Source organism: Pleurodeles waltl, chromosome 6, assembly GCF_031143425.1.
Source record: "Pleurodeles waltl isolate 20211129_DDA chromosome 6, aPleWal1.hap1.20221129, whole genome shotgun sequence".
Taxonomy (NCBI): domain Eukaryota; kingdom Metazoa; phylum Chordata; class Amphibia; order Caudata; family Salamandridae; genus Pleurodeles; species Pleurodeles waltl.
In genome coordinates, this window is record NC_090445.1 from 7419242 (window position 1) to 7491082 (window position 71841).

The 71841-nt window shown below is 51.0% G+C and overlaps 1 protein-coding gene across 1 annotated transcript; it reads right to left on the bottom strand.

Annotated features, from left to right (window-relative positions):
* Window positions 1-8217: 8217 nt before the first annotated feature.
* Window positions 8218-32299, bottom strand: SWI5 (SWI5 homologous recombination repair protein). Its single transcript, XM_069236973.1, has 5 exons — window positions 32226-32299; window positions 29001-29049; window positions 23604-23731; window positions 14702-14796; window positions 8218-8424 (listed from the first exon to the last, which is right to left on the bottom strand). Exons 1-5 carry the CDS (start codon window positions 32228-32230, stop codon window positions 8360-8362), a joined length of 342 nt encoding a protein of 113 aa, XP_069093074.1. The 5' UTR covers window positions 32231-32299; the 3' UTR covers window positions 8218-8359.
* Between the last annotated feature and the right edge of the window lie 39542 nt (window positions 32300-71841).

The following is a 71841-nucleotide window of genomic DNA, read 5'->3' on the forward strand; positions in this document are numbered from 1 at the left end:
TCCAGGTACCTCCCCTCTCGGTTCAGATACCTCTCCCCTCACCACACGGACAGGTCCAGATACCTTTCCCGTCGTCACACAGACAGGTCCAGATACCTCTCCCCTCATCACACGGACAGGTCTAGCTACCTCTCCCCTCGTCACACAGACAGGTCTAGCTACCTCTCTCCTCGTCACACAGACAGGTCTAGCTACCTCTCCCCTCGTCACACAGACAGGTCTAGCTACCTCTCCCCTCGTCACACAGACAGGTCCAGCTACCTCTCCCCTTGTCACACAGACAGGTCCAGATACCTCTCCCCTCACCACACGGACAGATCCAGATACCTCTGCCCTCACCACATGGACAGGTCCAGATACCTTTCCCCTCGTAACACATACAGGTCCAGATACCTCTCCTTTCATCACACAGACAGGTACAGATACCTCTCCCCTCGTCACACAGATAGGTCCAGATACCTCTCCCCTCGTCATACAGACAGGTCTAGCTGCTTCTCCATTCTGCAGATAGGTCCAGATACCTCTTGCCTCATCACATAGACCGGTCCAGATACCTGTCACCCCATCACAGGCAGGTCCAGATACCTCTCCCTTCATCACAGACAGGGCCAGGTACCTATCCCTTCTTCACAGACAGGGCCAGGTACCTATCCCTTCTTCACAGACAGGGCCAGGTACCGCTCCCTTCTTCACAGACAGGGCCAGGTACCTCTCCCTTCTTCACAGACAGGGCCAGGTACCTCTCCCTTCTTCACAGACAGGGCCAGGTACCTCTCCCTTCTTCACAGACAGGGCCAGGTACCTCTCCCTTCTTCACAGACAGGGCCAGGTACCTCTCCCTTCTTCACAGACAGGGCCAGGTACCTCTCCCTTCTTCACAGACAGGGCCAGGTACCTCTCCCTTCTTCACAGACAGGGCCAGGTACCTCTCCCTTCTTCACAGACAGGGCCAGGTACCTCTCCCTTCTTCACAGACAGGGCCAGGTACCTCTCCCTTCTTCACAGACCGGGCCAGGTACCTCTCCCTTCTTCACAGACCGGGCCAGGTACCGCTCCCTTCTTCACAGACAGGGCCAGGTACCTCTCCCTTCTTCACAGACAGGGCCAGGTACCGCTCCCTTCTTCACAGACAGGGCCAGGTACCGCTCCCTTCTTCACAGACAGGGCCAGGTACCGCTCCCTTCTTCACAGACAGGGCCAGGTACCGCTCCCTTCTTCACAGACCGGGCCAGGTACCTCTCCCTTCTTCACAGACAGGGCCAGGTACCTCTCTCCTCATCACACAGAGTGGTTCAGATACCTCTTTCCTCATAACAAAGAAAGGCCCAGCTACCTCTTGCCTCATCACAGACATGTTCTGATGCCTCTTCCCTCATCACACAGACAGGTTCAGATACCTCTCCCTCACCACACGGGCAGGTCCAGATACCTCTCCCCTCGTCACACGGACAGGTCCAGATACCTCTCCCCTTGTCACACGGACAGGTCCAGATACCTCTCCCCTCGTCAGACGGACAGGTCCAGATACCTCTCCCCTTGTCACACTGACAGGTGCAGATACCTCTCCCCTTGTCACACTGACAGGTCCAGATACCTCTCCCCCTCGTCACACAGACAGGTCCAGATACCTCTCTCCTCGTCGCACAGACAGGTCCAGATGCCTCACCCCTCGTCGCACACACAGGTCCAGATGCCTCACCCCTCATCACATAGACAGGTTCAGATACCTCTCCCTCACCACACGGACAGGTCCAGATACCTCTCCCCTTGTCACACTGACAGGTCCAGATACCTCTGCCCTTGTCACAAGGAAAGGTCCAGATACCTCTCCCCTCGTCACACAGACAGGTCCAGATACCTCTCCCCTCGTCACACACACAGGTCCAGATACCTCTCCCCTCGTCACACACACAGGTCCAGATACCTCTCCCCTCGTCACACACACAGGTCCAGATACCTCTCCCCTCGTCAGACGGACAGGTCCAGATACCTCTCCCCTTGTCACACGGACAGGTCCAGATACCTCTCCCCCTCGTCACATAGACAGGTCCAGATACCTCTCTCCTCGTCGCACAGACAGGTCCAGATGCCTCACCCCTCGTCACACACACAGGTCCAGATGCCTCACCCCTCGTCACACACACAGGTCCAGATGCCTCTCCCCTCGTCACACACACAGGTCCAGATACCTCTCCCCTCGTCACACAGATTGGTCCAGATACCTCTCCCCTCATCACACAGATGGGTCCAGATACCTCTCCCCTCGTCACACAGACAGGTCCAGATACCTCTCCCCTCGTCACACAGACAGGTTCAGATACCTCTCCCCTCGTCACACAGAGTGGTTCAGATACCTATCCCTCACCACACTGACAGGTCCAGATACCTCTCCCCTCATCACAGAGGAAAGCCCAACTGCCTCTCCCCTCATCACAGACAGGTCCAGATACCTCTCCCCTCATCACAAAGGAACGCCCAACTGCCTCTCCCCTCATCACAGACAGGTCCAGATACCTCTTCCCCTCGTCACACAGACAGGTCCAGATACCTCTCCTCTCATCACAAAGGAAAGCCCAACTGCCTCTCCCCTCATCACAGACAGGTCCAGATACCTCTCCCCTCGTCACACACACAGGTCCAGATACCTCTCCCCTCGTCATACAGACAGGTCCAGATACCTCTCCCCTTGTCACACGGACAGGTCCAGATACCTCTTCCCTTGTCACACGGACAGGTCCAGATACCTCTCCTCTCATCACAAATTAAAGCCCAACTGCCTCTCCCCTCATCACAAACAGGTCCAGATACCTCTCCCCTTGTCACACGGACAGGTCCAGATACCTCTCCTCTCATCACAAAGGAAAGCCCAACTGCCTCTCCCCTCATCACAAACAGGTCCAGATACCTCTCCCCTTGTCACACGGACAGGTCCAGATACCTCTCCCCTTGTCACACGGACAGGTCCAGATACCTCTCGCCTCGTCACACACACAGGTCCAGATACCTCTCGCCTCGTCACACACACAGGTCCAGATACCTCTCCCCTCGTCACACAGACAGGTTCAGATACCTCTCCCCTCGTCACACAGACAGGTTCAGATATCTCTCCCCTCGTCACACAGACAGGTCCAGATGCCTCTCCCCTCGTCACACAGACAGGTCCAGATGCCTCTCCCCTCGTCACACAGACAGGTCCAGATGCCTCTCCCCTCGTCACACAGACAGGTCCAGATGCCTCTCCCCTCGTCACACAGACAGGTCCAGATGCCTCTCCCCTCGTCACACAGACAGGTCCAGATACCTCTCCCCTCGTCACACAGACAGGTCCAGATACCTCTCCCCTCGTCACAGACAGGTCCAGATAACTCTCTCCTCGTCACACGGACAGGTCCAGATACCTCTCCCCTCGTCACACACACACACAGTCCACAAGCCTCTCCCCTCGTCACACACGCAGTCCAGATACCTCTCCCCTCGTCACAAACAGGTCCAGATACCTCTCCCCTTGTCACACGGACAGGTCCAGATACCTCTCCCCTTGTCACACGGACAGGTCCAGATACCTCTCGCCTCGTCACACACACAGGTCCAGATACCTCTCGCCTCGTCACACACACAGGTCCAGATACCTCTCCCCTCGTCACACAGACAGGTTCAGATACCTCTCCCCTCGTCACACAGACAGGTTCAGATATCTCTCCCCTCGTCACACAGACAGGTCCAGATGCCTCTCCCCTCGTCACACAGACAGGTCCAGATGCCTCTCCCCTCGTCACACAGACAGGTCCAGATGCCTCTCCCCTCGTCACACAGACAGGTCCAGATGCCTCTCCCCTCGTCACACAGACAGGTCCAGATGCCTCTCCCCTCGTCACACAGACAGGTCCAGATACCTCTCCCCTCGTCACACAGACAGGTCCAGATACCTCTCCCCTCGTCACAGACAGGTCCAGATAACTCTCTCCTCGTCACACGGACAGGTCCAGATACCTCTCCCCTCGTCACACACACACACAGTCCACAAGCCTCTCCCCTCGTCACACACGCAGTCCAGATACCTCTCCCCTCGTCACACACGCAGTCCAGATACCTCTCCCCTCGTCACACACACAGGTCCAGATACCTCTCCCCTCGTCACACACACAGGTCCAGATACCTCTCCCCTCGTCACACACACAGGTCCAGATACCTCTCCCCTCGTCACACACACAGGTCCAGATACCTCTCCCCTCGTCACACACACAGGTCCAGATACCTCTCCCCTCGTCACACACACAGGTCCAGATACCTCTCCCCTCGTCACACACACAGGTCCAGATACCTCTCCCCTCGTCACACACACAGGTCCAGATACCTCTCCCCTCGTCACACAGATGGGTCCAGATACCTCTCCGTTCGTCACACAGATGGGTCCAGACACCTCTCCCCTCGTCACACAGATGGGTCCAGATACCTCTCCCCTCATCACACAGACGGGTCCAGATACCTCTCCCCTCGTCACACACACAGGTCCAGATACCTCTCCCCTCGTCACACAGACAGGTCCAGATGCCTCTCCCCTCGTCACACAGACAGGTCCAGATGCCTCTCTCCTCGTCACAAACACAGTCCAGATACCTCTCCCCTCGTCACACAGATGGGTCCAGATACCTCTCCCTTCATCACACAGATGGGTCCAGATGCCTCTCCCCTCGTCACACAGATGGGTCCAGATACCTCTCCCCTCATCACACAGATGGGTCCAGATACCTCTCCCTCGTCACACAGATGGGTCCAGATACCTCTCCCCTCGTCACACAGAGGGGTCCAGATACCTCTCCCTTCATCACAGAGACAGGTCCAGATACCTCTCCCCTCGTCACACAGACAGGTCCAGATACCTCTCCCCTCGTCACACAGAGTGGTTCAGATACCTCTCCCTCACCACACTGACAGGTCCAGATACCTCTCCCCTCATCACAGAGGAAAGCCCAACTGCCTCTCCCCTCATCACAGACAGGTCCAGATACCTCTTCCCCTCGTCACACAGACAGGTCCAGATACCTCTCCTCTCATCACAAAGGAAAGCCCAACTGCCTCTCCCCTCATCACAGACAGGTCCAGATACATCTCCCCTCGTCACACAGACAGGTCCAGATACCTCTCCCCTCGTCAGACAGACAGGTCCAGATACCTCTCCCCTTGTCACACGGACAGGTCCAGATAACTCTCCCCTCGTCACACAGATGGGTCCAGATACCTCTCCCCTCGTCACACAGATGGGTCCAGATACCTCTCCCCTCGTCACACAGAAAGGTCCAGATACCTTTCTCCTCGTCACACAGACAGGTCCAGATACCTCTCTCCTCGTCACACAGACAGGTCCAGATACCTCTCCCCTTGTCACACAGACAGGTTCAGATACCTCTCCCCTCATCACAAAGGAAAGCCCAACTGCGTCCCCTCATCACAAACAGGTCCAGATACCTCTCCCCTCGTCACACACACGGGTCCAGATACCTCTCCCCTTGTCACACACACGGGTCCAGATACCTCTCCCCTCATCACACAGATGGGTCCAGATACCTCTCCCCTCATCACACAGATGGGTCCAGATACCTCTCCCCTCGTCACACAGATGGGTCCAGATACCTCTCCCCTCGTCACACGGACAGGTCCAGATACCTCTCCCCTCATCACACGGACAGGTCCAGATACCTCTCCCCTCATCACACGGACAGGTCCAGATACCTCTCTCCTCGTCACACAGACAGGTGCAGATACCGCTCCCTCTTCACATGGGAAGCCCTGACAACCTCTAGTTGCCTAATGTAGCCCAGACTTCCTACGTTAAAAAAAGCTAAAGTCTCATTTTCAGGAACACATAAACTTCATTCTTTGAGATGTCATTACTTTCATTGTTTGAGCTGTGTATCTGGGGGGGGTAAAAAGACCAGCAAGCAGTACCCACTTATGTCAAGGTGTGTGTGCACTCACTACATAAGAACAGCTCACCCTCCTTTTTTCTCAGCTCTGGGAATCTTTCTCCAGAATGCTTTAAAGTACTTAATTTAAGCCAAGTTAATCTGAAGCGATAAATATGGCAACTCACAACTTTAACACCAAACTTGCACCCCTCAAAAGCAGTTCTACACCCCACTGCTGACTCACCTACAGAATAAAAATCTACATGACCATCACACTACAGATGAACACAGCACCTATACACCAAACTTGCACCCCCTGAATCATCTGCAAAACAAAGAAATATGACCACATCACACTACAGATGAATGCAGCACCTACAAGCCCTCTTGCATCACAAGGCACAACATCAAGACACACCTGAATACCTCCCTCACAAACTCACCCTCTCTGGAGTAAACAGCCTTTAGAGGTAAATCTTATCTTCAGCTCAAATTCACATATATAAACAGGCCTACAAGGCAGAGATGTTTCTCAGGTAATAGCCTTACAATCAACCATGCACTTCTTTGACTCCAGCAGGCCAGAGAAGGTCACAACCGCGCTATAGCAAAAACAAAAGCATACACAGTGGGATGAAGAAGGGTTGAAGAGTAGCCCAAGGGTATAAAAAATCTACGCACTTCAAGAACTACCACTATTTCATTCACTGTGTATTTTTTTTTAAACTTGTTTTACGTGTTTAGAAATCCTGAGATGAAATGAACAGTAGTTAGCAGCCACAACACTGAGGTCACAAACATGTCAGAAGCACATTCTTTTAAACTCAATCGGAATGTATTCTTCAACCCTGCAAGGCCTAACAGCTCACCCTTCAGGTAAGAGGGCTTTCACTATTTGCTATATAACCCCAGGGTCATGGCATGAGGCAAATCTGCCATTTATTACTCTGAACTGGTAAAGACTACCCACTCTGGGAATGTGAAGAAGAGACAACTATACCACAGTGTGGGGGTGGCGTGGCACTTATCCCAAAGACCCTCTTTCATGGAAACAGATATGTTTCCGCCAGAGGATGGAGTGAAGTCAGACTGATCACAAGGATCTCCTTGACCATAGTCCCCACCTTAGACCGAGAAGCACAGAGATATCTGTCACAGGATAGGACGGCATTGACCCCAAGGAACTCCTCAATGGAGAAGCACAGACATATTCATCACAGGAAGGGACAGACTGGAACTGACCCCAAGGCTCTCTCGATAGAGAAGCACAGACATATCTGTCACAGGACGGGACGGCATGGCAGTGACCCCAAGGAACTCCTCATTTGGGAGCACAGACTTATCCATCACAGAATGGTACAGAATGAAAATGACTCGATGGAACTCCTCGATGGAGAAGCACAGACATATCTGTCACATGACGGGACAGCATGGAACTGAACCCAAGGAACTCCGATGGGGAAGCACAGAAAAATCCATCACAGGAAGGGACAAGATGGCAGTGTCACCAAGGAACTCCTTGATGGAGAAGCACAGACATATCCATCACAGGATGGTACAGCATGGAAATGACCCCAAGGAACTCCTGAATGGAGAAGGGGTAATGTATCCACACCCACATGGTGGGATGATGCGATGCTGGCTGACCCTTGGGACCCCCTCTGATGGAGAAGGTGAGATTTGTCTGCAAAGACAGGGATGACATATCTGCCACAGGGTGGGATGATGAGGCACTTAAAGCACTTACTCCCAGAAAACGTAGAGATCTATCTACCCACAGGATGGTTACACGTGCTACAGACTCATTAGCCTCAACAGATGGAGAAGTTAAGACTTATTTCACAGGATGGCATGACATGGCACTGACCCTAGGACCCCTTCCAAATAGAAGATAAGCTTGTCAAAGGATGGCACGACATCCTTCTGATGTGTGACACCCCAGCCTACAACACAGGGAGTAAGAGAGGTTTAACATAATTTACATTGGGAAGGATACAAGTCACTAGAACATTCTTCAGATGGAAAGGTGGGAGGTAAACGAAGTAACCCAAGGGTCAAGGTGGTACTAAAGCTAAGATCCTTCCAAACAATGACTACATGGTGGTGACTACAGAGGTGTATACAGAGAAAAGGCTGTTTACAGTGTCAAAGATCAGCCATCATGGTACTTCCTCCTCTGCATGTTCGTAGGGGTCACAGGGCAGAGGTCAAGCAGCAGGATCCTGAAGGAGGCTCATACTAGTCAGATGTTTTCAGTGCCATCAAGTACTAACCCAGGTATTCAGAGTGGTCAAAGGTCATTCTATAGTACAGGCAACACCAGTTATAACACCAGAGATCATATAGGCCAAGGGGCCTATCTTATTGCATCCCAGGACCCAGCATAGAGTTCTGTGGTGCAGGTCGCCATGGAAACAAGCATCATGAAAGACCACGTCTCCAGTGATGGCTCCTCAGTCTTCTACGTCCAAGTCAAACTCCTTATACAGATCTTTAGTGGTGACGCCTCGGAGCACAGCTGTGGGGAAGACAAACCTCAGGTTAGAAGCCAAAAGGGCTGCGCAAGGTCTACCCACATACACAAGTACCTCTTATCGTAAGGCAAGCACAGCCAGACCCCCGCCAGGTGAGGCCCCTGCCCCCCTCCACAAGGTCAAGCCCCTCCCCCCTCCACAGGGTCAGGTCCCCCCTCCACAGGGTCAGGCCCCCGGTGACCCTCCCAACATGGTCATAACATGGTCAGGGCCCACATATGGTTATGCCCCCCCGGACCAACACAGTCAGGGCACCCCCTTCTCTAAACGCTCAGGCTCCTCAACACAGTCAGGCCTCCCCACCCAACTCCATCAGTCCCCCAGTACACAGGACCAAACCCCACACTCCTCAGTCGGTCCCTCCACCGAGCCAGGCCCCACAGGACCAGGCAGTCACCAAGCATGGATTATATCTGAACCAACAAGCACACTCCACAGAGAACCACAAAAAGATAAAAAGAAAGCCCACCATCTGGGACTGGGAAGCGCCACACACAGCAAGAGAATCCCAACTGCAAACATTATTTTTAGGGAACAACACTCTTTAAGAATCCAAATTGTATAGTAAAACCACACTAAATGCATTGCCATACTTAAGAATCTATCTAGTTACGTTAGAAAGGCAACGCTTGATACTTCTGGGGCGAGAGATCCAGAAATAAGGTGCACAGGTGGAAACCACAAGAGAGACATGGTGTGGTGAAAGCATATCCTGTCTAATTTGGGGAGTTCCCTAAAGTAAGAGTCTGAACTCCTAAAAGACAGTGGAGGGGATTTAATGTGCATCTCAGGTGTTGCTTAATCTCTTCTGCATCAGCTGTTTTCTGCAGAGTCAGGGTTTCAGGTTTGAGCCTCAGTGAGTCACAGCTATATATAAATGTAGTGAAAAGTCTGAGTCACCTATGGCAGATCTAGCACTCCAGAGATGAGGGCTCTGTAGTGAAAAGGTCTTTGGCACGTCTAGTGCTCCACAGAGGAAGGTTCTGTAGTGATAAGGTCTACAGTGCTCCAGAGAGCAGTGTTCTGTAGTGGAAAGCTCTAGGGCATGTCTAGTGCTCCAGAGAGCTGTGCTCTGTAGAGAAGCGCTCTATGGCACGTCTAGTACTCCAGACAGTAGGGTTCTGTAGTGAAAAGGTGTATAGTGATCCAAAGAGGAGGATTCTGTACTAAAAAGGTCTACAGTGCTCCAGAGAACAGGGTTCTGTAGCGAAATGGTCTATAGTGCCCCAGAGAACAGGGTTCTGTGGTGAAAAGGTCTATGACAATGCTAGTGCTCCACAGATGAGGGTTCTGTAGTGAAACGTTCTATGGCGCATGTAGTGCTACAGAGAGGAGGGATCTGTAGTGAAACGGTCTGTGGCACGTCTCGTGCTTCTTACATGAGGGTTCTGTAGTGAAAAGGTCTGTGGCAGATCCAGTGATCCAGAGATGAGTGTTGTGCAGTGAAAAAGTCTATGGCACATCTAGTGCTATAGAGAGGAGGGTTCTGTAGTGAAAAGGTCTATAGTGCTTCAGCGTTTAGGGTTCTGTAGTAAAAAGATCTATGTTGGATCTAGTGCTCAAGAGATGAGGATTCTGTAGTGAAAAGGTCTACGGTACTCCGAAGAGGAGGGTTCTGTAGTGAAAGGGTCTCTACTGCTCCAGAGGAGAGTTCTGTAGTGAAAAGGTCTATGTTAGATCTAGTGCTCCAGAGATGAGGGTTCTGTAGTGAAAAGGTCTATGGCGCATGTAGTGCTACAGAGAGGAGGGTTCTGAAGTGAAACAGTCTGTGGCACGTCTCATGCTTCTGGCACGAGGGTTCTCTAGTGAAAAGGTCTGTGGCACATCTAATGCTCAAGAGAAGAGGGTTCTGTAGTGAAACGGTCTGTGGCACGTCCCGTTCTTCTGACATGAGGGTTCTGTAGAGAAAAGGTCCATAGTGCTCCAGAGAGAAGGGTTGTGTAGTGGAAAGGACTATTTCACATCTAGTGCTCCTGAGAGAGTTCTGTAGTGAAGAGGCTTACCGTCTGGTGCTCCTGGCATGAGGGTTCTGTAGTGAAAAGGCCTATAGCACGTCTAGTGCTCCAAAGAGGAGGGTTCTGTAGTGAAAATGCCTATTGCATGTCTAGTGCTCCAAAGAGGAGGGTTCTGTAGTGAAAAGGTCTATGGCACATCTAGTGCTATAGAGAGGAGGGTTGTGTAGTGAAAAGGTCTGTGGCATGTCTGGTGCTCCTGGCATGAGGGTTCTGTAGTGAAAAGGCCTATAGCACATCTAGTGCTCCAGAGAGGAGGTTTCTGTAGTGCAAAAGTCTATAGTGCTCCAGAGATGAGGGTTCTGTAGTGAAAAGGTCTATGGCACATCTAATGCTCCAGAGAGGAGGGTTCTGTAGTGAAAAGTTCTATAGCAGATCCAGTGCTCCAGAGAGGAGGGTTCTGTAGTGAAAAGGTCTGTAGTGCTTCAGAGTTCAGGGTTCTGTAGTGAAAAGATCTATGTTGGATCTAGTGCTCCAGAGAGGAGGGTTCTGTAGTGAAAAGGTCTAAGGCACATCTAGTGCTATAGAGAGGAGGGTTATGTAGTGAAAAGGTCTGTGGCATGTCTGGTGCTCCTGGCATGAGGGTTCTGTAGTGAAAAGGCCTATAGCACAACTAGTGCTCCAGAGAGGAGGTTTCTGTAGTGAAAAAGTCTATAGTGCTCCAGAGATGAGGGTTCTGTAGTGAAAAGGTCTATGGCACATCTAATGCTCCAGAGAGGAGAGTTCTGTAGTGAAAAGTTCTAGAGCGGATCCAGTGATCCAGAGAGGAGGGTTCTGTAGTGAAAAGGTCTATGGCACATCTAGGGCTATAGAGAGGAGGGTTCTGTAGTGAAAAGGTCTATAGTGCTTCAGAGTTCAGGGTTCTGTAGTGAAAAGATCTATGTTGGATCTAGTGCTCAAGAGAGGAGGGTTCTGTAGTGAAAAGCTCTATGGGACATGTAGTGCTACAGAGGAGGGTTCTGTAGTGAAAAGGTCTGTGGCACGTCTCGTGCTTCTGACATGAGGGTTCTGTAGTGAAAAGGTCTATAGTGCTTCAGATTTCAGGGTTCTGTAGTGAAAAGGTCTATGTTAGATCTAGTGCTCAAGAGAGGAGGATTCAGTAGTGAAAAGGTCTACAGTACTCCGAAGAGGAGGGTTCTGTAGTGAAAGGGTCTCTACTGCTCCAGAGGGGGGGTTCTGTAGTGAGAAGGTCTATAGTGCTCCACAGAGGATGATTCTGTAGTGAAAAGGTCTGTGGCACGTCTGGTGCTCCTGACATGAGGGTTCTGTGGTGAAAAGGTCTATGGCACGTCAAGCGCTACAGAAAGGAGGGTTCTGTAGTGAAAAGGTCTATAGTGCACCAGGGATGAGGGTTCTGCAGTGAAAAGGTCTCCAGTGCTCCAGAGATGAGGGTTCTGTAGTGAAAAGGTGTATAGTGCTCCAGAGAATAGGGTTCTGCAGTGAAAAGGTCTATGGCAGATCCAGTGCTCCAGAGCAGAGGGTTCTGTAGTAAAAGGTCTATGGCACGTCTAGTGCACAGAGGAGGGTTCTGTAGAGAAGAGGTTTCCGACATGTCTAGTGCTCCTCACATGAGGGTTCTGTAGTGAGAAGGTCTATGGCACGTCTAGTGCTCTAGAGGATGGTTCTGTAGTGAAAAGGTCTATAGTGCTCCACAGACTAGAGTTCTGCAGTGAAAAGGTCTGTGGCACATCTAGCCCTTACGAGACAAGGGTTTTGTAGTGAAAAGGTCTATAATACTCCAAGGATAAGGGTTCTGTAGTGAAAAGGTTTCTGACACGTCTAGTGCTCCTGACATGAGGGTTCTGTGGTGAGAGGGTCTATGGCACGTCTAGTGCTCCAGAGGAGGGTTCTGTAGTAAGAAGGTCTGTGTCACGTCTAGCCCTTCAAAGACGAGGGTTCCCTAGTGAAAAGCGCTATAGTACTCCAAGGATGAAGGTTCTGTAGTGAAAAGTTGCATGGCAATGCTAGTGCTCCAGAGAGGACGGTTATGTAGTGAAAAGGACTATTTCACATCTAGTGCTCCTGAGAGGGTTCTGTAGTGAAGAGGCTTACATTGCTACAGAAATGAGGGTACTGTAGTGAAAAGGTCTGTGGCACGTCTAGTGCTCCAGAGAGGAGGGTTCTGTAGAGAAAAGGTCTATAGTGCTCCAGAGAGGACGGTTCTATAGCGGAAAGGTCTATGGCACTTCTGGTGCTCCAGAGAGGATGGTTCTGTAGTGAAAAGGTCTGTGGCACGTCTAGTGCTCCAGAGAGGAGGGTTCTGTAGCGAAAAGGTCTATAGTGCCCCAGGGAGAAGGGTTCTGTAGTGAAAAGGCCTATAGCACATCTAGTGCTCCAGAGAGGAGGTTTCTGTAGTGAAAAAGTCTATAGTGCTCCAGAGAAGAGGGTTCTGTAGTGAAAAGGTCTATGGAACATCTAATGCTCCAGAGAGGAGGGTTCTGAGTGAAAAGTTCTTTAGCGGATCCAGTGAGGAGGGTTCTGTAGTGAAAAGGTCTATGGCACATCTAGTGCTATGGAGAGGAGGGCTCTGTAGTGAAAAGGTTTATAGTGCTTCGGAGTTCAGGGTTCTGTAGTGAAAAGATCTATGTTGGATCTAGTGCTCAAAAGAGGAGGGTTCTATAGTGAAAAGCTCTATGGCGCATATAGTGCTACAGAGAGGAGGGTTCTGTAGTGAAAAGGTCTGTGGCACGTCTCCTGCTTCTGACATGAGGATTCTGTAGTGAAAAGGTCTATAGTGCTTCAGAGTTCAGGGTTCTGTAGTGAAAAGGTCAATGTTAGATCTAGTGCTCAAGAGAGGAGGATTCAGTAGGGAAAAGGTCTACAGTACTCCGAAGAGGAGGGTTCTGTAGTGAAAGGGTCTCTACTGCTCCAGAGGGGGGTTCTGTAGTGAGAAGGTCTATAGTGCTCCACAGAGGATGATTCTGTAGTGAAAAGGTCTGTGGCACGTCTGGTGCTCCTGACATGAGGGTTCTGTGGTGAAAAGGTCTATAGTGCTCCAGAGATGAGGGTTCTGCAGTGAAAAGGTCTCCAGTGCTCCAGAGATGAGGGTTCTGTAGTGAAAAAGTGTATAGTGCTCCAGAGAATAGGGTTCTGTAGTTAAAAGGTCTATAGCACGTCTAGTGCGCAGAGGAGGGTTCTGTAGAGAAGAGGTTTCCGACATGTCTAGTGCTCCTCACATGAGGGTTCTGTAGTGAGAAGGTCTATGGCACGTCTAGTGCTCTAGAGGAGGGTTCTGTAGTGAAAATGTCTATAGTGCTCCACAGACTAGAGTTCTGCAGTGAAAAGGTCTGTGGCACATCTAGCCCTTCAGAGACAAGGGTTTTGGAGTGAAAAGGTCTATAATAGTCCAAGGATGAGGGTTCTGTAGTGAAAAGGTTTCTGACACGTCTAGTGCTCCTGACATGAGGTTTCTGTGGTGAGAGGGTCTATGGCACGTCTAGTGCTCCAGAGGAGGGTTCTGTAGTAAAAAGGTCTGTCACGTCTAGCCCTTCAAAGACGAGGGTTCCCTAGTGAAAAGCGCTATAGTACTCCAAGGATGAAGGTTCTGTAGTGAAAAGTAGTATGGCAACGCTAGTGCTCCAGAGAAGAGGGTTATGTAGTGAAAAGGACTATTTCACATCTAGTGCTCCTGAGAGGGTTATGTAGTGAAGAGGCTTACATTGCTACAGAAAGGAGGGTACTGTAGTGAAAACGTCTAGTGCTCCAGAGAGGCGGGTTCTGTAGAGAAAAGGTCTATAGTGCTCCAGAGAGAAGGGTTGTGTAGTGGAAAGGACTATGGCACATCTAGTGCTCCTGAGAGGGTTCTGTAGTGAAGAGGCTTACGTTGCTACAGAAAGGAGGGTACTGTAGTGAAAAGGTCTATACTGCTCCAGAGGAGGATTCTGTAGTGAAACGGTCTATGACAGTTCTAGTGCTCCAGAGATAAGAGTTCAGTGGTGAAAAGGTCTATGACATGTCCAGTGCTCCAGAGAGGAGGATTCTGTAGTGAAAAGGTCTACATGGGCACCATGTGTAGGGGTTTGCATATGGTGTCTGTGTGGGTATCGTTTGGAGGTTTGCATGCAGTGTCTGTGTGGGTACCATGTGTGGACATTTGCATGTGGGTTCTGCGTATGTACTCTTCCATGAACCATGCAGTCAATGAAGGACTACAGTCTCGTAACTCACTACTCTTTCAGCCAGAGATGGGTATCATTGTTCACCTCGACCTGGCTGCTGTCATGGGTGAGGTGTGCAGAATGACTCTTACCTAACCGACCCATGAGCAGCTGGCCCACATCCTTGAGGTCGTTGTATTCATGCAGAAGTGCAATGTGCTGGTCAAGCTCATCCACACGGTATCCCCTGCAAGAGAAAAAAAAAGGACTGTTTCAGAGACTTATGAATCACACCTTGGAAGCCATCCACAAGTGACAGAGTTCAGAAGGGACTGACGGGCCTCCCAGCCATGACAACCAGTGAGAAGTTCATCACAGCCTGCCACCGGTGAGGCAGACAACGCAGCCTGGAACCAGTCGCAGATGGACACCGCAGCCTGGAACCGGTCGCGTCGCAGAGGGACACCGCAGCCTGGAACCGGTCGCGTCGCAGAGGGACACCGCAGCCTGGAACCGGTCGCGTCGCAGAGGGACACCGCAGCCTGGAACCGGTCGCGTCGCAGAGGGACACCGCAGCCTGGAACCATACACAGCGGGACAAACGTGGTCTGGACCCGGTCACAGCGGGACAAACGTGGTCTGGACCCGGTCACAGAGGGACAAACGTGGTCTGGACCCGGTCACAGAGGGACAAACGTGGTCTGGACCCGGTCACAGAGGGACAAACGTGGTCTGGACCCGGTCACAGAGGGACAAACGTGGTCTGGACCCGGTCACAGAGGGACAAACGTGGTCTGGACCCGGTCACAGAGGGACAAACGTGGTCTGGACCCGGTCACAGAGGGACAAACGTGGTCTGGACCCGGTCACAGAGGGACAAACGTGGTCTGGACCCAGTCACAGAGGGACAAACGTGGTCTGGACCCAGTCACAGAGGGACAAACGTGGTCTGGACCCAGTCACAGAGGGACAAACGTGGTCTGGACCCAGTCACAGAGGGACAAACGTGGTCTGGACCCAGTCACAGAGGGACAAACGTGGTCTGGACCCAGTCACAGAGGGACAAACGTGGTCTGGACCCGGTCACAGAGGGACAAACGTGGTCTGGACCCGGTCACAGAGGGACAAACGTGGTCTGGACCCGGTCACAGAGGGACAAACGTGGTCTGGACCCGGTCACAGAGGGACAACGTGGTCTGGAAACGGTCAGACAGCCACCTAAGCCTAGACCCGGTCACAGAGGGGTACCGCAGTCTGGAACCGGTCGCAGAGGGACACCGCAGCCTGGAACCGGTCGCAGAGGGACACCGCAGCCTGGAACCGGTCGCAGAGGGACACCGCAGCCTGGAACCGGTCGCAGAGGGACACCGCAGCCTGGAACCGGTCGCAGAGGGACACCGCAGCCTGGAACCGGTCGCAGAGGGACACCGCAGCCTGGAACCGGTCGCGTCGCAGAGGGACACCGCAGCCTGGAACCGGTCGCGTCGCAGAGGGACACCGCAGCCTGGAACCGGTCGCGTCGCAGAGGGACACCGCAGCCTGGAACCGGTCGCAGAGGGACACCGCAGTCTGGAACCAGTCACAGAGGGACAGCGCAGCTTAGAACCAGTCACAGAGGGACAGCGCAGTCTGGAAGCGGTCAGACAGCCATCTCAGCCTAGACCCAGGTCACAGAGGGGCACTGCAGTCTGGAACCAGTCACAGAGGGGCACTGCAGTCTGGAACCAGTCACAGAGGGGCACTGCAGTCTGGAACCAGTCACAGAGGGGCACTGCAGTCTGGAACCAGTCACAGAGGGGCACTGCAGTCTGGAACCAGTCACAGAGGGGCACTGCAGTCTGGAACCAGTCACAGAGGGGCACTGCAGTCTGGAACCAGTCACAGAGGGGCACAGCAGTCTTGAACCGGTCACAGAGGCTATATCACTGCTTGGAGCCTTAACCCTAATGTGTGTTGTTCATGATACAAGGTTTAACAGATGGCATTTGTCCATAATTTTAGCCTTTCAGGTAAAGGACAAAATAAATCAGAATTCCCCTGCTGCAGTGGAAGGGGAGGGAGTCTCCTTTTCTGTCTTGCAGCGGGAAGGGCAGAGACATGAACAAGAAACAAGCTTTCTTCGCAGGGTGCCTACTTCCCAGAAAGAAACGTGTGTATTTCGTTATTTCTGCAATCCTAAAAGGGGGGTCTGGAGCCTGGATAAGACTCAATTGATTGAGCTGCTGCCTGGGACAAGGATGTTTTCTTTTTGAGATGTACTTTAAGGGTGCTCCAAGCTGAGCTGCGGAGTGCATGCTTATAATGGACAGTTATAAAAAAAATGTTTGTACTAGGTGTAACCTGTATATTACTTAAATATGTACTTTAGAACTTTTCATCTTAACCTATATTTACATGCACATTTTGTGGCAGACTATATTATACAGTGTGTACTGCACATTTAAAATGATGATTTACACATTCAGAGTGCTTTCAGGGACCTCTTAGCTCTAAAAATACACGTCACTTTCCCTGCTGCACCAAACTGGACCCAGTTCTACGGGCCTCTGGTTGCATATGTAGGAATCCGTTGCGATTAACCAACAGAGCTTTCATAACAGAAAACAGTGCATTTCCCACTGAATGGTTTCACTTCATGTATTTTTCATTTAAGGTGTGTGTTATTTTATATTTCGGTACTTGATGGTGAAAGACCAACAAAATAGTTACAGAATATTTTGTTACTTTTTAGCAATGCCTTTGATTCTGCCGCCGTATTTGCCGACCCCGTTCCATCTGCAGTATTTGTACTTCTGTAATACGCTGCCACTGCTCCTTTTAATAGTTATGTGGGCTCAGATTTAGTTTTTTTTCATGCAATGCAGCAAAATAACTTGTTGTGCTGCGTCACAGGGAGAGGGCAGGAATACGCCAAATCAAAATATGGCGCACTGCTATCCTATGCCTGTGCTAGTGCACAACCTGCAGCCTGACGCCAGCGCTGGTACGGTGCCTGTTGTAACGGCTGGATTGTTTTTGTGCAGGACGGGACACCTTCCAGCATGAAAACAATCCTTAAATTCATTTTCCTCCTTTGGAGTGCGCTGCAGGACACAGCATACCTAGAAAGCGGAAACAACAAGGAGAAATACAGATATTTATACTCGTATCTCCCCTGGGAAGACGTACAATTCTAATGCCGTCCTAGGTCTGCCAGGTTTGGTAAATCTGGGAATCCTTAGAATACATGGGTGAATGCGTGGGAACGTCCAAGCTCTCCTCATGTAACGACTTCCCGACGTAGTGTAACACAAGTTGGCGTTTTGTGCTCCCTTGCGTTACTACAGATTTACCACGTCATGCAGGATGTGTCCAAATAGCAAGATATATCTCATTCTAGGTTTTGCATCGCCCTGCGTGGCACAATGGAAACGCAAAACCTTGATAAATCTGCCCCATAATGTCTAAAAATGCACATGATATCAGGACATGGTGTCCTGCCTTCCCTTCCCTATGTACCTTTTCTTTTTTAGTTACTGAGTCAGATTATCTTATAATCTGTATTTAACACGGTTTTCTATTTGTCTTACAGCGTTGTAGAAAAACACTGTCTTCAAGTTTTAAAGGGGATTGAGAAAAATAAATGAATCAAGTCAGTGGCTTAATGTACTATTTGTGACTCGAAAGCCTGGGTTCAAATCCCGGATTTCCTGAATGGCTAAATTGTGTGATCCAAGTGACATTTGAGAGCCCTTTCAAGTAGTTCAGTTTCAGAGGGCTGTGTACACAAACTCCCCTGTATGTTTCATTAGCCTGGAATGTTTCACCAGCAATAACAATAACTGGCCATGATGTCAGGGACACCAGACAAAAGGTTCACTCTGTTCACTCCTGGCGTTGTCACGAGGGAGGGTTAATGAATGTTTTAAAGCTCATGTTTACAAACCTTCACTTCAAATATATGTTAATACAATGTTGTTATCTAATGCACTTAACTGAAACACTACCATATGTTAAAGATGTTATTGTTGTATGCTGCTGCACCTGGCCCTTTTTGCAGGGTCATCCCCAAACTTTTTTCCTCCTTCCTACTAATTTTACTGACCAGTTTTTGTTGGCTTTAGTACTCTGGGTATTTGACCACTGCCAATCAGTGCTAAAGTGACTATGCTCTCTGTGTAAATTATTTTGCTGATTGGTTTATTCCTGATTGTCATATTTGACTTACTGGTAAGTCCCTAGTAAAGTGCACTAGAGGTGCCCAGGGCCTGTAAATCAAATGCTACCAGTGGGCCTGCTGCACTGGTTGTGCCACCCACATTAGTAGCCCTGTAAACATGGCTCAGACCTGCCACTGCAGTGTCTTCGACCTGACATGTGTACCCACTTGCCAGGCCCAAACCTTCCCTTTTTACACATGTAAAGCACCCCTAATGTAAGCTCTAGGTAGCCCCATGGGCAGGGTGCAGTGTATGTTAAAGGTGGGACATGTAATTATGTGTTTTACATGTCCTGACAGTGAAATACTGCCAAATTCGATTTTTACTGTTGCAGGGCCTATCTCTCTCATAGGTAGTCATAGGGGCTGCCATTAAATAGGATTAAAGTGCAGATTCCCTTTGAGACCAGATAGACATGGGGAGCTTTGGGTCTCTGAACTCACAATTTAAAAAATACATCTTTTAGTGAAGTTGTTTTTTAGATTGTGTGTTTGAAAATGCCACTTTTAGAAAGTAAGCATTTTCTTGCTTAAACCATTCTGTGACTCAGCTTATTTATGGATTCCCTGTCTGGGTCAGTTTGAAAGTTGTGCTGTTTGCACCTCTCCTCTAGACAGTGACACAGAAGGAGCTGGGGTGTAGCCTAAATATCCTGATGGGCCATCTGGGCTGAGGGGAGGAGTGGTCACTTACACCTAAAAGGGCTGTGCCTGCCCTTACACAATGCAGTCCCCCTGGTGTGTGTCTGGGCCTGGCCTGGGCAAGGCAGGATCTTGAGAACAACAGAGACTTTCCTTTGAAGTAGGCCTACATCAAAGGCAGAAAGGGGTATAAGAAGAGCACCCAAAGCCCTGAAATTCAGATCACTTCTGGAACCAAGAGGAACCTCTGCCGAGGAGAAGAGCTGAAGGATGAGTACTGCCCCTTTGCCTGTGACTGTGCATTGCTGGGCTGTCCTGCAGCAGCTGCTTCTACCTGAGAGAGGACAAAGACTGACTTTGTTTGACTTCCCACTGGTGAAGAAACTCCAAGGGCTTGAATTGAGCATGGCTCCTGTTGTTGAAGTCTCAGAGACATCAAAGACTTCTCTCTGCCAACACTTGGGCTTTCTGCTGAGAGTCCAGCCTGCCAAGTGGTGCCCTAAACTGTCTCAGGGCCCTTGAAAGGCGAAGCTGGTGGAAAAGGACGGAAATCCACGCAAAGACTGCCGTGCGGGGAAACTTTCAACGCACCACCTGCTCCCAGCTGAAAAGGCACACCTTCGGCATCGCAGCTAAAATCAACGCTCCACCTGCATCACAGCTGGAAGATCGACGCAACGTGGCTGGAGAAACTACGCGCAACACCCGCAGAGGCTGCTGTTGGCGCAAGCCCCCATGCAGCGTGGTTTCTTGACATTGTGCAACCGGATTTCAGCGCAACATCACTGGGTGCGGAAGATCAACGCAAAGCCTGCCTTAAGACACTGACAGTGGGAAGTGGTCAGAGAGAAGCACTGGAGCTGCCTTGATGGTACCCGTGGGCATCGTAGCCTTCAAGGGGTCTAAGAGGCACTGATAGTAGGAAGTGGTCAGAGGGAAGCATTGCAGCTGCCTGTATGCTTCCCCAGAGGGCGCTGTACCTTGAAGAGGACTAGGAGGCACTGACAGTGGGAAGTGGTCCGAGAGAAGCATTTCAGCTGCCTGTATGCTTCCCGAGAGGGCACTGTAGCCTTGACGTGGTCAAAGAGGGCACAGAAAGTGGTCCCAGAGAAGCATTGAAGCTGCCTGTATGGTACCCGAGAGGGCACTGTAGCCTTGAAGGGGTCTAACAGGCATTGATAGTGGGGAGTGATCAGAGAGGAGCACTGGAGCTGCCTGTATGCTACCCGAGAGGGCACTGTAGCCTTGAAGAGGTATATGTGGCACTGAAAGTGGTCAGAGAGAAGCACTACAGCTGCCTGGATGGTACCAGAGTGGGCACTGTTGCCTTGAAGGGTTCTAAGAGGCACGGAAAGAGGGAAGTATTCAGAAAGAAGCACTGGAGCTGCCTGTATGGTACCCAAGAGGCCGCTGTAGCCTTGAAGGGGTCTATGTGGCACTGAAAGTGGTCAGAGAGAAGCATTGCAGCTGCCTGTGTGATACCAGAGAAGGCAATGTAGCCTTGAAGGGGTCTATGAGACACTGACAGTGGTCAGAGAGAAGCCCTGGAGCTGCCTTGATGGTAACCGAGGGCATCGTAGCCTTCAAGGAGTCTAAGAGGCACTGATAGTAGGAAGTGGTCAGAGGGAAGCATTGCAGCTGCCTGTATGGTACCCAAGAGGGCACTGTACCTTGAAGGGGACTAAGGGGCACTGACAGTGGGAAGTGGTCCGAGAGAAGCATTGCAGCTGCCTGTATGCTTCCCGAGAGGGCACTGTAGCCTTGACGTGGTCAAAGAGGGCACAGAAAGTGGTCTGAGAGAAGCATTGCAGCTGCCTGTATGGTACCCGAGAGGGCACTGTAGCCTTGACGTGGTCAAAGAGGGCACAGAAAGTGGTCTGAGAGAAGCATTGCAGCTGCTTGTATGGTACACGAGAGGACACTGTAGCTTTGAAGGGGTCTAAGAGGCACTGAAAGTGGGAAGTGGTCACGGAGAAGCATTGCAGCTGCCTGTAGGTACCCAAGAGGACACTGTAGCCTTGAAGAGGTATGAAAGGAGCATCACAGCCTGCACACAATCTGTGAGGGACACCTCAGCCTGTAAGATGTCGGAGTACACTGTAGCTTTAAAGGGGTCTAAGAGGGTCCGACAGTGGGAAGTGGTCACGTGGAAGCATTGCAGCTGCCTGCAAGACATCGGAGAAGAGCCACGTAGACTTGTAGAGGACAGAGAGGTATCACAGCTTGTAAGCAGTCAGAGAAGCATACCAGCCTTCAACAGGTCATAAAGGAACACTGTAGTCTGTAAGAAGTCTGGCAGGGGCATTGCGAATGGGACGAGGTCTGTGAGGGCACTAAGGCGACCTGTAACAGATCTGAGAGGGCACTGCCAACGGGATGAGGTCTCAGAGGGCACTGGTGAAATCAGTAACAGTTTTGAGAGTGGCACTGAAGTCTTGGAACAATCCTAGCGGTGCAGAGAGAGTGTCGCAAACTAAAGAAGCCCATGGGGTGTATCACAGTTTGGAAGTGTTCAAAGAGAAGTCCAGAGCTGTCTGAAAAAAAGTCAAAGCTGTGCATCACTACCTGCAGAGTGGTAAAAGCCACAGCACAGAGGAAAGTGTATTCCTTCCTGAGAGTAGTCAGAAAGGTGCATCAAAGACTGGAGGGGACAGCAAGGCAGAGGCTTAGAGATGAACATCGCACCCTGGTCATAGCCCGAATGAGGTGCTGTCTGAAATAGAAGCATCAGAACCTACAAAGCATCTAGACAGTCACCAGTCAGAGCGGTCAGAAGGTGATCAGAAACTTCAAAGTGTCTGACACATCCATTAGCCTAGGAGTGTTACGAGAAGTATCAGAATCTACAAAGGGTCTGAGACAACCGTCAGCATGGGACTGTTTAGAGAGGCATCTGAATCATCAAGCGATATGAGACACCCACCAGCCTGGGAGTTTTAGGAGTGCATCCGAATCTGCAAAGGGTCTGAGACACCCACCATTCTGGGAGCATTTAGAGGGGCATCAGAAGCTGCAAGGGGTCTGAGATATACACCATTCTGGGAGCATTTACAGGGGCATCAGAATCTGCAAGGGGTCTGAGAAACCCACCAGCCTGGGAATGTTGGGAGAGGGGTCAGAATCTGCAAGGGATCTGAGACACCCACCAGCATGGGAGTTTTTAAAGGGGCATCCGAATGTGCAAAGAGTCTGAGACATCCACCATTCTGGGAGCGTTTAGAGGGGCATCAGAAGCTGCAAGGGGTCTGAGACACCCGCCAGCCTGGGAGTGTTTGGAGAGGGATCAGAATCTGCAAGGGGTCTGAGACAGTCACCAGCCTGGGAGTGTTTGGAGAGGGATCAGAATCTGCAAGGGGTCTGAGACACCCGCCAGCCTGGGAGTGTTTGGAGAGGGATCAGAATCTGCAAGGGGTCTGAGACAGTCACCAGCCTGGGAGTGTTTGGAGAAGGATCAGAATCTGCAAGGAGTCTGAGACACCCGCCAGCCTGGGAGTGTCTGCAAGGGGTCTGAGACAGTCACCAGCCTGTGAGCGTTTGGAGAGGGATCAGAATCTGCAAGGAGTCTGAGACACCCGCCAGCATGGAAGTGTTTAAAGGGGCATCAGAATCTGCAAGGGGTCTGAGACACTCGCCAGCCTGGGAGTGTTTGGAGAGGGATCAGAATCTGCAAGGAGTCTGAGACACCCACCAGCCTGGGAGTGTCTGCAAGGGTTCTGAGACACCCACCAGCCTGGGAGTGTTTAAAGGGGCACCAAAATCTACAAGGGGTCTGAGACCTCCACCAGCCTGGGAGTGTTTACAAGTTCACTACAACCCAGTTGCGATTAGTGAGGAGCACCACGGCCTGTAAGCAATCACAAAAACGCACACCAAGGTAGGTGCATTGTGCTGCTGAAAAGATCACAGAAATACACAGTATGTCAGAGGGGCCTAAACAGGGCTTTGCAACCTGGGGGATGTCTCAAGTAGGCATCAACGTCTGGAATGTGACTGAGGGCTGCTGTGCTATGGAAACTGACTTTCAAAGTACTGGTATAAGAGCTTTGGACAAACGTTTTAAGGTTGAAAAGAGGGGAATTATTCAAGAAACAGTCGGAGATCCGTCCCAGTACAGAAGTTGTCTTGCGGAAGTGCTCTGGAGCCTAGTAGCTCTCTCAAATGTTGAGGCACAACGTACTTCGGCTCACTCTACGTTAGCAGGCCTGTGCACTTACTCTGCCATCAGCTGTTGCATCTCATTATCCAGATCCGAGTCCTTACGCCTCAGTTCGGCAATTTCACACTGGAGGGCCTCTTCTCTGTTGGCTCCTGGGCCAGAGCCTCTGCCACTTGGAGACTGAATCTGAAAGGAGATATAGAGATAGGAATTAGAGAGGGGTCTTTGTATAGGATCATACATGGGAGCCCTGAATGGCTGACTAGACAGCAAAGGAACCGGTGAGAGAGCAGATGGCCAAGACTAGCCCAGAGACAGATCAGTCGAACCCCTGTTCTAACCATGACTCCATAAAGAATTAGGTAAACATGCCTCTTTTCAGTGGCAGGGGCCATGTAAGCTCTCTCTAGAGATTAAGGGCCTGTACCCCTCTTGGAGCACAGCTGGACTGCTGCCAGATACCACATGCTGGTACGACACAGAGTGTGTTGCACCCCAGGGCTCTGAGGGACAATGGACAGGGTCAGAACTCAAACTGCAGGTGTGGAAAAAACCTACTTATTAACCAAACTCTTCAATAGGTCACTGCATGCTGAAACAAACATTCCAACAATAGAACTATTGAGGTATGAACCACAGGAACACCAAGACCATCTCTACTGCAAGGGCCATTAGTGCAAGAATCACATCATCCAAGACCAGCTGTACCACAATGGGCACTAGTGCAAGAGTCGCATCATCCAAGACCTGCTCCGCTGCAAGGGGCACTAGTGCAAGCATTACACATCATCCAAGACCAGCTTTACCACAAGGGGCACTAGTGCAAGAGTCACATCATCCAAGACCTGCTCTGCTGCAAGAGTCACACGTGCAAGAGTTACACATCATCCAAGACCAGCTCTGATACAAGGGGCACTAGTGCAAGAGTCACATCCTCCAAGACCTGCTCTGCTGCAAGGGGCACTAGTGCAAGAGTCACATCATCCAAGACCTGCTCTGCTGCAAGGGGCACTAGTGCAAGCGTTACATATCCTCCAAGACCAGCTCTGATACAAGGGGCACTGGTGCAAGCGTTACACATCATCCAAGACCAGCTCTGATACAAGGGGCACTAGTGCAAGCGTTACACATCACCCAAGACCTGCTCTGCTGCAAGGGGCACTAGTGCAAGAGTCGCACATCATCCAAGACCTGCTCTGCTGCAAAGGGCACTAGTGCAAGAGTCGCACATCATCCAAGACCTGCTCTGCTGCAAAGGGCACTAGTGCAAGAGTCGCACATCATCCAAGACCTGCTCTGCTGCAAAGGGCACTAGTGCAAGCGTTACACATCATCCAAGACCAACTTTACCACAAGGGTCACTAGTGCAAGAGTCACATCATCCAAGACCTGCTCTGATGCAAGGGACACTAGTGTAAGCGTTACACATCATCCAACACCAGCTCTGATACAAGGGGCACTAGTGCAAGCGTTACAGATCATCCAAGACCAGCTCTGATGCAAGGGGCACTAGTGCAAGCGTTACACATCATCCAAGACCAGCTCTGATACAAGGGGCACTAGTGCAAGAGTCACATCAACCAAGACCTGCTCTGCTGCAAGGGGCACTAGTGCAAGAGTCGCACATCACCCAAGACCTGCTCTGCTGCAAGGGGCACTAGTGCAAGAGTCACATCATCCAAGACTTGCTCCGCTCCAAGGGGCACTAGTGCAAGCGTTACACATCAACCAAGACCAACTTTACCACAAGGGGCACTAGTGCAAGAGTCACATCATCCAAGACCTGCTCTGCTGCAAGGGGCATTAGTGCAAGCGTTACACATCATCCAAGACCAGCTCTGATACAAGGGGCACTGGAGCAAGCGTTACACATCATCCAAGACCAGTTCTGATACAAGGGGCACTAGTGCAAGCGTTACACATCATCCAAGACCAACTTTACCACAAGGGTCACTAGTGCAAGAGTCACATCATCCAAAACCTGCTCTGCTGCAAGGGGCACTAGTGCAAGAGTCACATCATCCAAGGCTTGCTCCGCTCCAAGGGGCACTAGTGCAAGAGTCACATCATCCAAGACCTGCTCTGCTACAAGAGTCACTTGTGCAAGCATTACACATCATCCAATACCAGCTCTGCTACAAGAGTCACTCGTGCAAGAGTTACACATCATCCAAGACCTGCTCTGCTGCTAGGGGCACTAGTGCAAGCGTTACAAATCACTGGAGATCAGCTGTGCCGCAGAAGGCACTCGTGCAAGAGTTACACATCATCGAAGACCATCTTTGCCACAAGGGGCATTAGTGCAAGCGTTACACATCATCCAAGACCTGCTCTGCTGCAAGGGGCACTAGTGCAAGAGTCACATCATCCAAGACCTGCTCTGCTGCAAGGGGCACTAGTGCAAGCGTTACAAATCATCCAAGACCTGCTCTGCTGCAAGGGGCACTAGTGCAAGAGTCACATCATCCAAGATGTGCTCTGCTGCAAGACGCACTAGCGCAAGTGTCACATCATCGAAGACCTGCTCTGATACAAGGGGCACTAGTGCAAGCATTACACATCATCCAAGACCTGCTCTGCTGCAAGGGGCACTAGTGCAAGTGTTACACATCATCCAAGACTTGCTCCACTGTAATGGGCACAAGTGCAAACATTACACATCATTCAAGACCAGCTCTGCTACAAGAGTCGCAGATCATCCAAGACCTGCTCTGCTGCAAGGGGCACTAGTGTAAGTGTTACACATCACTGGAGATCAGCTCTGCCGCAGAAGGCACTAGTGCAAGAGTTACACATCATCCAAGACTTGCTCCGCTGCAACGGGCACTAGTGTAAGCGTTACTCATCATCCAAGACCAGCTCTCCTACAAGAGTCACTTGTGCAAGAGTCGCAGATCATCCAAGACCTGCTCTGCTGCAAGGTGCACTAGTGTAAGTGTTACACATCACTGGAGATCAGCTCTGCGCAGAAGGCACTACTGCAAGAGTTACACATCATCCAAGACCATATTTGCCACAAGGGGCATTAGTGCAAGCATTACACATCATCCAAGGTCAGCTCTGTCACAAGGGGCACTAGTGCAAGCATTACACATCATCCAAGACCTGCTCTGCTACAAGGGGGACTAGTGTAAGTGTAACACATCATCCAAGACCAGCTCTGCTGTAAGGTACACTAGCGCAAGAGTTACACATCATCCAAGACTTGCTCCACTGTAATGGGCACAAGTGCAAACGTTACACATCATTCAAGACCAGCTCTGCTACAGAAGGCACTAGTGCAAGAGTTGCACATAATTGGAGATCAGCTTTGTTGCGGAAGGCATTTGTGCAAGAGTTACACATCACTGGAGATCAGCTCTGCCTCAGAAAGCACTAGTGCAAGAGTTACACATCAATGAAGATCAGCTCTGCCGCAGAGGGCATTAGTGCAAGAGTTACACATAAATTGGATGTCAGCTCTGCTGCAGAGGGCACTAGTGCAAGAGTTGCACATTATCTGAGACCAGCTCTGCCATAAAGAACACTAGTGCAAGAGTTACACATCAATGGAGATCAGCTCTGCCGCAGAGGGCACTAGTGCAAGAGTTACAAATCACTGGAGATCAGCTCTGCCACAGAGGGCACTAGTGCAAGAGTTACACATCACTGGAGATCAGCTCTGCCACAGAGGGCACTAGTGCAAGAGTTACACATCACTGGAGATCAGCTCTGCCACAAAGGGCACTAGTTGAAGAGTTACACATCACTGGAGATCAGCTCTGCCGCAGAAAGCACTAGTGCAAGAGTTACACATCACTGGAGATCAGCTCTGCCGCACAAGGCATTAGTGCAAGAGTTACACATCACTGGAGATCAGCTCTGCCGCACAAGGCATTAGTGCAAGAGTTACACATCACTGGAGATCAGCTCTGCCACAGAGGGCACTAGTGCAAGAGTTATAGATCACTGGAGATCAGCTCTGCCGCAGAAAGCACCGGTGCAAGAGTTACACATCACTGGAGATTAGCTCTGCCACAGAAGGCACTAGTGCAAGAGTTACACATCACTGGAGATCAGCTCTGCCGCAGAGGGCACTAGTGCAAGAGTTACACATCACTGGAGATCAGCTCTGCCGCAGAGGGCACTGGTGCAAGAGTTACACATTATCTGAGACCAGCTCTGTCATAAATAACACTAGTGCAAGAGTTACGCATCACTGGAGATCAGCTCAGCCGCAGAAGGCACTAGTGCAAGAGTTACGCATCACTGGAGATCAGCTCTGCCGCAGAAGGCACTAGTGCAAGAGTTACACATCACTGGAGATCAGCTCTGACGCAGAAGGCACTAGTGCAAGAGTTACACTTCACTGGAGATCAGCTCTGCCGCAGAAGGCACTAGTGCAAGAGTTACGCATCACTGGAGATCAGCTCTGCCGCAGAGGGCATTAGTGCAAGAGTTACACATAAATTGGATGTCAGCTCTGCTGCAGAGGGCACTAGTGCAAGAGTTGCACATTATCTGAGACCAGCTCTGCCATAAAGAACACTAGTGAAGAGTTACACATCACTGGAGATCAGCTCTGCCGCAGAGGGCACTAGTGCAAGAGTTACACATCACTGGAGATCAGCTCTGCCACAGAGGGCACTAGTGCAAGAGTTACACATCACTGGAGATCAGCTCTGCCACAAAGGGCACTAGTTGAAGAGTTACACATCACTGGAGATCAGCTCTGCCACAAAGGGCACTAGTTGAAGAGTTACACATCACTGGAGATCAGCTCTGCCGCAGAAAGCACTAGTGCAAGAGTTACACATCACTGGAGATCAGCTCTGCCGCACAAGGCATTAGTGCAAGAGTTACACATCACTGGAGATCAGCTCTGCCACAGAGGGCACTAGTGCAAGAGTTATAGATCACTGGAGATCAGCTCTGCCGCAGAAAGCACCGGTGCAAGAGTTACACATCACTGGAGATTAGCTCTGCCACAGAAGGCACTAGTGCAAGAGTTACACATCACTGGAGATCAGCTCTGCCGCAGAGGGCACTAGTGCAAGAGTTACACAACACTGGAGATCAGCTCTGCCGCAGAGGGCACTGGTGCAAGAGTTACACATTATCTGAGACCAGCTCTGTCATAAATAACACTAGTGCAAGAGTTACGCATCACTGGAGATCAGCTCTGCCGCAGAAGGCACTAGTGCAAGAGTTACGCATCACTGGAGATCAGCTCTGCCGCAGAAGGCACTAGTGCAAGAGTTACACATCACTGGAGATCAGCTCTGACGCAGAAGGCACTAGTGCAAGAGTTACACTTCACTGGAGATCAGCTCTGCCGCAGAAGGCACTAGTGCAAGAGTTACGCATCACTGGAGATCAGCTCTGCCGCAGAAAGCACTAGTGCACGAGTTACACATTATCCAAGACCAGGCTGTAAAGTCTGCAGATACACAAGTGAACAAGCCGCAGCACTTACCGGCGACTTGAAGCTTGAATGACAAGTCTTCTGCGTCCCGAGAGATGCCCTGGAGTGAAACAAACAGAATGAAGGAATGAATGTCCAGCTTTAGTTCAGGAGCAGGATAGGGGGGCAAGGTGTCAAGCACTGGGGGGTTAATAGTCCTTAGGAAGACCGGGGTGGTGGTGGCTATAATACTTAGCAGAGGTGGGTGGAGAACAGTCCCCAGGAAGACGGGGGCTGGGGTCATAATATGTGGCCTACGAGAGGTGGCTGGAGAACAGCCCTCAGGAAGTCGGGGGGGCTGGGGTTGTAATATATGGCCTACGAGAGGTGGCTGGAGAACAGCCCTCAGGAAGACGGGGGGGCTGGGGTTGTAATATATGGCCTACGAGAGGTGGCTGGAGAACAGCCCTCAGGAAGACGGGGGGGGCTGGGGTTGTAATATATGGCCTACGAGAGGTGGCTGGAGAACAGCCCTCAGGAAGACGGGGGGGCTGGGGTTGTAATATAAGGCCTAGGAGAGGTGGGTAGAGAACAGCCCTCAGGAAGATGGAGGGGGGTGGGGAGACGCTGGGGTTGAGGGGGTTATAATGCTAGGACAGGTGGTGGGTACTGAACAGTCCTCAGGAAGGGGGGGCTGGGTTGTAATATAAGGCCTAGGAGAGGTGGGTGGAGAACGATTGTGACCCTGGGAAGGTGGTACCCCACAGGCTGTGGCGTCAGGACTCACTGGAGGACCCCTGCAGCGGAGACAGAACCCGGAAGTGCCTCAAATACTTAACCTTATACGAGGTTCTGTTGTGTACACACGGCTTAGGTCAGATCCTGGACTCCAAAGCAAATTGGAACAACCGAGTTACTTAATGAAGGGCGGGAAGCCTGTCTGAACTATTGTTTTCAGGCGTGGGTTTGTGCCAATCCGTCTGTGACCCTGGGTGGGGTGGGGGGGCGTGTTGAAACACAGCAGTGCTCTGCCTACAGGGGCGGCTGTGAGAACCGAGCTGTGGGGGCGACCTTCTCTTCCCAGTGCCACCCCAACTGCTGCCAACATCTGGGAGCCGCCTGCTGACATCACCAGGGATTCACCAGAGGACGTGCTGTGTGTAGCAGGGAGTTGTGTGTCCTGCGTTGTTGGAAGAGGAGGGGTTTTAAGGAGATCACTTGTACTGGGGCGTCTGCCTACCTCGGGCCCCTCAAAGAGGCATCACCGCCTTCTGTCCTTCCACTGCAGACGGATGAGATGTGAGCCCACGTGGGCAGAGCACAGCAGACTGGCACAGTGGGTCAGGCAGTGAATGAAAACCGACTCAGAGCCCCTGCTTCGTCTGAGGACCAAGGGGCAGGATATACTGCCCTCCACAGCACCCGTCGGCTGCCAGACTTGCTGGGGTCTGATTTGCAACCGGTGTCTGCTCCTGGCAGGAGTATGGCGTTGACCCCTCTGACAGCTGCCAGGGATGCGGCGGGTAGGAGCGGCTGAGAAGGCCGCATGGACACCCCCCGTCGGCGGAGGCTGCGGAGGGGGGAAGACGGACCATGAAGCAGAGAAGGGGCGCGGATGGCTCTGTGAGGAGCTGTAAACAGATGCATTAGGAGCTCTGGATTCAGCAAGGTCGGTTTAAGAAATTCACGTGAAAAACAGGCTTGTCTCTGCTCACAAGACACACAAGTGTGATTAAGGCTCACGAGGGAGATATTCTGGTGGCCAAAGGCTGTGCGAGGAGTCACGGGGCGAGGACCGTGCAGCCTCCGAGTTTGGGAAGGGAGCCTGGGGCCGCGCGTGCTCTTTCAATCTCTGGGAAAGTGCGGTTTTTGATGTACCTGCACTATTTCCACCTTGGAGGACGCATGAGGTGTCCTTTGAGACCAGTGGATTCCTGCTGCACGCAGAGGAAGCGTCGGGAACACGTGGCTGCACTTCGGACAAGGAGGATTCCCTCATCTGCTTGTGAACATCACCGGGCATCCCTGGCCAGGGTTGGTTAGGGGAGCTTTGAGGAAGGCCAAGCTGCCCCTTTAAATAGCTCTGTATCATCCTCGTCGACCCCCTTGTGAACCGATCAGTGGAGGGCGGCACAGGACTGAACGTGCTGTCTGGCCGGACGGCTCATGGCATGGCAGACGCTGAAGGCGCACAGTAACTCCTGGGGGCAGATGGGACACACTGAGGAAGGGGCTGTGGGTACAAAGATGGCTCCACCTTGGTTGGAGGTGTACAGCTCGGAGGGCAGCTGCTCTGAGTTTAGTTGTGAAAAGTGTCTGCCACCCTACTGAATGGCAAGAAGCAAAAACATTGAGACTTCTGATGGTGGAGTCGTGTGCTGGCTTATGTTAAGAATGAAAATCACCCACGTTTTTTTTCAAGCGGGCTTGACTGGAGATAAACAAGGTGGGACAGAATTGTGCCATGAAGTGGGACAGCAGCAGTTTGATTCAACAGAGGGCGTCTTAAGTGAGATGGACAGGGTGCACCATTGGCTGCGGTGGTGGCTACGATTCCATTGTATGGAGTTGCAAGTTTCCTTCCAATCCGATTGCCCCTTGTGCGTTTTTGTATCGGGGTATGCTAGAGAAATGAGTGCATGTGGGAAGGGATAAAGGGCTTGTTGTGACCACTTGGAATTCAAGTATTGTTCACAGATTAAATACAGTTTTTAGGTTAGACAGATGCCTGAATACCTAGACCCCTTATCATTGTACATCAGTTGTACTTCAACTCTGCCACCCTTTCCTTCCTATTATTACACCCAGTATTTTATCCTGCCACGACTGAGGGCGCTTCTTCTTTCTACTCAGACGGGACACAATGTGGTCCAGCAGAGGTAGCACATGTAAGGCCAAGCAGACCTGGGACCAGTAACCTGGTCATTCAGGTGCTGGGCACACATCTAGCCATGCCTCATTTGGATAAAACAGATCATTCCATGAACGCCCAATATTAGTAATTGTGACTTCTAGACCATTTTACCAATGTCCTTCTTTTGGACCGAGTCTTGTAAAAGCAGCAACAAAGCAAGCTTCCCTCACATACAGAGAACTGCGGGTAGCTGCAGTGGAAGCTTCTCTCACACATCACAGATACAGCACAGGCAGCAGTACAGCACTCTTCCCTCCCAGTGCAGGTAGAGCACAGGGTGCAGCAATGCACGCTTCCCTCACACACAGCTCAGATACAGCACAGGAAACAGAGCATGCTTCATTTAAAGCGCAGGTAGAACACAAGCAGTAGTGCACACTGACCTCATAGCGCAGGCAGAGCACAGGCAACAACCCCTCACGCAATGCAGATACAGCTCTAAGGGGGGGGGGCGGGGGGGCTCTAGGGGGACCCCAGGATCTAGGGGGGTCTGGCTCTAGGGGGGCCCGGGCTCTGAGGAGGGGTTCTAAGGGGGCGTCTGGCTCTAGGGGGGCCCTAGGATCTAGGGGGGGGGCCTGGCCCTGGCCCTAGGGGGACCCCAGGATCTAGGGGGGGCCCTGGCTCTAAGGGGGGGGCAGGATCTATGGGGGGGCCCTGGCTCTAAGGGGGGGGGCGGGACAGGCTCTAGGGGGACCCCACGATCTAGGGGGGGTCTGGCTCTAGGGGGGCCCGGGCTCTGAGGAGGGGTTCTAAGGGGGGCCCCAGGATCTAGGGGGGGGCCTGGCCCTAGGGGGACCCCAGGATCTAGGGGGGGCCCTGGCTCTAAGGGGGGGGGGCAGGCTCTAGGGGGGGGGGGGCTGGCTCTAGGAGGCCCCCAGGCCAGGCCCCCCTCCGGGAGCCTCTCAAAGGCGGGGACGGTCCGAGGATCCGGCTGCTCTCCCTGACAACGGACCCCGGAGTGCGCTCCCTCCGCCCACTGCGTGCTCCCCACTGCGCGCACCTCCGGGGCGGCCCTCGGCCCGGCCCGGAGCTCCTGCCGCCCAAGTCCGGGCCGCGGCTTCCCTCCTTCTCCCCCGGGGACTCCAGCCTAGCTACCGGTGCGTTCCAAGCCTCGCTTCCGCCCTCAGCAGCCCCGCCGCTGATTGGTTGTGTCTAGGCAACGAGCCTAACATGCCGCGGCCGTACACCGTAACACGGAGGGGAACGTGCCGCCGCACCGCGTCAGGGCTGTGGACATAAAAGAAGGACAGCCTGAGGCGGCACCTCCCGCAGCCGTCTTGAAGGTACCACAACACCAGGCGGAGCGCGTGCGCAGAGGCGGAGCTAGGGGCGCGAGTGTGTGCGCGTGCGCAGAGGAGCAGGGCTCTCATGTACGCACGTGCAGAGGCGCGAGGAGCTGATGTCTGCAAGTGTGCAGAGGCGCAGGGAGCTCAGTGTGCACGTTTGCAGAGATCCGGGGAGTAGGGTGATCACCTGGCATTGAGCCAAATTCTGTCAGGACCGGAGGTCTGATTATGCTTCTCTTTATTTTCTACTCAAATATCAGCAGCCAATCAAAATACAAACTACATTTCCCAAAAATCATTGCAGAAAAATGTCCACCAATCAACAGCCCTTTAATCATATAAGAGTCCACCAACGTTCAGGGACTTCCTCTTTAGTTGCTGCTCCTCACTGAGTGAAGTTCTTTTCTTCCTTGCTCGTTTATGTTGCCTGAAGGGCGCGCACATGTCTTTTACAGGTAGCAACAGCGTCGCCCTACCTTTCTGTGCAGCTTCTGCGTGCCGAGCAGAGCGGACTGCCATTTCGGGAGTCTCCGCTCACGCATTGGTCCCCTGTGGTTTCTTTCCCTTTGGAGTAACCCCCTGACAGTGATCAGCGCTTCGCGCTCGACCGGTGGCTTCCACTTGTGGGGACCGAGTCGGAGAGCGCGACTGTGCATGTAGCCCAAATCATACTAGTTCTACTAGTGGGCTACATGCATTCTGTCGTCAATTTCTCCTCTTCCAGCCGTTGACAGAACGTAGGAATCGCGCGTTTGGCATTCCTGACGTGTCTGTCATCGGCTGCTCCACACCTGACTCTGGCTGTAATAACTGAGCTTTGCCCTGCATTTTAGAGGTGTGCATGCTATATATATTTTATTGTTGGCTCTCATATACGCCCCTGGCTGCATTTTAGAGGGGCTGCAAAATCATATTACGGCTATGCAGAGAAGCCTGATTACTTAACTTGTTTCTTGCACTTGGGGTTAGCTCTCCCCTGCCTTGGTTCAGTGTACAGACTGAATTTTGAGAAGTTTGCTGCGGCAACCTGGTGTAACCATGACGGAGTGGCTGCCCTTTGAGGAGGAGGAAATGGGGCATGGTTTTGAGGACGCCCTCGGTCCCCAGTTGGGAGCAGGTTTGTCTGAGGTAATTAATGCCTCAGTACAACAGTCTCTGAGCAGGGCGCTGGCGGTGTCTGTGCCACAGAGGATTAACCAAGCTGTCTTCGCAGCTCTCAAGCCCAACACTCAGCAATTTGATTCCTTTATCAAAAAGCAAGGGTTGGCCCCCATGCCAGACAAGAAGCTGATGGAGGAAGGCCCTGAGACTGCGACTACTCCCCAGACCTCTTCTTGGCAGCATGATGGTGCCTTGTCAGCGTTGGCTAAGGCTTCCCCTGACCATGTGTATTGTTCCTTGCCATCAACATCCAAGGGCCCTTTTCTAGAAGCGGCAGATTCATCTGATTCATACTCAACCTCCTCTAAGTCCTCTCACTCCAGCAGTACCTTGCTTAATCGCAAGAGAGCTCGAAAATCCGGCTCTTCTCAGGTCAAGGAAAGGTCTCACTCGCCCTCTAACCCTTTCCAATTCAACCCAGAGGACATTATCCACCCTCGCTCTGCGGTTTGGGCCCCGGCGCAGGCCGTGGCAGATTATCTCCACGACAAATTGAGAAAGGGTTTTGACAAGGCGGCCGAAATAGATTGCGGGCTGAGTCCCCTAGGCCGGAGATTCCGGATAAGGTGGCGGAGACGCCAGATATAAACCCCGGCATGGTGATCTTCCTTAACAAATTCGCCAAGGATCCCAAAAAAGGTATCGACAGGGCCTGGCGCTCATGCCAGGACAAACTTTTGGACCTCGCGGGTCACTTGGTCAAAATATTGGAAATGGCCCTGAGGGCTAAGGAGTCTGGTGAGCCTATTGATCCCCACACTCTAGCTGAGTGGACTCAGAGGGCGATATGTTTGTTGGGGAATGCGAACTGCGCTATCTCATCTGAGCACAGGAAATCCCTTCTCATGAGGATTGATCCGACCTTGACGGAGTTGGCGGCAGCGGATGCAGGCCCTCTGGCGGATGGTCGTCTTTTTGGCGACAAGTTCGTCAAAGATGTTGCCAAGTATGTTACTACTTTTACAACCCTGGACAAAGCACAAGCGAACCTTAAATAGGTCTTTCAATCTGGTGTTTTTGGCCGGGCCGGATGAGGTAGGGGCCGCTCGTCAGGCCGTCCATCCTTCCAAGGCTCCCAACGTGGCTCCTTCCGGGGCCAGGATTATAATAGAGGAGGTGCCTTCTTCCCCTCACGCTCCCGCTTCATCCGACGGCGTGGTCAACGAGGCGGTGCCAGATCCATCTCCCAGTCAACCTTGTCTACTGGTGAGAATGCTAGACGATTCCTTCATTCAGTTGGGGGGTCGTGTTAAGTTTTACCTCCACAATTGGTGTCGTGTGACTCAGGATGCATGGGTGTTGCAAATCGTTCAAGGTTTTCGTCTGGAGTTTTATCAGACTCGCTGCAGGAGAGTATTCTCCCCCTCTCCATTTTTCCCCACAAGACGCCAGCATCATAGACTCCGAGATTCAAGTGCTGCTCCAGAAGAAAGCCATCGCTCTTTACGATCCCCATCCTTCGGTTTTCTGCAGCAATATTTTTCTAGTTCAGAAAGGGGAGGAGGTCACTGTTTAGTCATAAATCTTCGAGACTTCAACGCTTTTGTCGTTTACCGACATTTCAAAATGGAGGGTCTTCATCTCTTACCAGACCTTCTTCAGCCGGGAGACTGGCTGATATGACTGGATCTCAAAGATGCATATTTGACGATCCCCATCTGGCATCCCCACAGGCGTTTCCTCCAGTTCAGGTGGAGGGACACTTGGATGGAGTACTTGGTTCTGCCCTTCGGGCTCTCTTCGGCGCCTTGGTGTTTTACCAAGCTTCGCAAGCCGGTAGTGGCATTTTTGAGGGAGAAAGGGATTCGTTTGATCGTCTATCTATACGATATCCTGATCATCGCGCAATCCCAGGAACTGCTGAGGCAACACGGGCTCACAACTGTAGCCCTTCTTCAGGATCTCAGATTTGTAATAAACGGCAAGAAATGAGTCCTGGTACCTTCCAAGACTGTAGAATTCTTAGGTTTTCTGATAGATTCCAACAAATCACTCTTGGTTCTTCCCAAAGCCAAACTTCGAGCCATCAAGAAGGATCTTCAGATGGCCTTGACCAAGACGTCATTGTCCCCGAGAAAGATCGCTCGGATTGTGGGACTCCTGGCATCCTCAATCCAGGCGACCTTTCCACGTCCCCTCTACTACAGAGTGTTACAGAGACTCAAGATACGTCATCTCCAGTGGGGCTTGACATGTTCGGACTTGGTTCCTCTGACGGAGGAAGTCTGTTCGGAGCTCAGCTAGTGGCTGTCCCAAGTCGAAGCGTGGAACGGCAGAGCCATCTTCAGCTCCCAACCCGAGACGGTGATAGAGTCAAATGCCAGCCTTTGGGGCTGGGGCGTGAGATGCGGGGACATCTCGACGGGGGGAGATGGTCCTCGCAGGAACTTCAGTTGCATATTAATTGCCTGGAGTTATTACCAGGGTCGTTTGCAATAAAGGCTCTGTCGCCCAAGAGAGTTTCGTGTTCCATCTCCTTCGGATGGACAGTGTGGCGGCAGTCAGATATATCAACAAGCTGGGGGGCACGCGTTCGCCCTTCCTAGCGGAGATAGCCAAAGATTTTGGCATTACTCTCTGGAACATCGCCTACAAGTGAAGGCAGAGTATTTGCCGGGTCAGATCAATGTAGTAGCGGATTGGCATTCACGCTATCTCACAGATTACAGTGACTGGAGGCTTCTGCCTCAGTTGTTTCAGCTGACTCAGCAATTGTGGGGCCAATGCAGAATAGATCTGTTTGCCTCTCGCCTAAACAAGCAGTTAACGACTGTAGGAGGCTGGCCTGGCTTGTGGGTACCAAAGGTTCTTACACCTTGTGCCAGGTCCAGTTATCCCTTATTAGTGTAGAAGAGGTGTTTCTAGCAGCTTAGACTGATAGAAGGTAGCTATAGCAAAGCAGCTTAGGCTGAACTAGCAGACATGCAAAGCTCCTACTATACCACTTATATCATATGCACAATATCATAAGAAAACACAATACACAGAGTTACTAAAAATAAAGGTACTTTATTTTTATGACAATATGCCAAAAGTATCTCAGTGAGTACCCTCAGTATGAAGGTAAGTTATATACACGTTATATGTACATAAACCAAAATTAGGTAAGTAAGAGCAAGAAAAGTAATGCAAACAGTGTAGAATTACAATAGGTTGCAATAGGCAAGCATAGGTATTGGGGCAACACAAACCATATACTCCAAATGTGGAATGTGAATCACGATTGGACCCCAGACCTATGTGAGCTTGTAGAGGGTCGCTGGGACTGTAAGAAAACAGTGACGGTTACCAAAATACCCCACCCCAAGACCCTGAAAAGTAGGAGTAAAGTACACCTACTACCCCTAGAGAGCACAATAGTCGTGATAGGGGGATTCTGCAGGAAGAACAAATACCAGCAGTGCACTTGTAGGAAAGTACCATCTTGCCTGACATGTTACCCCCATATTTCACTGTATATATGTTGTTTTAGTCTATGTGTCACTGGGACCCTGCCAGGCAGTGCCCCAGTGCTCATAAGTATGTGCCCTGTATGTGTTCCCTGTGTGATGCCTAAATGTCTCACTGAGGCTCTGCTAACCAGAACCTCAGTGGTTATGCTCTCTCTGCTTTCCAAATTTGTCACTAACAGGCTAGTGACTAAATTTACCAATTCACATTGGCATACTGGTACACCCATATAATTCCCTAGTATATGGTACTGAGGTACCCAGGGTATTGGGGTTCCAGGAGATCCCTATGGGCTGCAGCATTTCTTCTGCCACCCATAGGGAGCTCTGACAATTCTTACACAGGCCTGCCAGTGCAGCCTGAGTGAAATAACGTCCACGTTATTTCACAGCCATTTACCACTGCACTTAAGTAACTTATAAGTCACCTATATGTCTAACCTTCACCTGGTGAAGGTTGGGTGCAAAGTTACTTAGTGTGTGGGCACCCTGGCACTAGCCAAGGTGCCCCCACATCGTTCAGGGCAAATTCCCCGGACTTTGTGAGTGCGGGGACACCATTACACGCGTGCACTGTACATAGGTCACTACCTATGTACAGCGTCACAATGGTAACTTCGAACATGGCCATGTAACATGTCTAAGATCATGGAATTGTCCCCCCAATCCCATTCTGGCATTGGGGGGACAATTCCATGATCCCCCGGGTCTCTAGCACAGAACCCGGGTACTGTCAAACTGCCTTTCCGGGGTCTCCACTGCAGCTGCTGCTGCTGCCAACCCCTCAGACATGTTTCTGCCCTCCTGGGGTCCAGGCAGCCCCGGCCCAGGAAGGCAGAACAAAGGACTTCCTCTGAGAGAGGGTGTAACACCCTCTCCCTTTGGAAATAGGTGTGAGGGCTGGGGAGGAGTAGGCTCCCCCAGCCTCTGGAAATGCTTTGATGGGCACAGATGGTGCCTATCTCTGCATAAGCCAGTCTACACCGGTTCAGGGATCCCCCAGCCCTGCTCTGGCGCAAAACTGGGCAAAAGAAAGGGGAGTGACCACTCCCCTGACCTGCACCTCCCAGGGGAGGTGCCCAGAGCTCCTCCAGTGTGTCCCAGACCTCTGCCATCTTGGAAACAGAGGTGTCGGGGGCACACTGGACTGCTCTGAGTGGCCAGTGCCAGCAGGTGACGTCAGAGACCCCCTCTGATAGGCTCTTACCTCTCTTGGTAGCCAATCCTCCCTTTTTGGTAGCCAAACCTCCTTTTCTGGCTATTTAGGGTCTCTCCTCTGGGGTATTCTTCAGATAACGAATGCAAAAGCACACCAGAATTCCTCTGCACTTCCCTCTTCGACTTCTGCCAAGGATCGACCGCTGCCTGCTCCAGGCCGTCTGCAAAACCGCAACAAAGTAGCAAGAGGACTACCAGCAACATTGCAGCGCCTCATCCTTCCGGCTTTCTCGACTGTTTCCTGGTGGTGCATGCTCTGAGAGTCATCTGCCTTCACCCTGCACTGGAAGCCAAGAAGAAATCTACTGTGGGTTGACGGAATCTTCCCACTGCTAACCAGGCACCAAAAGACTGCATCACCGGACCTCTGGGTCCTCTCTCATCCTGACGAGCGTGGTCCCTGGAACACAGGAACTCTGTCCAAGTGACTCCCACAGTCCAGTGATCCTTCAGTCCAAGTTTGGTGGAGGTAAGTCCTTGCCCCCCCACCCTAGACTGCAAACCTGTGTACTGCGTGATTTGCAGCTGCTCCGGCTCCTGTGCACTCCTCCAGGATTTCCTTCGTGCACAGCCTAGCCTGGGTCCCCAGCACTCCGTCCTGCAGTGCTCAACCCTCTGAGTTGGCCTCCGACGGTGTAGGACCCCCCTTTGTGACTCTGAGCGAGATCCGGTTCACAAATCTTCTAAGTGCCTGCTCTGGTACTTCTGGGGGTGCTGCCTGCTTCTGTGGGGTCTCTCTGAGTTGCTGAGTGCCCCCTCTGTCTCCTCCTCCAAGGGGCGACATCCTGGTCCTTCCTTGTCCCCAGCAGCACCCAAAAACCTCTACCGCGACCCTTGCAGCTAGCAAGGCTTGTTTGCGGTATTTCTGTGTAAGAACACTTTTGCAACCTTCAGCATGCAGTGGGACATCTTCCATCCAAAGGAGAAGTTCCTAGCTTTCTTCGTTGTTGCAGAATCCTAAGCTTCTTCCATCCAGAGGCAGCTTCCTTGCACCTTCATCCGGGGTTTCCTGGGCTCCTGCCCCCCCGGGACACTATCGCGACTCTTGGACTTGGTCCCCTTGCCTTGCAGGTCCTCAGGTCCAGGAATACGTCTTCAGTGCTTTGCTGGTGTTTGTGGCTCATGCAGAATCCCTCTATCACGACTATTGTGTCCTTTTGGGGTAGTACGTGTACTTTACTCCTACTTTTCAGGGTCTTGGGGTGGGGTATCTTGGACACCCTGACTGTTTTCTTACAGTCCCAGTGACCCTCTACAAGCTCCCATAGGTCTGGGGTCCATTCGTGATTCACATTCCACTTTTGGAGTATATGGCTTGTGTTGCCCCTAGACCTATGTCCACCTATTGCATCCTATTGTAATTCTACACTGTTTACATTACTTTTCTTACTCTTACTTACCTGTTTTGGGTTTGTGTACATATAACTTGTGTATATTACTTACCTTCTTACTCAGGGTACTCACTGAGATACTTGTGGCATATTGTCATAAAAATAAAGTACCTTTATTTTTAGTAACTCTGAGTATTGTGTTTTCTTATGATATTATGCTGTATGATATAAATGGTATAGTAGGAGCTTTGTATGTCTCCTAGTTCAGCCTAAGCTTTTCCATAGCTACCTTCTATTAGCCTAAGCTGCTAGAAACACCTCTATTCTACTAATAAGGGATGACTGGACCTGGCACAGGGTGTAAGTACCACATGGTACCCACTATAAGCCAGGCCAGCCTCCTACAACACCCAGGTGAGGGAATGGGACCTGCCACACTGCATGTGGAGCACTCTGGGCACAAGGCCCCCTCCAGAACCAGTGGAGAACAGCATCCACTACCCCAGTCCTTGGCAGGATGAAGCACTCTGGGTACCAGGCCCCCTCCAGAACCAGTGGAGAAAGGTATCCACTACCTCAGTCCTTGGCAGGATGAAGCACTCTGGGCACAAGTGGAGAAAGGCATCCACTACCTCAGTCCTTGGCAGGATGAAGCACTCTGGGTACAAGGCCCCCTCCGGAACTAGTGGAGAAAGGCATCCACTACCTCAGTCCTTGGCAGGATGAAGCACTCTGGGCACAAGGCCCCCTCCAGAACCAGTGGAGAACAGCATCCACTACCTCAGTCCTTGGCAGGATGATGCACTCTGGGCACAAGGCCCCCTCCAGAACCAGTGGAGACTGTTATCCACTTGAGAGACTGTGGCTTTGCACTCCCCAGGATAAAGCAGTGGGCAAACCACCCACTGGAAAGACTTGAGTGACTGTGGCTTTGCACTCCCCAGGATACAGCAATGGGCATGGAGCCCCCTCGAGGAACAGTGGCATAGTGTGTTCATCTGGCTGAGGTGCCCCCCCTCCCCTTCCCCCTGAGGTGCTTGTTTATTTTCAATCTGATGGCCCTGCAGTGTTCTCTCCGTTTCGAGTCAGGTATCTTGTGTGGGCTTCGCCCATGCATTTTGGGACCACTGCTCCACGGACAATGATTGGTACACTATCCGGACTTGTGTAGTTGGTGTACATATTTGTATATACTGAATTTTGAACTTTCAGTATCTGATTTTTCATGATTACAATCATTTAATTTTGTCCATGCGTTCTTCCAGGGGTGGGGTGTATATGTAATGTTGCTGCATGTATTTGTGTGTATGGTGTTGCGGGTGAGGGTATTGCATGTTGCGTGTGTGTGTGTCACTCTCTTTTCCCTCCCACCCTCCCCTGTGTTGTTGGTGCAGTACTCACCGTGGTTGTCGACGGCGTCTGTCCTGCTCCTGATACAGCAGGAGGAAGACCAGCATGGGCAGTACGTGTAACTCGGGCTCCATGGCGTCCTGGTTCTTCGTTGAGTGTCGAGAGGTGAGTGGTTTCCCTTGTGTGTACTGTTTCTGCTGTGCTTTTGAGGGTGTTGGTTCCGCCCCGGAAAAGGTGGGGGATAGGCCTGTTGTAATACAGTGGGCAGTACTTTGTCCTCCGCCTGTCTGTTGGCAGTTACCGCCATAGTGTTTGTTGCTACCTCTGTGGTGGTCGGAGTGTTAAAGTGGCTGTCTATGTTGGCGGTTTCCGCCATGGTCGTGATTCCATTTTTTTTTCCGCTGGCCTGTTGGCAGTATTACCGCTGCTTTAACACCGTCCACCAGGGTTGTAAGGAGGGCCTTAGTGTGCACGTGCAGAGGCGCAAGAGGATCAGTGTGCAGAGGCGGAGCTAGAGGAGCTCAGTGTGCAGAGGTGCAAGGAGGCTTGGTGTGTAGTGGTGCAGGGAGCTCTGCATACCCGGGAGGCTCGTGCAGAGGCACAGGAGGTTCAGTGAGCACGTATGCAGAGCTGAAGCTAGAGAAGCTCTGTGTGCATGTGTGCAGAGGCACAGGAAGCTCAGTTGCACGTGTGCAGTGGTGCAGGGAGCTTGTGCTTGTGTGCAGGAGGATCAGTGTGCACGAAGTTCTGTATACCCGTATGAAGAGGCCAGGGAGCTCTGCATACCTATGTGCAGAGGCACAGGAGGCTCGTGCACCTGTGCAGAGGAACAGGAGGTTCAGTGCACATGTGTGTAGAGCTGGAGCTAGAGAAGCTCTGTGTGCATGTGTGCAGAGGCACAGGAGGCTCAGTTGCACGTGTGCAGAGGCACAGGAAGCTCTGTATACCCATGTGCAGAGGCGCAAACCCTGGCAGTAAATCCCACTTTCTGCCGTGTTGAAGACCACCAACATACCACATTTCGGAAGCCGCCACAATACAGACACCCACACAAGTCCGCCACACCAAAGGTCAGTGATAAACTGGTGATACAGGGATGTGGAATTCCTATCGCCCGGGACATCTTGTTTGGGGTCAAGGGCAACAAGTTTTTATGTTTACTTTGTCCTTGGGACAAGTAGGCCCAACCCTCTGCAGCACAAACCCTTTGGCTGCCTGTTTACAGAGAGTGGAACGCTCTGCAGTTGAGGTAATGTGTCTCCAAAAGATAATGCTGTTCAAACTTGTAGTTATGGTTCATTATTTGAAAGCCTTCATTATTAGGGTGAGTGCTGTAAATAAATGTTTTAAGGTCACACTTCACTACTGACGTTGGTTCCAGTACAAAAAAAAAAAAACGTGTATACACATGTTTGAAAAGTTTAAGCTATGAGGCTAAGTATAATGCTCCCAGAATGCTCTCTGATTAGATGCAAATGAAGTGTCATTTAATAAAATGTTTTGATGCATGCTAGTATTTCCCAAAAATATTTGTAATGGAAAATCAGTGTAACCATTTTCAACATGATTATGGGAAGCATGAAAATAAACAAACACTGACAAAGCCAACTGATCTGACATATTTTTATAAGTTTTTTAGTTTCATCAATGCATGTCTTGTTTTGACATGGCTTTTGTAACACTTTATTGTTGTGGGAGCTACCAGGCCCTCAACATTGTAACAAACACTGGCAAAACCCCCCCCAAAATGTTTTTGAACTCTAAAAGCACACGTTGCCACCAGTGGCATAACAAAGGCCCCGCAGCCGCCCTCCAGGGGGCCCCTTCAGCACAGCACCTGCCCTGAGTGAGTCTGGAGAGGGGGCTCCTCCATGTTCTTTGCAAAGGGGCACCCTCCAGTTTTGTTAAGTCACTGATTGCCACTGTAGTTCCTGACAGTGAACAAAACTACTTTGTGTGCCAGTATGCCCCTTGTGGAAGAGCAGAATGCGATCACTCACAGTAAAGCCAGCCGAAAGAGAGAGAAATAGAAGTTTAATAAAAACAATATGTCTTTGTTAACACCAGACCTAATTAGGGACCAAGACCCACATGTAGGTAGCTTTTTGCATGTCGCTGTTTGCGACGTGCAAAAAGCACATTGCGATGCACAAACCCAGTTTTGCGATTCGGTAACCTGGTTACCGAATCGCAAAACGGGTTTGCGACTCGCAATTAGGAAGGTGTGTTCCCTTCCTAATTGCGACTCGCAGTGCAATGTAGGATTGTTTTGCGAACGCGGGCGCAAACCAATCGCAGTTTGCACCCATTTCAAATGGGTGCTAACACATTCGCAAAAGGGAAGGGGTCCCCATGGGACCCCTTCCCCATTGTGAATGTCACTGTAAAAAAAAATGCAGAGCAGGCAGTGGTCCTGTGGACCACTGCCTGCTCTGAAAAAATGAAACGAAAACGTTTCATTTTTCATTTTTGTAATGCATCTCGTTTTCCTTTTAGGAAAATGGGCTGCATTACAAAAAAAAAAAAACTGCTTTATTGAAAAGCAGTCACAGACATGGTGGTCTGCTGTCTCCAGCAGGCCACCATCCCTGTGAGGGCTGCCATTCGCAAGGGGGTCGCAAATTGCGACCCACCTCATGATTATTCATGAGGTGGGCATTTGCGAAGCCCTTGCGAATCACAGAGGGTGTCAGGGACACCATCCTACATTCGGATTTGCGACTCGCAAATTGCGAGTCGCTCTGACTCGCAATTTGCGGGTCGCAAATCTGAACCTACCTACATGTGGCCCCAAATTCTTAAAGAAAGTCACAAAAGTGCACCCATGGTATATGTCGTAGCCCTATAAAATATTTGTGAATTTTAGCATGGGTAAATACGCATGTGTAGATTTGCTCATGTGAAAATCTGTTGAGCATTTGCAAGTTCATTTTCCCTCCAGCCACTTTCTTCCCAACCCTGGAAGAAGTTCTGATTCTGCCATTGTCAGGAGTAAATGTTCAACCTTTCTTATTATGGGAAAATATTAGAGAGAAGCTGGTGAAAATCTTTAAAACATGCAGGTTAGTAGGTTTGCAGACTCAAAGGCATTCCAGCCCTGGAACTATTGCTTACTGCTTTCTCCAGCCCCAGTATGCAGACCTGCAGAAAGGTGGCAAAATAAGGAAATTGCTACAGTAGGGATTGAAACTGCAAGTATTCAAGCCCTACTGTGGTGGTAGCCCTGGCATAATCAGAGAGGCTATTATCAGAGCTCTTACATAATGAGATTGCTGACATAATTTGGCGCCACACTACATGGCACCAAAGGGACAAGTAGATCTTTTTACAGGACAAGTAGATTTGAGAAGCAACCTGTCCCCTGGACAAGTAGATATTTTAATAAATTCCACACCCCTATGATACCAAAAACGACACCGACACGCCAACCAGAATACGCCCATACTATCGCGACCCACGAATCAACGCAGCGGTCTTACATCCGCGGTAATCCATTGGCAGTACACATCGCCACGCTCAAAATACACACACATTTACAAAACACAACCACATTGGACAATTCAAAATACACACACCTGATACACATACACACACCACACCCACACACCCACAACACTATAAAACACACACCCACATTACCCACAACCCCTTACAACAACATTTTTACAAAAAGCAGAGAGAGAGAGAATAGCAAACACAACGCCAGCATCCACAGGCACACAACACCATCACTCATACAACATCCACGTACCTCAAACAACACACACCAACACAACACTTCACACAGCACAATAAACAGCACCTCACACATCACCCACTCAACCTCATGGCACCTCAAAGACACCCCAGGTTTTTAGAGGAGGAGCTCAGGGTCATGGTGGAGGAAATCATCCAGGTAGAGCCACAGCTTTTCGGATCACGGGTGCAGCACACCTCCATTGCTAGGAAGATGGAGCTATGGCGTAGAATTGTCGACAGGGTCAACGCAGTGGGACAGCATCAAGGAACACAGGATGACATCAGGAAGAGGTGGAACAACCTACGGGGGAAGGTGCGTTCAGTGGTATCCAGACACCAGATTGCTATACAGAGGACTGGCGGTGGATCCCCACCTCCTCCCCCACAACTAACAACTTGGGAGGAGCAAGTCCTGGCAATACTGCATCCTGAGGGCCTCTCAGGAGTAGCAGGAGGACTGGACTCTGGTAAGTCATATCTTTACTACGATATCCCCCACCCCACCTGCATGCCATCACATACCCCCACCCTTACCCTCACTCCCATCACTACATCATCTCACATATGTCCCACTATCACAAACCACACATCCCAATAACAAGGCCCTGCATGCAACACCTATGCATGGACCACCATCACCAAAGCATGTCCAGTACAGACACCCTCACAGACCCCAAACCAACTATCACAAAAGGGCAAACACAATGATGCAAGCACAGGAGCAGAGGGTACCTCATCCAATGCACAAGATGGCACACACAGATACTAAAATTATGCATTTACACCCCAACAGGACCCATACCCAACGTCACCGGACAGGAGGTGCCAGACAAAACCAGTCCCCCCACATAAGAGGCCCACAGTGATGACAGCAGCTCTGCACTCCTGGATCAAGATGACCAGCCCGGCCCATCAGGGACCGCTGGACAGTCGGTTCCCCTGCCACTGTCACAAGCTGTAGGAGGCTGGACTGGCTTGTAGTGAGTACCAAGGGGTACTTGCACCTTGCACCAGGCCCAGTTATCCCTTATTAGTGTATAGGGTGTCTAGCAGCTTAGGCTGATAGATAATGGTAGCTTAGCAGAGCAGCTTAGGCTGAACTAGGAGACGTGTGAAGCTACTACAGTACCACAAGTGTCACTTGCACAATATCATAAGAAAACACAATACACAGTTATACTAAAAATAAAGGTACTTTATTTTTATGACAATATGCCAAAGTATCTTATAGTGTACCCTCAGTGAGAGGATAGGAAATATACACAAGATATATGTACACAATACCAAAAATATGCAGTATAGTCTTAGAAAACAGTGCAAACAATGTATAGTTACAATAGGATGCAATGGGGACACATAGGGATAGGGGCAACACAAACCATATACTCCAAAAGTGGAATGCGAACCACGAATGGAGCCCAAACCTATGTGACCTTGTAGAGGGTCGCTGGGACTATTAGAAAATAGTGAGAGTTAGTAAATTAGCCCTCCCCAAGACCCTGAAAAGTGAGTGCAAAGTGCACTAAAGTTCCCCCAAAGACAAAGAAGTCGTGATTGAGGAATAATGCAGGAAAGACACAAACCAACAATGCAACAACAATGGATTTCCAATCTAGGGTACCTGTGGAACAAGGGGACCAAGTCCAAAAGTCACAAGCAAGTCGGAGATGGGCATATGCCCAGGAAATGCCAGCTGTGGATGCAAAGAAGCTTCTACTGGACAGAAGAAGCTGAGGTTTCTGCAGGAAGGAAAAGGGCTAGAGACTTCCCCTTTGGTGGACGGATCTCTCTCGCCGTGGAGAGTCGTGCAGAAGTGTTTTCCCGCCGAAAGAATGCCAACAAGCCTTGCTAGCTGCAAATCGTGCGGTTAGCGTTTTTGAACGCTGCTGTGGGCCAGGAGGGACCAGGAGGTCGCAAATTGGACCAGGAGGTAGAGGGGACGTCGAGCAAGACAAGGAGCCCTCTCAGCAGCAGGTAGCACCCGGAGAAGTGCCAGAAACAGGCACTACGAGGATGCGTGAAACGGTGCTCACCCGAAGTTACACAAAGGAGTCCCACGTCGCCGGAGACCAACTTAGAAAGTCGTGCAATGCAGGTTAGAGTGCCGTGGACCCAGGCTTGGCTGTGCACAAAGGATTTCTGCCGGAAGTGCACAGGGGCCGGAGTAGCTGCAAAAGTCGCGGTTCCCAGCAATGCAGTCTAGCGAGGTGAGGCAAGGACTTACCTCCACCAAACTTGGACTGAAGAGTCACTGGACTGTGGAGGCCACTTGGACACAGTTGCTGGATTCGAGGGACCTCGCTCGTCGTGCTGAGAGGAGACCCAAGGGACCGGTAATGCAGCTTTTTGGTGCCTGCGGTTGCAGGGGGAAGATTCCGTCGACCCACGGGAGATTTCTTCGGAGCTTCTAGTGCAGAGAGGAGGCAGACTACCCCCACAGCATGCACCACCAGGAAAACAGTCGAGAAGGCGGCAGGATCAGCGTTACAGAGTTGCAGTAGTCGTCTTTGCTACTTTGTTGCAGTGTTGCAGGCTTCCAGCGCGGTCAGCAGTCGATTCCTTGGAAGAAGGTGAAGAGAGAGATGCAGAGGAACTCTGATGAGCTCTTGCATTCGTTATCTAAAGTTTCCCCAGAGACAGAGACCCTAAATAGCCAGAAAAGAGGGTTTGGCTACCTAGGAGAGAGGATAGGCTACTAACACCTGAAGGAGCCTATCAGAAGGAGTCTCTGACGTCACCTGGTGGCACCGGCCACTCAGAGCAGTCCAGTGTGCCAGCAGCACCTCTGTTTCCAAGATGGCAGAGGTCTGGAGCACACTGGAGGAGCTCTGGACACCTCCCAGGGGAGGTGCAGGTCAGGGGAGTGGTCACTCTCCTTTCCTTTGTCCAGTTTCACGCCAGAGCAGGGCTAAGGGGTCCCTGAACCGGTGTAGACTCGCTTATGCAGAATTGGGCACATCTGTGCCCAAGAAAGCATTTCCAGAGGCTGGGGGAGGCTACCCCTCCCCTGCCTTCACACCATTTTCCAAAGGGAGAGGGTGTAACACCCTCTCTCAGAGGAAGTCCTTTGTTCTGCCATCCTGGGACAAGCCTGGCTTGACCCCAGGGGGGCAGAAACCTGTCTGAGGGGTTGGCAGCAGCAGCAGCTGCAGTGAAACCCCAGAAAAGGCAGTTTGGCAGTACCAGGGTCTGTGCTACAGACCACTGGGATCATCGAATTGTGCCAACAATGCCAGGATGGCATAGAGGGGGCAATTCCATGATCTTAGACATGTTACATGGCCATATTCGGAGTTACCATTGTGAAGCTACATATAGGTATTGACCTATATGTAGTGCACGCGTGTAATGGTGTCCCCGCACTCACAAAGTTCAGTGAATTGGCTCTGAACAATGTGGGGGCACCTTGGCTAGTGCCAGGGTGCCCTCACACTAAGTAACATTGCACCTAACCTTTACCAGGTAAAGGTTAGACATATAGGTGACTTATAAGTTACTTAAGTGCAGTGTAAAATGGCTGTGAAATAACGTGGACGTTATTTCACTCAGGCTGCAGTGGCAGGCCTGTGTAAGAATTGTCAGAGCTCCCTATGGGTGGCAAAAGAAATGCTGCAGCCCATAGGGATCTCCTGGAACCCCAATACCCTGGGTACCTCAGTACCATATACTAGGGAATTATAAGGGTGTTCCAAAAAGCCAATGTAAATTGGTAAAATTGGTCACTAGCCTGTTAGTGACAATTTGAAAGAAATGAGAGAGCATAACCACTGGGGTTCTGATTAGCAGAGCCTCAGTGAGACAGTTAGTCACTACACAGGTAACACATTCAGGCACACTTATGAGCACTGGGGCCCTGGTGAACAGGGTCCCAGTGACACATACAACTAAAACAACATATATACAGTGAAAAATGGGGGTAACATGCCAGGCAAGATGGTACTTTCCTACACAACCCCCACCCCAAACGAAGGACAATAAGACTAGCCATGACCTGATGAGTCTTCATTGTCTAAGTGGAAATATCTGGAGAGTCCATCTGCATTGGAGTGGCTACTCCCAGGTCTATGTTCCACTGTATAGTCCATTCCCTGTAGGGATATGGACCACCTCAACAATTTAGGATTTTCACCTTTCATTTGTTTTAGCCAAAGTAGAGGTTTGTGGTCTGTCTGAACAATGAAGTGAGTGCCAAACAGGTATGGCCTCAACTTCTTCAGAGCCCAGACCACAGCAAAGGCCTCCCTCTCTATGGCAGACCAACGCTTTTCTCTAGGGGTCAACCTCCTACTAATAAAAGCAACAGGTTGATCCTGGCCCTCAGAATTAAGTTGTGATAGGACTGCCCCTACTCCTAATTCAGATGCATCAGTTTGGACATAGAATTTTTTAGAGTAACAAGGGCTTTTCAAGACAGGTGCAGAGCACATGGCCTGCTTCAGCTCCTCAAAAGCTTTCTGACAGTTTGCTGTCCATAATACCTTTTTAGGCATCTTCTTGGAAGTGAGGTCATTAAGAGGGGCTGCAATGGAGCCATAGTTCTTAATGAACCTCCTGTAATACCCAGTGAGGCCTAGGAAGGCTCTCACCTGAGTCTGAGTGGTAGGGGGAACCCAATCAATAATTGTTTGGATTTTCCCCTGAAGTGGTGCAATCTGTTCCCCACCAACAAGGTGTCCCAGATAAACCACCTTACCCTGCCCTATCTGGCCGTTTGAAGCCTTGATAGTGAGGCCTGCCTTTTGCAGGGCCTCCAAAACTTTCCATAGGTGGACCAGGTGATCATCCCAGCTGGAGCTAAAGACAGCTATATCGTCCAAATATGCTGCACTGAAAGCTTCCAGCCCTTGCAGGACTGTGTTCACCAACCTCTGAAAAGTGGCAGGTGCATTTTTCAAACCAAAAGGCATTACAGTGAACTGGTAATGTCCTCCAATGGTTGAAAATGCAGTTTTAGGTTTAGCATCTTCTGACAATTTGATCTGCCAATACCCTGCAGTCAAGTCAAAAGTGCTTAGATACTTGGCAGATGCCAGTGTATCTATGAGCTCATCTGCCCTGGGTATAGGGTGAGCATCAGCTTTGGTTACCAAGTTGAGACCTCTATAGTCTACACAAAACCACATTTCCTTCTTTCCATCTTTGGAATGGGGTTTTGGTACAAGTACCACAGGAGAAGCCCATGGACTTTCAGAGTGCTCAACCACTCCTAGTTCTAACATTTTCTGGACCTCTTGCTTTATGCAGTCCCTGACATGGTCAGGCTGCCTATAGATCTTACTTTTGACAGGCAAGCTGTCTCCAGTATCTATAGTGTGCTCACACCAAGAAGTGGTACCTGGCACAGTAGAGAAGAGTTCAGAGAATTGATCTAGGAGGTTTATGCAATTGTCTTTCTGCTCAGCAGTAAGACAATCAGCCAAAACTACACCTTCCACAAGAGCATCTTGTTCTGTGGAAGAGAAGAGATCAGGTAGAGGATCACTGTCTTCTTCCTGTCCCTCATCAGTTGCCATGAGCAGGGTGAGATCAGCCCTGTCATAGTAGGGTTTCAGACGGTTTACATGGAGTACCCTAAGGGGACTCCTTGCAGTGCCTAAGTCAACCAAATAGGTGACTTCTCCCTTTTTCTCAACAATTGTGTGGGGTCCACTCCATTTATCTTGGAGTGCTCTTGGGGCCACAGGCTCTAAGACCCACACTTTCTGCCCTGGTTGGTACTGAACCAAAACAGCCTTCTGATCATGCCATTGCTTCTGGAGCTCTTGGCTGGCCTGAAGGTTTTTACTGGCCTTTTTCGTGTACTCAGCCATCCTTGATCTGAGGCCAAGTACATAATCCACAATATCCTGCTTAGGAGCTTTTAAAGGTTGTTCCCAACCCTCCTTTAAAAGTGTGAGTGGACCCCTAACAGGGTGTCCAAAAAGAAGTTCAAAGGGGCTGAAGCCCACTCCTTTCTGGGGTACCTCCCTGTAGGCAAAAAGGAGGCATGGTAGAAGGATATCCCATCTCCTGCGGAGTTTTTCAGGGAGACCCATAATCATGCCTTTGAGAGTTTTATTAAATCTCTCCACCAGTCCATTTGTTTGTGGATGATAGGGTGTTGTGAACTTATAAGTTACACCACACTCCTTCCACATGGCCTTTAAGTATGCAGACATGAAATTGCTTCCCCTGTCTGATACAACTTCCTTTGGAAAGCCCACCCTGGAAAATATTCCCAGGAGGGCCTTTGCCACTGTCGGAGCTGTAGTGGTCCTTAAAGGAATAGCTTCAGGATATCTTGTGGCATGGTCCACTATCACCAAGATGAATCTATTGCCTGAAGCAGTAGGAGGTTCAAGGGGGCCAACTATGTCAACCCCTACCCTTTCAAAGGGAACCCCAACCACAGGCAGTGGAATAAGGGGTGCCTTTGGGGTGCCACCTGTCTTGCCACTGGCTTGACAGGTTTCACAGGACTTACAAAATTCCTTTGTGTCCTCAGACATTCTAGGCCAATGAAACAGGGGAACAAGCCTGTCCCAAGTTTTCATTTGTCCTAGATGCCCAGCTAGGGGAATGTCGTGGGCAAGAGTTAGGAGGAACTTTCTGTACTCCTGAGGAATCACTAATCTCCTGGCAGCTCCAGGTTTAGGATCCCTATGCTCAGTGTACAAGAGGTTGTCCTCCCAGTAAACTCTGTGAGAGTCACTGATATCCCCATTAGCCTGTTTGACAGCTTGCTGTCTTAGACCCTCTAATGTGGGACAGGTTTGCTGTGCCACACTCAGCTCCTCTCTGGCAGGCCCCCCTTCACCCAAAAGCTCAGCAGTATCTGCTTCAAGCTCCTCTGGTGTAGGTTCTGCACAGGGAGGGAATTCTTCTTCCTCTGAAGTTGAATCCACTGTAGAGGGAGGGATAGTAGGAAGTGGTTTGCTTCTACTAGCCCTAGCTTTAGGGAGCACTTGGTCCATTGTTCCAGGATCCAAGCTTCCCTGTCCTTTTTGCTTTTTGGCCTGAGCCCTTGTCAAAGCAAAAATATGCCCTGGAATGCCCAGCATTGCTGCATGGGCCTCCAACTCCACATCTGACCAAGCTGATGTCTCCAAATCATTTCCTAGTGGACAGTCTACAGGTAAATCTGTGGCTACCACAACTTTCTTTGGACCAGTAACCCCCCCCAGTTGAGATTTACAACAGCCATGGGGTGGCTAAGTGTGTTGTTGTGAGCATCGGTTACTTGGTACTGGTGACCAAGTAGGTGTTGTTTAGGGTGGACCAGTTTCTCTATGACCATAGTCACACTGGCACCAGTATCCCTGTAGGCCTGAACCTCAACACCATTTATTAGGGGTAGCTGCTTGTACTTATCCATATTAAGGGGACAAGCAACTAAGGTGGCTAAATCAATAGCCCCCTCAGAGACTAACACAGCCTCTGTGGCCTCCCTAACAAGGCCAACCCCAACTAAGTTACCAATAGTGAGCCCAGCTACTCCCTTGGATTGGCTATTAGTAGGTTTGCTCCCACCACCACTGCTATTAGTAGGGACACTAGGGGTAGCAGTAGGGGTTGTAGTGGTAGGAGCGTTGGTGCTTTTCTTTGGACAACTGGGATCTGTTGTCCAATGGCCTTTTATCTTACATAAATAGCACCATGCTTTCTTTTCCTTGTTCTGATTTGAAGAGGATTTGGGTCCAACACCCCCACCAGAGTGTTTTTGTGGGCCTGATGAAGACTCATTTTTAGATTTGTCCCCACCCTTGTCAGAAGACTTACCATCCTTCTTCTTGCCATCTTTGTCACCCCCTGTATGAACTTTTCTGTTCACTCTTGTTCTGACCCATTTGTCTGCCTTCTTTCCCAATTCTTGGGGAGAGGTCAGATCAGAGTCCACCAAGTACTGGTGCAACAAATCAGACACACAATTATTAAGAATATGCTCTCTCAGGATTAAGTTATACAGGCTGTCATAATCAGTAACTTTACTGCCATGTAACCACCCCTCCAAGGCCTTCACTGAATGGTCAATTAAATCAACCCAGTCTTGTGAAGACTCCTTTTTGGTCTCTCTGAACTTTATCCTGTATTGTTCAGTGGTTAAGCCATAACCATCCAGGAGTGCATTCTTAAGAACTTGGAAATTATTGGCATCATTTTCTTTCACAGTAAGGAGCCTATCCCTACCTTTTCCACTGAATGATAGCCATAGGATAGCAGCCCACTGCCTTTGAGGGACATCCTGTACAACACAGGTTCTCTCAAGTGCAGCAAACCACTTGTTAATGTCATCCCCCTCCTTAAAAGGGGGAACTATCTTGTGCAGATTCCTGAAATCATGTTCTTTTACAGGATGACTATGGGGAATACTGCTGCTGCCACCATGGGTTTCTAAACCCAACTTCTGTCTTTCCTTCTCTAGTTCAAAAGACTGTCTATCCAAATCCAGCTGTTGCTTTTTAAGCTTCAGTCTGGTTTGTTTCACCCTCAACTTATTGAGTTCCCTCTCTAACATTCTGTCATCAGGGTTGGTGGGAGGGACATTCCTAGATACAGAGGTATGATGGGAATGAACAGAAGGAGACCTGTCCCTTACAGAAGCCACCCTAACAGCTTGGTTAACAGAAACATCACTACCAGTATGGTGAGAATAAATGCTTTTGCTGTGATGTGAGACAACACTATTTGTATGGTGTGGCTCATCATCATTACCAACTATGCTAGACTGTCTAGTAATGGGCAGGCTAGGAAGTTTCTTTCCTGAATCTTTTCCTGGGGGAGACCCTGAATCAGATTGGGAACTATTAGGTACTTTTTCAACAGATGGGGCACTTATAGCCTTATCTTGTTCTCTAAGCATGTTAATTAACAATTCCAAGGAAGGATTCTTCCCTACACTCAAACCTCTCTCTATGCAGAGACTCCTTGCTCCTTTCCAGCTAAGGTGATCATATGCAAGTTTGGACAGATCAGCATTTTGGCCTGTGCCAGACATTTTTTAGAGAGAGTTAAAGTGATAGAAAAAGAGAAAAAAGTTTTCAGAACTTTTTGGAAAAACATTTTAAACTTTTAAGAACTTTTTGAAAGTTTAGAAGTACTTTTCAGCACTTAGAAAACAGTGAAAAGAGAAAATGCAAAACCTTTTAGCTATGTGTACATACACTGAACTTGTTTTGTATATTTTTCTCTTATGAAAAGTACAATGACAAGAGTGGTAAGTAGTCTCAAAGCACTTATCCCACCACTGCACAACCAATGTAGGAGGCTGGACTGGCTTGTAGTGAGTACCAAGGGGTACTTGCACCTTGCACCAGGCCCAGTTATCCCTTATTAGTGTATAGGGTGTCTAGCAGCTTAGGCTGATAGATAATGGTAGCTTAGCAGAGCAGCTTAGGCTGAACTAGGAGACGTGTGAAGCTACTACAGTACCACAAGTGTCACTTGCACAATATCATAAGAAAACACAATACACAGTTATACTAAAAATAAAGGTACTTTATTTTTATGACATAAACAGGTAACACACAGGTAACACATTCAGGCACACTTATGAGCACTGGGGCCCTGGTGAACAGGGTCCCAGTGACACATACAACTAAAACAACATATATACAGTGAAAAATGGGGGTAACATGCCAGGCAAGATGGTACTTTCCTACACAAGCCACCACAGAACCTCCCCCCTCAGGAAACACCACCACAGCAGCTACCCAGCGGGCCCATCCCTCTGTCCCCAGGACACGTCAATCAGCATTGTGTCCACCACTACAGGGAGCCCAGGCAAACCCACCATCCCAAGAAAATCAGGGACCTGGGGTCAGTGGCAGTGGGCACACGGTTCAGGGGACAGAGGCACAGGTTAACAGGGAAGCTGGGAGGACTGCAGTGCGACAGGGGGAGGACAGGCCCAGGGAGCCCACTCTCCACGAGGCACTCTCCAAGATCATGGGAGAATACCACCATTCCCAGGAGACCATGGGCACAGTACTAGCCAAGTTTCAGAAGACCCCGCGGCTGCAGGAGGAACACTACCTTGGGATCAGGGAGGACTTGAAGTCCATCAACAACACCCTGGTCATCATTGCAGGGGTGCTGGCAGACCTTGTCAACACCATGAGGGACACAGTGTCACACAAACGGGCCCCTGATACTAGCCTGGACGATGAACATCCCTCCACCTCCGCCGGTGCTAGTGGACAGGAGGCACTGCCACAGGAACAACAGGCCACCAGCACCCCACCCCCTGCAGAAGGAGAACCAGCCCACAAACGGTCCCTGAGATCCAGGAACAAGACAGAGAACATTGCCAAGACCCCCGCCAGGAAAAAAAACCTTCCTGAATGTCACCCTTCTGTCCCACTTTGTCACCCTGTCCACCTTAAACTGCCATTGCTCCCCTTCCTATGCCCCATTGGACAATGCACCTGTGAGACCAAGAGACTGGACTCTACTATGGACATTCCTCCACCATCACCCCAGCCCATTGCACACCCCCCCTCCACTTATTGGCACAGAAATAAACACACTTGAATCACCAAACAATCTGGAGTCTGTCTGTGCTTTCACAAATGTGTAATTGCAACATCTCTGAAATATAGCAATGTCAATGTACTTGTTCACATACCAATGTTACACATTTGTAGGCCAGCAGTAAACATAGCAGAGGGCACAAAGTGGGACCCAGATCTGTGAAATGGAAAGCCAAAGTGACAAGTCAGGGTCTATACACAGAGGTAAAAAGGCAGATATATGCTAGGTCCTACAATAGTATGATATGTGTGAAGCAGTTCCAGCCTCTTACCTGTGTCTCACTGGAAGTATTTCATGATGATGTTGTTTTGGTTGTCTACATCTTCTTCTTCCGCCTCCTCTTCTTCATTGTCCACAGGCTCCACAGCTGCCACAAGACCAGCATCAGACCCATCCTCCTGCAGAAAAGGCACCTGGCGTCGCAAAGCTAAGTTGTGCAACATACTGCAGGCCACGATGATTTGGCACACCTTCTTCAGTGAGTAGTATAGGGATCCACCTGTGAGATGGAGGCACCTGAACCTGGCCTTCAGGAGGCCGAAGGTGCGCTCTATTATCCTCCTAGTTCGCCCATGTGCCTCATTGTAGCGTTCCTCTGCCCTTGTACTGGGATTCCTCACTGGGGTCAGTAGCCATGACAGGTTGGGGTAACCAGAGTCACCTGCAAATATCCAGGGACAACTGTTAGACATCCTCCAAACATTAGGTAATCTCCCATACCCAGACAGCAAATGAAACTGTGTGGGGACTTTAGGCTCACCTATTAGCCACACACAGTGCCTCTGGAGTTGCCCCATCACATAAGGGATGCTGCTATTCCTAAAAATGTAAGCGTCATGCACTGAGCCAGGATAGATGGCATTCACATGGGAGATGTACTGGTCCACCAAACACAATATCTGCACATTAATAGAATGGTAGCTTTTGCGGTTTCTGTACACCTGTTCATTCCTGTGGGGGGGGGGGAGGACAAATGCCACATGTGTTCCATCAATGGCACCAATGATGTTGGGGATATGTCCCAGGGCATAAAAGTCACCTTTCACTGTGGGCAGATCCTCCACCTGAGGGAAAATGATGTAGCTGCGCATATGATTCAGCAAGGCAGATAACACTCTGGACAACACATTAGAGAACATTGGCTGTGACATCCCTGATGCCATGGCTACTGTTGTTTGAAAAGACCCACTGGCCAGGAAATGGAGTACTGACAAGACCTGCACTAGAGGGGGGATTCCTGTGGGATGGCGGATAGCTGATATCAGGTCTGGCTCCAACTGGGCACACAGTTCCTGGATTGTTGCACAATCAAGTCTGTAAGTGATAATGATGTGTCTGTCTTCCATTGTCGAGAGGTCCACCAGGGGTCTGTACACCTGAGGATGACGCCATCTCATCACCTGCCCCAGCGGACGTGCCCTATGGAAGAGAACGGTGAGCAGAGGGTCATACACCACATAGGTTTCACAAGGCTGTTTAGCATAATCATCACATTTTCTCTATGTGGCTTTGTCTGTCCGTATTCCTGGCCTAAATAGGTGTGATGCAGTTAGTTGGCCTACCATGTGGCCCCCTTAAATGGCGGCTGCCTGACCTGTAAGCTGGGACAAGGGGAAATGAGGTAACTGCGCTGGCGTTGTATACTGTCGCGGTCGGCGGTCGAAGACCGCAGCGCAATTCAGCATTGGTTATCATAGGGCCCTATGGGTTCCAGGACCCAATGACGATGTACACCGGCGGTGACGGTACGCACCGCCGCGGATGTGACCGCCATTTTCTATCAGTTCCCTCACTTGATACCTGACCTTCAACAGGAGAGGACCTACACTGCAGGTGCTGCTGTGACCTGCGTCTGGAAGCGGCAATGGCTACAGTGTCTGGGGAAAGGGCCCCTGCCATCACTGCGGAGGAGTTGGAGAAACTGGTGGATGGGGTCTTCCCCCAGTACACGCAACTGTACGGTCCTCCAGACAAACAGGTGAGTAATCTGTGTGCATGGTGGATGGAACATGATTGTATGGAGTGTCGTGGATGGAAGAGACGGGGGGAGGGACAGGCCAGCATGTGAGGATGGTGTCTGTATGTATTTCTGGGCCAGGGTGGGAGGTTTGTGGCCAATGTGTGAGAAAAAATGTACAGGGGAGTAACATCCATTCTTACTTCACTTGTCCTCTAGGTCAGCGCCCACCAGAGGAAGGGGATTTGGGGTGCCATCGCCAAGGAAGTGCGGACCCTGGGGGTCTACCATAGACGGAGCACCCACTGCCGGAAAAGATGGGAGGACCTGTGTCGCTGGACCAAGAAGACGGCGGAGGCCCAGCTGGGGATGGCCTCCCAACGTGGAAGGGGTGCCCGTCACATCATGACCCCCCAGATGTACCGGATCCTGGCGGTAGCATATCCTGAGTTGGATGGACACTTGAGGGCATCACAGCAGCCACAAGGGGTTGAGTACTCTCCATGACTCATGCTTGACGAGGTGTCTGGGTGGGGGAGGTGGGCTGTGGGTTCCCCTAGGCCAGGGCAGACGCACAAAGGTAGATCCATTGATTTGTAGCCTCATTCCCAGTGCAGCCCCAAAGGTAGTATTTGCCCTCTACACCTAGTCAGACTCCTATGGCTTCCAGCTGTGCATAAAATGGTTCTCGGCAGAGTCCCCTATGGGCATGTGCTTTTCCCCTGCCCTGTCAGTGCATGGCTTAGTGCATAGGGCTGCTCCCTGTGTGTTGTGTCCGCCAACGGTGGTGTTGTTGCAGGCATTGACCATGTTTCTCTTCTGTCTTCCCCCCCCTTTTTGTTTTGTCACCCTGTCCTTATGTGCATTAGCATCATCTGACAGAGGAGCAGTGGCACCAGAGCAGGAGGGAGCTGCATCCAACATGGCCCTGGAGGGTGAAGTAACGGAGTCCGAAGGCACCAGTGGGACAGAGGGCGAGGGGAGCTCCACGACGGGGACAGGAGCAGACACCAGCAACAGCGACTCCTCCTCTGATGGAAGCTCCATAGCGGTGGTGGGCACCTCTGTGCCCACCTCAACAGCAGGTACAGCCGCCACCCCCCCCACCAGCACCACACTCCCAGCAGCCCCTCATCGAGTTTCCTGTGCCCGCTCGCCTAGGAGGGTGGGCATCTCCTTCGCCCCAGGCACCTAAGGTCCTGCCCCAGTCAGCCCTGCTGCCCTCAGTGAGGAGGCTATTGACCTCTTGAGATCCCTCACTGTTGGGCAATCAACCATTTTGAATGCCATCCAGAGTGTAGAGAGGCAGACAAATGCATACCTGGACGGCATTCATTCTGGTCAGGCAGCCCAACAGCGAGCTTTTCAGACTCTGGCCTCAGCACTGATGACAGCCATTGTCCCTGTGTCCAGCCTCCCCCCTCCAACTTCCTCTACCCAGACCCAATCCCCTGTACCTCAGCCTATCCCAAGCACACCATCAGACCAGCATGCACACTCATCAACACACAAGAGTGGACATGGCAAACATAAGCACCACACATCCCACAGGCACTCACACAAGCACCATCCCCATGCAGACACAGCAACATCCACTTGCCTCCACTGTGTCCCCCTCCTCCATGTCCTCCTCCTCCCTCCCTGTCTCGTCTCCACTCACACCTGCATGTACTACATCTTCATCCACTACCTCCATCACCAGCACGCCCATCACCACACACCGCTCACGTGCAATGACCACCCCCACTACCATTCACACATCCCCTGTGTCCTCTCCCAGTGTGTCTGTGAGCCCTCCTCCCAAACTACACAAACGCAGGCACACACCCACCCAACACCCATCCGCCTCACAACAGCCTCCAGCCCATGCATCTTCACCCAAATCCAGCAGACGTACACCTCTTACAACCACTACCTCTTCCTCCACTCTCAAACCCCCTCCATCCTCCCGTCCTGGTGTGTCTAAGAAACTCTTCCTCACTAACTTTGACCTCTTCCCTACACCTCCCCCCGTCCTTCCCCTAGGGCCAGGCTGTCCAGGTCCCAGCCCAGCACCTCAGCCACCAAATCATCCAGCACAGTGGTCTCAGCAAGTCCGGTCACATCGCGGGCGGCACCCATCAGGGCTGCCAGTGTGCCACCTAGCTAGTCCAATGAGCAGGCCATTCTGCCACCTGTCAAGGTGAAGAAGGTGCCCGCATGCTGGAGGGAGAAGCCGCACCTACCACCAAGCAAGGGCTCCTCCAAGCCAAAAGGGGACAGTGGCAAGGCACCAGCAGCGACATCAAAGGTTGGAAAGGGACACAAGCCGAAGAGCAGGTCAGGACAGGGCATGGAGGCTCCGGCTGAGGGACCAGAGTCACCCCTTCTGTCAACCAGAACATCAATCTGTACGGCGGTGGACACCGCCACCTGCACGTCTGCTGCCTCAGCAACAGTCCCCAGCATCATCCCCAGTGGGCAGCCGTCCAAGGCTGCCGGAGACGTCTTGCTGTGTCCCTCAGCAGGTGCAGAAACATGCACCACTGCCAGCAATTCGCCACAGACACCGCCGCAACCACCGCCAAAAGCCCCATGACATGCTCAGACAGTGCCAGCACAGCTGACATGGCAATCATCCCCAGTGGCCAGCCATCCGAGGCTGCAGGAGACGTCCTGGACCCTGGGCAGCTTCCATGAGGCATGACTCTCATCACTGTTTGTACCTGCATGTGGCAGGCGAAGTCGCAGCAGGGTGGAGTGTGTCTCTGCCTCCATGGAGTATCATGCTACCTGTTCCCAGGCAATCTTGTGGCACACACACCCAGGTGAGGGAATGGGACCTGCCACACTGCAGAACCAGTGGAGGAAGGCATCCACTACCTCAGTCCTTGGCAGGATGAAGCACTCTGGGCGCAAAGCCCCCTCCAGAACCAGTGGAGAAAGGCATCCATTACCTCAGTCCTTGGCAGGATGAAGCACTCTGGGTACAAAGCCCCCTCCAGAACCAGTGGAGACTGACATCCATTACCTCAGTCCTTGGCAGGATGAAGCACTCTGGGCACAAAGCCCCCTCCAGAACCAGTGGAGACTGACATCCACTTGAGAGACTGTGGCTTTGCACTCCCCAGGATGGTAAAGTGGGCAAACCACCCACTGTAGAGACTTGAGAGACTGTGGCTTTGCACTCCCCAGGAGAAAGCAGTGGGCAAACCACCCACTTGAGAGACTTGTGAGACTGTGGCTTTGCACTCCCCAGGATAAAGCAGTGGGCAAACCACCCACTGGAGGGACTTGATAGACTGTGGCTTTGCACTCCCCAGGATAAAGCAGTGGGCAAACCACCCACTGGAGAGACTTGAGAGACTGTGGCTTTGCACTCCCCAGGACCAATCAGTGGGCATGGAGCCCCCTTGTGGAGCAGTGGGGCCGTCTGTTCATCCGGCTGAGGTGCCCCCCCTCCCACTCGCCTTGAGGTGCCTGTTTGTTTTCCATCTGATGCCCCTGCAGTGTTCTCTCCGTTTCGAGTCAGGTATCTTGTGTGAACTTCGCCCATGCATTTTGGGACACTGATCCACGGACAATGATTTCATTCATAGCCGGAATTGTGTAGTTGGTGTACATATTTGTATATACTGATATTTGAATTTGGCCTATCTGATATTTCAATGATTTCACTCGTTACAATCATTTCATTTTGTCCTTGCGTTCTTCCAGGGGGTGACGGGGTGTACATGTAATGTTGCTGCATGTATTTGTGTGTATGGTGTTGTGGGTGAGGGTGGGGGTGGGGGTGTTGCATGTGTGTGTCACTCTCTTTTCCCTCCCCCCCTCCCCTATGTGCTAGGTGCAGTACTCACCATGGTCGTCGCCGGTGTCTTTGCTGCTTCTGATACAAGAGGAGGTAGACCAGCATCGGAAGGACCTGTAACTCGGGCTCCATGGCGTCCTGGTTGTTCGTAAAGTGTCGAAAGGTGAGTGGTTTCCGTTCTAAAGACTGTTTCCGCCGTGCTTTTGATGGCGTTGGTACCGCCCCGGAAAAGGTGGCGGATAGGCGTGTTGTTATACAGTGGGCGGAACCTTGTCTTCCGCCTGTCTGTTGGCGGTGACCGCCGCGGTGTTTGTTTCTGCCGCTGTGGCGGCCGGAGTGTTAAAGTGGCTGTCTATGTTGGCGGTTTCCGCCATGGTCATGATTTAAAAAAAAATTCCGCTGGCCTGTTGACGGTATTTACTGCTGCTTTAACACCGACCGCCAGGGTTGTAATGAGGGCCTCGATGTGCTCATATGTGGATGCGCAGGAGGCTCAGTGTGCACATGTGCAGAGGCGCAGGAGGCTTGGTGGGCAAGCGTGCAGAGGCGTCAGGAGTTCTTTATACCCGTGTGCAGAAGCGCAGGAGGCTCGGTGTTCACATGTGCAGAGTTGCAGGAGGATCAGTGTGCACGTTTACAGAGGTGCAGGTGGCTTGGTGTGTGGAGGTGCAGGGAGCTCAGTATACACAGGAAACTTGGTGTACACATGTGCAGAGGTGCAGGAGGATCAGTGTGCACATGTGCAGAGGAAGAGCCAGAGGAGCTCAGTGTGCATGTGTCCAGAGGTGCAGGAGGCCCGTGTGTGAAGAGGCGCAGGAGGCTCGGTGTGCACATGTGCAGAGGCGCAGGGAGCTCGGTGTGCACTTGTGAAGAGGAGCAGGAGGATCAGTGTGGATGTGTGCAGAGGCAGAGCTAGAGGAGCTCAGTGTGCATGTGTGCACAGGCGCAGGAGGCTCGGTGTGCACATTTGTAGAGGAGGCTTGGTGTGCAGAGGCGCAGAAGGATCCGTGTGCAGAGGCGCAGGAAGCTCTTTATACCCATGTGCAGAAGCGCAGGAGGCTCGGTGTGCACATGTGCAGAGGAGGCTTGGTGTGCAGAGGCGCAGAAGGATCCGTGTTCAGAGGCGCAGGGAGCTCTTTATACCCGTGTGCAGAGGCACAGAGAGCTCGGTGTGCACGTGTGCAGAGGCAGATATAGAGAGCTCAGTGTGCACGTGTCCAGAGGTGCAGGAGCCTCGGTGTGGAGAGGTGCAGGGAGCTCTGTATACGCATGTGCACAGGCGCAGAAGGCTCGGTGTGCACATGTGTAGAGGAGGCTCAGTGTGCAGAGGTGCAGGGAGCTCTGTACACCCGTGTGCAGAGGCGCAGGAGGCTCGTGCACCTGTGCAGAGGAACAGGAGGTTCAGTGTGCAGGAGTGCAGAGGCAGACGATCGGTTGGCATGTGTGCAGAGGCACGGGAGGCTTGGTGTGTATGTGTGCAGAGGTGCAGGGAGCTCTGTATACCCGTGTGCAGAGGCGCAGGAGGCTCGTGTGCATGTGTGCAGAGGCGCAGAGAGCTCTTTATATCCGTGTGCAGAGGCACAGGAGGCTCAGTTGCACGTGTGCAGAGGCCCAGGGAGCTCTGTATATCCGTGTGCAGAGGCCCAGGGAGCTCTGCATACCTATGTGCAGAGGCGCAGGAGGCTCGTACACATGTGCAGAGGCACAGGAGGCTCAGTTGCACGTGTGCAGAGGCACAGGAGGCTCAGTTGCACGTGTGCAGAGGCACAGGGAGCTCTGTATACCTGTGTGCAGAGGTCCAGGGAGCTTTGTATATCCGTGTGCAGAGGCCCAGGGAGCTCTGCATACCTATGTGCAGAGGCGCAGGAGGCTCAGTGCGCACGTGTGCAGAGCTGGAGCTAGAAAAGCTCTGTGTGCATGTGTGTAGAGGCACAGGAGGCTCAGTTGCACGTTTGCAGAGACACAGGGAGCTCTGCACACCTGTGTGCAGAGGCCCAGGGAGCTCTGTACACCTGTGTGCAGAGGCCCAGGGAGCTCTGTATACCCGTGTGCAGAGGCCCAGGGAGCTCTGCATACCTATGTGCAGAGGCGCAGGAGGCTCGTGAACATGTGCAGAGGCACAGGAGGTTCAGTGCGCACGCGTGCAGAGCTGGAGCTAGAGAAGCTCTGTGTGCATGTGTGCAGAGGTACATGAGGCTCAGTTGCACGTGTGCAGAGGCGCAGGGAGCTCGTGCATGTGTGCAGAGGCGCAGGAGGTTCAGTGGCACGTGTGCAGATGCGCAGGAAGCTCGGTGTGCACATGTGCAGAGATGGAGGGAGCTTGTTGTGCACATGTGCAGAGGCAGAGGGAGCTCTGTACACCTGTGTGTAGAAGTGCAGGGAGCTCTGGATACCCGTGTGCAGAGGCCCAGGGAGCTCTGGATAGCCGTGTACAGAGGCGCAGGAGGCTCGTGCACATGTGCAGAGGGGCAGGAGGCTCGGTGTGCACGTGTGCAGAGGTGCAGGGAGCCCGGTATGCACATATGCAGAGGCTCAGGGAGCTCATGTGTGCACATGTGCAGAGGCAGAGGGAGCTCTTCACACCCGTGTGTAGAAGTGCAGGGAGCTCTGGATACCCGTGTGCAGAGGCCCAGGGAGCTCTGGATAGCCGTGTGCAGAGGCGCAGGAGGCTCGTGCACATGTGCAGAGGGGCAGGAGGCTCGGTGTGCACGTGTGCAGAGGTGCAGGGAGCCCGGTATGCACATATGCAGAGGCTCAGGGAGCTCATGTGTGCACATGTGCAGAGGCTCAGGGAGCTCATGTGTGCACGCGTGCAGAGGCACATGAAATGTGTGCACCTGCTTCAGGGCACATGGGTCCACAAGCTCATGGAGCATGTGTACAGCTCCAGTGACACACATCCTTATAATAAGTACTACATTTTAAGGGGCGTGGCTTGGTCAGTAAAACTGGGGGTGTAAGCTTCGGATTTCCTCCCAGTCACGCTGGCATATCATGTTAATCATTACATGAGAAGCAGGACCTGGGCCGGGCTCAGGGGCGGCTGGAAAGAGAACGCCGCGGCTTGTGAGGGGCACTGAATGCAAAGTATTTAGTGAAAGAACCATATTTTAAGACTTCAGAACAGACAGGAGCGCGGGCCTGTGTTTTTCTTTAAGTGAGTATTTCAAATCCCAGGTGAAATCCGACAGCCACAATATCATACCCAGCTATCTATGAAATAATACATTTATTATTGGGGTCTAACACCTCAAACCCCATCTCCCCCCACCCCCAAAGCCACGCCCCTTACACTTTAGGGTTGCCACGTGCCAATTTGTTGAAGTGCTTGGCCAGTATTTTAAGATACAACCTGATACAAGATGAGCAGAGTCACCTAAAGCTGACACTAGTTTCCCCTACCAGCACACACTTTAAACAGTAGTTGAAGGAAAGCACTTTAAACTGTGCTTCAGCAATTCCTTAATGACCTCTGAGGGATAAAGTAAGCAAAGACAGACAAGCCACGTTCAAAAAAGTCTGTCATTTTATATAAAGTTCTATTTAGGTGTCATGTCCAAGCACTTGCAGAACCTTAAAATGTGAACAAATGGACAGTATGTTTCTCCAGGAAAGGTGCTAACTCTCGTACTAATTAGCATAATTGATGACTGTGGCATTTGAACCTATGGAACCTATGGAGCAGGAAGTGATATCACTTGTGCATAGTTTTAAGCTGTTGTTTATCCTCCGGATCATCAGAAAGTACAGTGCCAGTGTGTGCAAAACATATCCTTCTACCCAACATAGACCCCCTTTATGAACACGTGGGATTTCCCGCTGTGTTCATGCTCCGGGTCTAAACACAGACCGCCAGCCCAATGAGGACCCCGCCGGCCCAATAAACAACATTCCGCTGGGCTGGCAGGCAGAAACAGTGTTTCCGTCAGCCGGCCCTGTGAAATGCTGGGCCAGGACATTGCCGACAGCGCCACATGGAGCCATCCTCAATGCCACAGTGTGGCGGGTGCACAAGCACCTGTCGCGCATATCGGGCAGTGACATGCGCGACAGGGCCCCAGGACCCCCATTCCGCCAGCCTTTTCCTGGCGGGGAATACCGCCAGGGAAAGGCTGGTGGACTCAGATGCTTTATCCGGCGGGTAGCGCCGATTGCAGCGCTGCCCTGTCGGATAAGGAACTCTGGCATCGTCAGGCTGCCTGGCGGCGGTAACGGAGTTTCACCTGTGGAGGGCTCGTGGTGAACATTATGTGGCGGTCTGGACCACCATGTTCATAATGACCCCCATAGTTTCCAGCACTCTTAGCAATTTGGGTGAAGGACGTCGGTTGAGATGATCCTCGTCTGCGTCCTTAATAGGAATGAAACTTTCCTTCATGATAGCTAGGAAATGTTTCATTCTATGTGAGAACTGGGGGCTTTAATGATGTTCTTTGAAGTTAAATTAACACCAGCAAAGCCACCTATGACACTGTTTTAAAGTAGAACTCCTTAAATGAGTTTCTTGGCATGCTCTCGAAATCTCATTCAGTCTTGCGGGATCTCAGTGTTGACATATGTTCAGACGGCCATCTTTGAGGCACAGTTATAAATACCGCGCCCCAAGCATGAGGCCTTCCTTGACTTTGTCTTGTCCTAACAACAGGACTCACAAACCCTTGGCTGAAGTATTCATGGTGGCATAAGATCACAATACTGGAAAAAAAACCCTTACCTGAACAAACCTCTGGAATCCAGCGGATCCTCTGGACTTCTTCTGTAGAAAAGAAAGAACATTTTAGTAAGATCTAAGCTTTCTTAAACATGCGAGGCAGAGTTGCCACCAAATACAAATTTCACATAGCGCTTGACAATACCAAAAGGCTAAAGACATATCTAGGTCTTTTGGAAAACTACTCCCTTCAAGCAAGATCTCCACGCTCCCTTTTCCCCCTAATACTCATGCGAACATTTGGGGCAATAATCTGCCATCTACAATCTTGGTAAAGATATTACCAAACCTTGTGATAAAGTTTCAAGAAAGTGTAGGAGGCTGGCTCTCTATGTAGTGTGCAAAGCTAGGCACACTGTGCAGGGGTTCCAGGCAACCACACGTGGGTTTACAGGGGTAAACACTAGACCACCTAATGCTCTCATTTTTATGGTAGCTTCATCGAGCAGTTAGACCAATCCTGGGGAACTGCAAAGCATTTATTGTACCCACAGCATCAGTCTTGTAACTCACACACTCAAAGGAATAACTCAAGACAAATTTATAAAAAATACTTTAGATCTTTATATAAATTTTAAGACCAAGATCATCAGATTTGGCTAAGTACTTTTCGAGATACACATTTTCAAAATGTTATGAAAATAGTCTTTTTGTGCGTAATTATGCACCATAGAAATCAATGGAGGATCACCTTTAAAAATACATATAAAATCATACAGTTGTTTTAACCAAGTTCTTCTTTTTCAGGTTGCTCGAGATCGTCCGTGGGCACACTGTGGCAGCTGGAGAAGTTTGGGTGGCGCCTGGTTACGGCGGGAGAAGGTCTCTGGAGCTGGTGCAGGGCCACTGGGGGGGACCACTTAGAAACGCACTGATCAGGTAAGTTTAATGGTGAATCCTGGGGGTCCTCTTGGAGTATCGAGGATGTAAGGGGTGGGGGACCCTTAGAGTACAGTCAGTTCTTCAGTGCAGGGCACAGGGCGGCCAGGTGCAGTGCAAATTGGTGAGCCAGGAGCTGTGTGCAAGGATGCCCTCAGGAGCAGGAGGTAAGTTTGATTCAAGGGGCATTTACAGGACAACAGGGGCACTCTGGCAGGAGGTCTGGGTTGCTTCTGAAATCCCTCGACTGGGGTTCCTCCTGGTCCTTTTGCAGCGCCGGCAAGGATATTTTTCTTGGTGTCTGACGGCTGACCAATACCCTGGGTATTTGCACAGATTGGCCACTGGAGGGCGCAGTGCTACCAAACTTGGCACACTTGTAGGGTTTGTCCTCGTGGTCATCGGGGTCAACTTTGGTTCAGCTGCGGCATCCGGTTTGGGAGTTAGCTGCTAGTCAGTGAAGTGTCCCTCACTGGCTTGCTGGTTCCTTGAAGTTTTAGAGTAGTACTTCCACTCTGGAGGGAGTTCTCAGGCGATTGGCAAAACCTGGAAGTCCTTTGGGGTTTTTGCAGAGTAGTCCAGATGTCCAGCAGCCTTCTGCTGTGATTGTCAGGTCCTGGGTGCAGCAGGCAGGGTTTGGTGCCTATTCTTTGGTGCAGCAGGTCCACAGTTCTCGTGCTGTGGATCTTCTTGGTACTGGTCTTCTTTTGTCCATCAAATCTTATTTCCTGATCTATCGGTGCCCACTAAATACTGTATTTACTGGGCATTTTAGGGGGAACCTGATAGTGACCAATGGGTCATCTACCTTTGGGTGGCTACACCCACTGAGTGACCACTTCCGGTGGGCAGAGGTCTGTTCTCTACACCTGATTTGCTGGTTTCCTTCCATCCAAGATGGAGGTAAATTAAATGGAGGGTCCATCTCGCAGGCAACACCTTAGGGGTGGTGCATTCCAAGTTGGGCCCCTCCTCCTGTCCTTTGTGCGATTTCCCGCCATTACTCCTGCCAACATGGGGGTTTGCAATGCGGGCTGCCACCTGCTGCTAGCAGAAAGCCTGGGGGTCGCGTTTCAAAGGCAGTAGGCCCTTTGAAGCTCACCACCAGGACAGTGCACATTCCTGAGGGAGGGGGTGTTAGCACCTCCACCCAGGAAAGGCTTTTTCTGCAACCCAGAGAGAGAATCTCTCACCCCAAGTTTTTAGACTGGCTGTCTAGTTAGAACCAGTCAGCAACCATGTCAGTGTAGTTAGCGTTTGCAGGGGGCACCTCTAAGGTGACCCCTAGGTACCTTCAATAATAAGTCCAATATTGATACCAGTTCGGATTTATCATTCTTAGTTGTTTGATACCAAACAACCCAGGGTTCAGAGTGGCCATCGTATCTGCGACGCTTGTGTTGACCAGTGTCCAGCACATATATTAAAATGGCTACTCTGTCCAATAACTATGCCCAAGATTTGGCAAAGACATAGTGGGGGCATAGTGCTCATGCAGCTATGCCCTAACATATAGTATGGTGCACCCTGCCTTAGGGCTGGAAGGCCTGCCAGATGGGTGTCTTACCCTTAGTGCATGCAGTGTATAGTGGGCAGGGCACACAGGCAGTGTGTCATGTCGAGTTTACTTTTTAGGTTTGCTCCAGGGCACTCAGCCTGCAATTGCAGTGCTGGGTGCATCTGGATGCATGGCCCTAGAGGATTTCATAATCAGTGCTGCTGCCCTCAGGGGCCTACCCTTAGTCCCCCATGCCCTGGGTACCTAAGTACCATTAACTAGGGACCTAGAGTGATAGCTAAAGGGGTCTACAATTGTGCCAGGGCATCACATCAGTTTTAGGGAAAGAGCTCTGTCCCAGGGAACCTGGTTAGCAGGGGCCCTGGCCACTACAATTTCTAGGCTACATCTGGCAAAAAGTGTGGGGCTAACCATGTCAAAAAGAGGTCTTTCCTCATAGAAAGAAACATATTGAACTCTGTATTGTATTTACAGCTCGTAGGGAGCACAGAATGCGTTTTAAGGGTGTGTTCTTTTCTTAAAGCTGCTGTAAGGTACAGAGAATCAATGGAAGGTTAAAGAAATGGCAGACAAGGTTTACTAATTGTGGTGTGGAGCAGTCCCCCTCAGAGACAATGGACAGTTTAGGTTATCCTGTAAACTGAACTGAGATTTGTTCTCGGGTGGAGTGGGAGGCTCAGCATCAGCACAGCAGAATCACCTGGAGTTTAGGTGAGCGGCTTTACGACAGCCATCTTTGGCACAAAAAGTGAAACACATGGTGTAGGAGGCTGGACTGGCTTGTAGTGAGTACCAAGGGGTACTTGCACCTTGCACCAGGCCCAGTTATCCCTTATTAGTGTATAGGGTGTCTAGCAGCTTAGGCTGATAGATAATGGTAGCTTAGCAGAGCAGCTTAGGCTGAACTAGGAGACGTGTGAAGCTACTACAGTACCACAAGTGTCACTTGCACAATATCATAAGAAAACACAATACACAGTTATACTAAAAATAAAGGTACTTTATTTTTATGACAATATGCCAAAGTACCTCAGAGTGTACCCTCAGAGTGAGGATAGCAAATATACACAAGTTATATGTACACAGTACTAAAAATATGCAGTATAGTCTTAGAAAACAGTGCAAACAATGTATAGTTACAATAGGATGCAATGGGGACACATAGGGATAGGGGCAACACAAACCATATACTCCAAAAGTGGAATGCGAACCACGAATGGACCCCAAACCTATGTGACCTTGTAGAGGGTCGCTGGGACTATTAGAAAATATTGAGAGTTAGAAAATTAGCCCTCCCCAAGACCCTGAAAAGTGAGTGCAAAGTGCACTAAAGTTCCCCAAAAGACAAAGAAGTTGTGATAGAGGAATAATGCAGGAAAGACACAAACCAACAATGCAACAACTGTGGATTTCCAATCTAGGGTACCTGTGGAACAAGGGGACCAAGTCCAAAAGTCACAAGCAAGTCGGAGATGGGCATATGCCCAGGAAATGCCAGCTGTGGGTGCAAAGGAGCTTCTACTGGACAGAAGAAGCAAAGGTTTCTGGAGGAATGAAAAGGGCTAGAGACTTCCCCTTTGGTGGACGGATCCCTCTTGCCGTGGAGAGTCGTGCAGAAGTGTTTTCCCGCCGAAAGAACGCCAACAAGCCTTGCTAGCTGCAAATCGTGCGGTTAGCGTTTTTGGACGCTGCTGTGGCCTAGGAGGAACCAGGAGGTCGCAAATTGGACCAGCAGAGAGAGGGGACGTCGAGCAAGACAAGGAGCCCTCTCTGAAGCAGGTAGCACCCGGAGAAGGGCCAGAAACAGGCACTACGAGGATGCGTGAAACGGTGCTCACCCGAAGTTACATAAAGGAGTCCCACGTCGCCGGAGACCAACTTAGAAAGTCGTGCAATGCAGGTTAGAATGCCGTGGACCCAGGCTTGGCTGTGCACAAAGGATTTCCGCCGGAAGTGCACAGGGGCCGGAGTAGCTGCAAAAGTCGCGGTTCCCAGCAATGCAGTCTAGCGAGGTGAGGCAAGGACTTACCTCCACCAAACTTGGACTGAAGAGTCACTGGACTGTGGGGGCCACTTGGACACAGTTGCTGGATTCGAGGGACCTCGCTCGTCGTGCTGAGAGGAGACCCAAGGGACCGGTAATGCAGCTTTTTGGTGCCTGCGGTTGCAGGGGGAAGATTCCGTCGACCCACGGGAGATTTCTTCGGAGCTTCTGGTGCAGAGAGGAGGCAGACTACCCCCACAGCATGCACAAGCAGGAAAACAGTCGAGAAGGCAGCAGGATCAGCGTTACAGAGTTGCAGTAGTCGTCTTTGCTACTATGTTGCAGGTTTGCAGGCTTCCAGCGCGGTCAGCAGTCGATTCCTTATCAGAAGGTGAAGAGGGAGATGCAGAGGAACTCGGATGAGCTCTTGCATTCGTTATCTAAAGTTTCCCCAGAGACAGAGACCCTAAATAGCCAGAAAAGAGGGTTTGGCTACTTAGGAGAGAGGATAGGCTAGCAACACCTGAAGGAGCCTATCAGAAGGAGTCTCTGACGTCACCTGGTGGCACTGGCCACTCAGAGCAGTCCAGTGTGCCAGCAGCACCTCTGTTTCCAAGATGGCAGAGGTCTGGAGCACACTGGAGGAGCTCTGGACACCTCCCAGGGGAGGTGCAGGTCAGGGGAGTGGTCACTCCCCTTTCCTTTGTCCAGTTTCGCGCCAGAGCAGGGCTAAGGGGTCCCCTGAACCGGTGTAGACTGGCTTATGCAGAATTGGGCACATCTGTGCCCAAGAAAGCATTTCCAGAGGCTGGGGGAGGCTACTCCTCCCCTGCCTTCACACCATTTTCCAAAGGGAGAGGGTGTCACACCCTCTCTCAGAGGAAGTTCTTTGTTCTGCCATCCTGGGCCAGGCCTGGCTGGACCCCAGGAGGGCAGATGCCTGTCTGAGGGGTTGGCAGCAGCTGCAGTGAAACCCCAGGAAGGGCAGTTTGGCAGTACCAGGGTCTGTGCTACAGACCACTGGGATCATGGGATTGTGCCAACTATGCCAGGATGGCATAGAGGGGGCAATACCCTGATCATAGACATGTTACATGGCCATATTCGGAGTTACCAT

What these genes read in the sequence shown, in the direction of transcription:
- SWI5 (XM_069236973.1), bottom strand. An exon ending in ATTCAAGCTTCAAGTCGCCG is followed by an intron (nt 23,732 to 29,000) that starts GTAAGTGCTGCG and finishes ATCTCCTTTCAG; the next exon opens with ATTCAGTCTCCAAGTGGCAG. An exon ending in ATGCAACAGCTGATGGCAGA is followed by an intron (nt 14,797 to 23,603) that starts GTAAGTGCACAG and finishes TTTCTCTTGCAG; the next exon opens with GGGATACCGTGTGGATGAGC.